We start from the raw sequence: 72089 nt of genomic DNA, 5'->3' as shown, positions 1-72089 counted from the left end.
AATTCCTCATTGAGTCCTCGTGGTGCCAAAGAATCGAGACGATCTATCCAATAGGCTTCTCTTTGTTGCCTTCTTTTTTTCAGATCAGCATATATGCTTGTCATTTCCAGGGTTTCCAGAATTTGGAACTTGACTTGAGAGATGTTGTGCTGCTTTGCATTAAAGTGTCTTGCTACGGCTGAATTGATGTTCTTATTGCGTATGCATGATTTATGTTCATTCATCCGAATTCTTAGTTTACGCCCTGTTTCACCTACATAGTAAAGTCCACATGGGCAACGTATGCAGTAAATGCAGTTTTCAGTGTTGCAGGTGCCATAGCTTTTTATCATGATCTTTTCTCCCGTGTATGGATGTGGAACCAGTCCTCCTTTAATAATGTTGTCAATTTAAACATGGAAATGTTCCCGTCTTTTTTAGTTTGATCCTTTTGGTTCTGGTATCTCTTGTGTTAACTAGATAATCCCTAAGGTTGCTGGATCTTTGATAAGCAAACGTTGGGGTTTCTAAGAAGAGATTCTTAGTTCTTTCGTCATTTTTGAGTATTGTCCAATGTTTATTTATACATCTTTTGATCTGCATACTTTGGGATGAATATTTAGACACATATACAAGTGATGGGGATTGTTCTTTGTCCTTTGGTACTAAAGTGCTGGTTCTTGTTATTGTTTGTACCTTTTCTTTTGCTGACTGTAGATCTTCGTTCGGGTATCCCCTATCTTTAAGTTTTTTGCTTAGTTTTTCAAGTTCTTGTTCGTACTCTCTGTCATCACTGATAATTCTTTTTAATCGCAACATTTGTCCATAAGGTAAATTCTTCAGAGTGTTTTGTGGATGGAAACTCATACGGTGTAATAGATTGTTCCTATCTGTAGGTTTTGTGAACAAAGAGGTAGTAATTTGTTGGTTATTTACATTCACCAGGATATCCAGATAATGGATTCCAGGATTGCCAATTTCTGAGGTAAACTGAATACGCGGGTCTATATTGTTGATATAACTTATAAACTCATTGAGTTCTTTTCTTGTACCTTGCCAGATGCCGAATATATCATCTATATAACGCACCCATGTTTTCAATTTATTCTGCCATTCAGGTTTTTGCAAGATATGGGTCATTTCGAATTGGTGCATAAACACATTTGCGTAAGCTGGTGCCATTGTAGCTCCCATAGCTGTTCCGGAAGTTTGGATGTAAAATTCGTTCTTATGTTCAAAATATGAATTCATTGCAATAAAAGAGAGTAGTGATAAGATAAATTCTTTCACTGCTCCAATATCGTTTTCCTGTAACAGGAGCCACTCTACGGCTTCCTGTCCCAAGTCATGTGGAATGCTTGTGTAGAGGTTAACCACATCTATGGTGAAAAGTATGTCGTTCTCTATAAGTTGGACTCCTTCTATGATGTTCAGAAAATGTGTACTGTCTTTCACATACATAGATGTCTTCTGTATTAAAGGGTTCAAGAAATAGTCTATGTATGTTCCTAGTGGTTGTAAAATCCCTCCTGTGGCTGCTACTATCGGTCTTCCAGGTGGATTATTAAGACTTTTATGGATTTTGGGCAGCAAGTAAAAGTGAGGAATGTTTGGTTTTAAGTTCAATAGAAAGGCCTTTGTCTTATGTGTTATCATCTCTCTTTCTTCTGCTTTTGTAAGAAGTTCATCTAGATCTTTTAATATTTCCATAGTCGGGTCGTGATCTATTTTGGCGTAAACCTTATGATTGTCCAGTTGTCTTTTGCATTCATTTTCGTAATCTGAGGTGTTTAATAATACCAATGCACCCCCTTTATCTGCTGGTCTAATGGTTATTTTTTCATCAGAGTATAGGTTCTGAACAATTGACATTTCCCCTCTGCTGAGGTTTCTGTTCTTTGTCATTCCATATTTGATCTTTTTAAGATCTGTTATAACCATTTTTTCAAAAATGTCGATTGCTGGTACATTAATTGGAGGAGAAAAGGTACTTTTTGGTTTGAATTCTACTAATTCTGGTGGTTCTGGTGAAGAATTAGTATTTTCCATTTCCGCAAAGAAAACTTTGAGTTTGAGCTTTCTAGTCAATTTATGCAGCTCTACCTTAGTGTTGAATAGATTAGTATTATAAGTCGGTACAAATTTCAGACCTTTCTGCAACACCTCTTCTTCCTGTTTAGTTAGTATTCTGTTTGAAATGTTGACCACTAGGTTGCTCGTGCTTGGAATCTTGTTTGAACTCCGGTGCCCCTTCCTCTTGCCCCTCCTCGTTCGTTTCTTCCTTCTCGGTTGTCTAAAAAAGGCGTTTGTCGTGATGTTGATGTACTGGTACTCGGGGTGGCTCTGTTGTGACCACTGTCTCCTTCCGCTCTTTGTTGTTGAGGTTGTGCAGTCTGTTCGTCTCTGTTAGAATCTGTATCTGAACTGCTGTTTTCTGAGTTCCGGTTGGGATTGTGTGGCCTCTGAGGTTGATTTTGAAATTTGTCCGCCCACGTATAGACTTCGTCTCTCAAATAATCAAACGTGTCACGCCTAAACTTCCTTATTTTTCTTGCTTCCAAATCAGTTTTGTATCCCTCTAATCTTGTGTTGATATCTGCTAGTATCTCATCCAATGAGTCTTTACTTGTAAGATCTGTGATTTCAGCAGATAAAATCTGTATCTCTTGTTCTAGATTCTGTATGTTCATAGAGAGCTCTTTAATCGTAAGTAGAATTAAGTCCAAAGAGCATTTATTAAGAATCTGCTCCCATTTATGTACAAATTCCTTGCTTTCTTTGCACAAAGTCGGTTTAAGTCCAATTCGTAAACCTCTTGGGATCCTTTGTGCCTTGTAATAACGGCCTAATGTCACTGTGTGCAATTTTCGGTTAATTGTTTTTCGAATGGTATGCTCAAGTTGTTTTATCCTTCTGTTGGGATCTGCATCCTTTAGTGTGCTGCTGGTTTCCTTAATTAGGCCTAGGATTGCGTTTGCCTCTTCTGTTGAGAAACCTAGAGTTGTCGCTCTCGTGTCCGTTAGTTTTTCAATTTCTTCATAGGACATAATCGCGTGCTTCCTCTCAAATAGTTACACGGAAGTGAAAATAATGATAAGAGAGAGGGGCGAGAGTGCACAGCTTCCTTTCTTAATAGTGTATTTCGTTTCCAATGGAATGTTATTTTGTAAATAAATATGTTAATGGGGTGCAGCCCACTATCATGTGCCACCGTGTTGGGCACAGAAAATGAACATGGAGAAAAAGAGACCGAGGCAAAAGTGCCTTCGGGGTGGGCCGCACACCCTTGATTCCCACTGAGGGTTAATCGATTTCTTTTGTGCTCGTTATTCAGTTGATAAAATCCAACTTCAATCGTAGTTCAAAGATGTGTAATTTTTTAATTTTTCAATTGTTGTGTTTATAAAGCTCATAAAGAATTGTGCTTAATTGGTTAAACTTCACCAAAAAAGCTAATTATCTCAGTTGAGGCAAAACAGAAAACCCATCCGGCTAATGCATTTCGGATTGTATCCTTCGTCAGAGCCAGGTTAGTGCTACACACATTATAATGCATTGTAGGTGGATTGAGAAGGTTTACAATGTTTAAGTTCATAATTGATCCGTACATCATGTGTAACAACCAGATGTTCAAAAATTAACAACCAAAACAATCATAGTTAACAAACAGGGCGCCCACAAGGACAAACAAATATTTGACATAAAAGTGAAATTGGAGAAAGGAGACAAAAAAACAAACAAGTAGGCATACATCATTACAGATAGTAAAAATACAATATTTACACAGATAATGATTTTACTCTATGGTTCAAACAGTTAATGGGACTGATCAACTACATACTAAAATTGCAGGTTGAACCCTTTTGGTGACTACGGTGCTTAGAGGTCAAGCTAGGCGGCGTGTGCTTACTATGCCAAAGTGTTAATTGTCGTACTATATTGTGTGAGAATACCTGTGGCTAGTTAAACATTTCACTAACCTGTATGCCAGTATGCAACCCACGCGTGCTGTCCGCGTGTGGTGTTTCTCTATGAAGCACTGCCTGGTGTGGAGAGAACAAACGTGTTATCTCCTCCGTGTAATTAGCTGCTATCAGTCTATACGCGATCTGACTTCGCGTCGCATTGTGCAAAGGTAGGGCTTACCTGGAGCGTTGTGAGCAACGTCTTGCTCAATCAACTCCGAACAGCGTCTGGGGCTCGCGGTTCGTGTCGTTGCCCTGGGCAACGTTATGTAGACAAAATGGCCGTTCGTGTATTACCAAGTCGGCCATATTGGTAAAGGCAATATTAGAACATGAATGGCATAGAGTGTGAACTATGATTGGTAAATATAAAGAATATAAATGTTAAGATGTTAATTGCGCATGTAAAGATATTAAAGCTTCATGATATCTGCGTGTTGTAAATAGTGCAGCTAGCACATGTATGTTTCTGATAGTATATTTAGATCCATCGTGTACCTCATGGCTTGAGGTGTCTAATTGGCTATTAATGTAAAGTCATGTAGCGTAAAGATATACTGTCTAATATACATAAACAAAAGGTAATACAAAATAAATACTAAATAATAAATAATAAATGTTACAAGAACTATCTGAAGATAGTTTAGCAGAAGGCAACAGTGTTTTCAAATCGGGTAGTGATTTATACTTATTGCATGAGCATGAGACAATTTAGCATGTTCATTATTGACATTGCACGGTGAACAAATAGTGACATTATTACAGAAAGCAGTTGAGATCAAATTCCTCATTGAGTCCTCGTGGTGCCAAAGAATCGAGACGATCTATCCAATAGGCTTCTCTTTGTTGCCTTCTTTTTTTCAGATCAGCATATATGCTTGTCATTTCCAGGGTTTCCAGAATTTGGAACTTGACTTGAGAGATGTTGTGCTGCTTTGCATTAAAGTGTCTTGCTACGGCTGAATTGATGTTCTTATTGCGTATGCATGATTTATGTTCATTCATCCGAATTCTTAGTTTACGCCCTGTTTCACCTACATAGTAAAGTCCACATGGGCAACGTATGCAGTAAATGCAGTTTTCAGTGTTGCAGGTGCCATAGCTTTTTATCATGATCTTTTCTCCCGTGTATGGATGTGGAACCAGTCCTCCTTTAATAATGTTGTTACAATTACTACAATTTAAACATGGAAATGTTCCCGTCTTTTTTAGTTTGATCCTTTTGGTTCTGGTATCTCTTGTGTTAACTAGATAATCCCTAAGGTTGCTGGATCTTTGATAAGCAAACGTTGGGGTTTCTAAGAAGAGATTCTTAGTTCTTTCGTCATTTTTGAGTATTGTCCAATGTTTATTTATACATCTTTTGATCTGCATACTTTGGGATGAATATTTAGACACATATACAAGTGATGGGGATTGTTTTTTGTCCTTTGGTACTAAAGTGCTGGTACTTGTTATTGTTTGTACCTTTTCTTTTGCTGACTGTAGATCTTCGTTCGGGTATCCCCTATCTTTAAGTTTTTTGCTTAGTTTTTCAAGTTCTTGTTCGTACTCTCTGTCATCACTGATAATTCTTTTTAATCGCAACATTTGTCCATAAGGTAAATTCTTCAGAGTGTTTTGTGGATGGAAACTCATACGGTGTAATAGATTGTTCCTATCTGTAGGTTTTGTGAACAAAGAGGTAGTAATTTGTTGGTTATTTACATTCACCAGGATATCCAGATAATGAATTCCAGGATTGCCAATTTCTGAGGTAAACTGAATACGCGGGTCTATATTGTTGATATAACTTATAAACTCATTGAGTTCTTTTCTTGTACCTTGCCAGATGCCGAATATATCATCTATATAACGCACCCATGTTTTCAATTTATTCTGCCATTCAGGTTTTTGCAAGATATGGGTCATCTCGAATTGGTGCATAAACGCATTTGCGTAAGCTGGTGCCATTGTAGCTCCCATAGCCGTTCCGGAAGTTTGGAAGTAAAATTCGTTCTTATGTTCAAAATATGAATTCATTGCAATAAAAGAGAGTAGTGATAAGATAAATTCTTTCACTGCTCCTATATCGTTTTCCTGTAACAGGAGCCACTCTACGGCTTCCTGTCCCAAGTCATGTGGAATGCTTGTGTAGAGGTTAACCACATCTATGGTGAAAAGTATGTCGTTCTCTATAAGTTGGACTCCTTCTATGATGTTCAGAAAATGTGTACTGTCTTTCACATACGTAGATGTCTTCTGTATTAAAGGGTTCAAGAAATAGTCTATGTATGTTCCTAGTGGTTGTAAAATCCCTCCTGTGGCTGCTACTATCGGTCTTCCAGGTGGATTATTAAGACTTTTATGGATTTTGGGCAGCAAGTAAAAGTGAGGAATGTTTGGTTTTAAGTTCAATAGAAAGGCCTTTGTCTTATGTGTTATCATCTCTCTTTCTTCTGCTTTTGTAAGAAGTTCATCTAGATCTTTTAATATTTCCATAGTCGGGTCGTGATCTATTTTGGCGTAAACCTTATGATTGTCCAGTTGTCTTTTGCATTCATTTTCGTAATCTGAGGTGTTTAATAATACCAATGCACCCCCTTTATCTGCTGGTCTAATGGTTATTTTTTCATCAGAGTATAGGTTCTGAACAATTGACATTTCCCCTCTGCTGAGGTTTCTGTTCTTTGTCATTCCATATTTGATCTTTTTAAGATCTGTTATAACCATTTTTTCAAAAATGTCGATTGCTGGTACATTAATTGGAGGAGAAAAGGTACTTTTTGGTTTGAATTCTACTAATTCTGGTGGTTCTGGTGAAGAATTAGTATTTTCCATTTCCGCAAAGAAAACTTTGAGTTTGAGCTTTCTAGTCAATTTATGCAGCTCTACCTTAGTGTTGAATAGATTAGTATTATAAGTCGGTACAAATTTCAGACCTTTCTGCAACACCTCTTCTTCCTGTTTAGTTAGTATTCTGTTTGAAATGTTGACCACTAGGTTGCTCGTGCTTGGAATCTTGTTTGAACTCCGGTGCTCCTTCCTCTTGCACCTCCTCGTTCGTTTCTTCCTTCTCGGTTGTCTAAAAAAGGCGTTTGTCGTGATGTTGATGTACTGGTACTCGGGGTGGCTCTGTTGTGACCACTGTCTCCTTCCGCTCTTTGTTGTTGAGGTTGTGCAGTCTGTTCGTCTCTGTTAGAATCTGTATCTGAACTGCTGTTTTCTGAGTTCCGGTTGGGATTGTGTGGCCTCTGAGGTTGATTTTGAAATTTGTCCGCCCACGTATAGACTTCGTCTCTCAAATAATCAAACGTGTCACGCCTAAACTTCCTTATTTTTCTTGCTTCCAAATCAGTTTTGTATCCCTCTAATCTTGTGTGGATATCTGCTAGTATCTCATCCAATGAGTCTTTACTTGTAAGATCTGTGATTTCAGCAGATAAAATCTGTATCTCTTGTTCTAGATTCTGTATGTTCATAGAGAGCTCTTTAATCGTAAGTAGAATTAAGTCGAAAGAGCATTTATTAAGAATCTGCTCCCATTTATGTACACATTCCTTGCTTTCTTTGCACAAAGTCGGTTTAAGTCCAATTCGTAAACCTCTTGGGATCCTTTGTGCCTTGTAATAACGGCCTAATGTCACTGCGTGCAATTTTCGGTTAATTGTTTTTCGAATGGTATGCTCAAGTTGTTTTATCCTTCTGTTGGGATCTGCATCCTTTAGTGTGCTGCTGGTTTCCTTAATTAGGCCTAGGATTGCGTTTGCCTCTTCTGTTGAGAAACCTAGAGTTGTCGCTCTCGTGTCCGTTAGTTTTTCAATTTCTTCATAGGACATAATCGCGTGCTTCCTCTCAAATAGTTACACGGAAGTGAAAATAATGATAAGAGAGAGGGGCGAGAGTGCACAGCTTCCTTTCTTAATAGTGTATTTCGTTTCCAATGGAATGTTATTTTGTAAATAAATATGTTAATGGGGTTAATGTACCAGCAATCGACATTTTTGAAAAAATGGTTATAACAGATCTTAAAAAGATCAAATATGGAATGACAAAGAACAGAAACCTCAGCAGAGGGGAAATGTCAATTGTTCAGAACCTATACTCTGATGAAAAAATAACCATTAGACCAGCAGATAAAGGGGGTGCATTGGTATTATTAAACACCTCAGATTACGAAAATGAATGCAAAAGACAACTGGACAATCATAAGGTTTACGCCAAAATAGATCACGACCCGACTATGGAAATATTAAAAGATCTAGATGAACTTCTTACAAAAGCAGAAGAAAGAGAGATGATAACACATAAGACAAAGGCCTTTCTATTGAACTTAAAACCAAACATTCCTCACTTTTACTTGCTGCCCAAAATCCATAAAAGTCTTAATAATCCACCTGGAAGACCGATAGTAGCAGCCACAGGAGGGATTTTACAACCACTAGGAACATACATAGACTATTTCTTGAACCCTTTAATACAGAAGACATCTACGTATGTGAAAGACAGTACACATTTTCTGAACATCATAGAAGGAGTCCAACTTATAGAGAACGACATACTTTTCACCATAGATGTGGTTAACCTCTACACAAGCATTCCACATGACTTGGGACAGGAAGCCGTAGAGTGGCTCCTGTTACAGGAAAACGATATAGGAGCAGTGAAAGAATGTATCTTATCACTACTCTCTTTTATTGCAATGAATTCATATTTTGAACATAAGAACGAATTTTACATCCAAACTTCCGGAACAGCTATGGGAGCTACAATGGCACCAGCTTACGCAAATGCGTTTATGCACCAATTCGAAATGACCCATATCTTGCAAAAACCTGAATGGCAGAATAAATTGAAAACATGGGTGCGTTATATAGATGATATATTCGGCATCTGGCAAGGTACAAGAAAAGAACTCAATGAGTTTATAAGTTATATCAACAATATAGACCCGCGTATTCAGTTTACCTCAGAAATTGGCAATCCTGGAATCCATTATCTGGATATCCTGGTGAATGTAAATAACCAACAAATTACTACCTCTTTGTTCACAAAACCTACAGATAGGAACAATCTATTACACCGTATGAGTTTCCATCCACAAAACACTCTGAAGAATTTACCTTATGGACAAATGTTGCGATTAAAAAGAATTATCAGTGATGACAGAGAGTACGAACAAGAACTTGAAAAACTAAGCAAAAAACTTAAAGATAGGGGATACCCGAACGAAGATCTACAGTCAGCAAAAGAAAAGGTACAAACAATAACAAGAACCAGCACTTTAGTACCAAAGGACAAAAAACAATCCCCATCACTTGTATATGTGTCTAAATATTCATCCCAAAGTATGCAGATCAAAAGATGTATAAATAAACATTGGACAATACTCAAAAATGACGAAAGAACTAAGAATCTCTTCTTAGAAACCCCAACGTTTGCTTATCAAAGATCCAGCAACCTTAGGGATTATCTAGTTAACACAAGAGATACCAGAACCAAAAGGATCAAACTAAAAAAGACGGGAACATTTCCATGTTTAAATTGTAGTAATTGTAACAACATTATTAAAGGAGGACTGGTTCCACATCCATACACGGGAGAAAAGATCATGATAAAAAGCTATGGCACCTGCAACACTGAAAACTGCATTTACTGCATACGTTGCCCATGTGGACTTTACTATGTAGGTGAAACAGGGCGTAAACTAAGAATTCGGATGAATGAACATAAATCATGCATACGCAATAAGAACATCAATTCAGCCGTAGCAAGACACTTTAATGCAAAGCAGCACAACATCTCTCAAGTCAAGTTCCAAATTCTGGAAACCCTGGAAATGACAAGCATATATGCTGATCTGAAAAAAAGAAGGCAACAAAGAGAAGCCTATTGGATAGATCGTCTCGATTCTTTGGCACCACGAGGACTCAATGAGGAATTTGATCTCAACTGCTTTCTGTAATAATGTCACTATTTGTTCACCGTGCAATGTCAATAATGAACATGCTAAATTGTCTCATGCTCATGCAATAAGTATAAATCACTACCCGATTTGAAAACACTGTTGCCTTCTGCTAAACTATCTTCAGATAGTTCTTGTAACATTTATTATTTATTATTTAGTATTTATTTTGTATTACCTTTTGTTTATGTATATTAGACAGTATATCTTTACGCTACATGACTTTACATTAATAGCCAATTAGACACCTCAAGCCATGAGGTACACGATGGATCTAAATATACTATCAGAAACATACATGTGCTAGCTGCACTATTTACAACACGCAGATATCATGAAGCTTTAATATCTTTACATGCGCAATTAACATCTTAACATTTATATTCTTTATATTTACCAATCATAGTTCACACTCTATTTCATTCATGTTCTAATATTGCCTTTACCAATATGGCCGACTTGGTAATACACGAACGGCCATTTTGTCTACATAACGTTGCCCAGGGCAACGACACGAACCGCGAGCCCCAGACGCTGTTCGGAGTTGATTGAGCAAGACGTTGCTCACAACGCTCCAGGTAAGCCCTACCTTTGCACAATGCGACGCGAAGTCAGATCGCGTATAGACTGATAGCAGCTAATTACACGGAGGAGATAACACGTTTGTTCTCTCCACACCAGGCAGTGCTTCATAGAGAAACACCACACGCGGACAGCACGCGTGGGTTGCATACTGGCATACAGGTTAGTGAAATGTTTAACTAGCCACAGGTATTCTCACACAATATAGTACGACAATTAACACTTTGGCATAGTAAGCACACGCCGCCTAGCTTGACCTCTAAGCACCGTAGTCACCAAAAGGGTTCAACCTGCAATTTTAGTATGTAGTTGATCAGTCCCATTAACTGTTTGAACCATAGAGTAAAATCATTATCTGTGTAAATATTGTATTTTTACTATCTGTAATGATGTATGCCTACTTGTTTGTTTTTTTGTCTCCTTTCTCCAATTTCACTTTTATGTCAAATATTTGTTTGTCCTTGTGGGCGCCCTGTTTGTTAACTATGATTGTTTTGGTTGTTAATTTTTGAACATCTGGTTGTTACACATGATGTACGGATCAATTATGAACTTAAACATTGTAAACCTTCTCAATCCACCTACAATGCATTATAATGTGTGTAGCACTAACCTGGCTCTGACGAAGGATACAATCCGAAATGCATTAGCCGGATGGGTTTTCTGTTTTGCCTCAACTGAGATAATTAGCTTTTTTGGTGAAGTTTAACCAATTAAGCACAATTCTTTATGAGCTTTATAAACACAACAATTGAAAAATTAAAAAATTACACATCTTTGAACTACGATTGAAGTTGGATTTTATCAACTGAATAACGAGCACAAAAGAAATCGATTAACCCTCAGTGGGAATCAAGGGTGTGCGGCCCACACCGAAGGCACTTTTGCCTCGGTCTCTTTTTCTCCATGTTCATTTTCTGTGCCCAACACGGTGGCACATGATAGTGGGCTGCACCCCATTAACATATTTATTTACAAAATAACATTCCATTGGAAACGAAATACACTATTAAGAAAGGAAGCTGTGCACTCTCGCCCCTCTCTCTTATCATTATTTTCACTTCCGTGTAACTATTTGAGAGGAAGCACGCGATTATGTCCTATGAAGAAATTGAAAAACTAACGGACACGAGAGTGACAACTCTAGGTTTCTCAACAGAAGAGGCAAACGCAATCCTAGGCCTAATTAAGGAAACCAGCAGCACACTAAAGGATGCAGATCCCAACAGAAGGATAAAACAACTTGAGCATACCATTCGAAAAACAATTAACCGAAAATTGCACGCAGTGACATTAGGCCGTTATTACAAGGCACAAAGGATCCCAAGAGGTTTACGAATTGGACTTAAACCGACTTTGTGCAAAGAAAGCAAGGAATTTGTACATAAATGGGAGCAGATTCTTAATAAATGCTCTTTGGACTTAATTCTACTTACGATTAAAGAGCTCTCTATGAACATACAGAATCTAGAACAAGAGATACAGATTTTATCTGCTGAAATCACAGATCTTACAAGTAAAGACTCATTGGATGAGATACTAGCAGATATCAACACAAGATTAGAGGGATAAAAAACTGATTTGGAAGCAAGAAAAATAAGGAAGTTTAGGCGTGACACGTTTGATTATTTGAGAGACGAAGTCTATACGTGGGCGGACAAATTTCAAAATCAACCTCAGAGGCCACACAATCCCAACCGGAACTCAGAAAACAGCAGTTCAGATACAGATTCTAACAGAGACGAACAGACTGCACAACCTCAACAACAAAGAGCGGAAGGAGACAGTGGTCACAACAGAGCCACCCCGAGTACCAGTACATCAACATCACGACAAACGCCTTTTTTAGACAACCGAGAAGGAAGAAACGAACGAGGAGGGGCAAGAGGAAGGGGCACCGGAGTTCAAACAAGATTCCAAGCACGAGCAACCTAGTGGTCAACATTTCAAACAGAATACTAACTAAACAGGAAGAAGAGCTGTTGCAGAAAGGTCTGAAATTTGTACCGACTTATAATACTAATCTATTCAACACTGAGGTAGAGCTGCATAAATTGACTAGAAAGCTCAAACTCAAAGTTTTCTTTGCGGAAATGGAAAATACTAATTCTTCACCAGAACCACCAGAATTAGTAGAATTCAAACCAAAAAGTACCTTTTCTCCTCCAATTAATGTACCAGCAATCGACATTTTTGAAAAAATGGTTATAACAGATCTTAAAAAGATCAAATATGGAATGACAAAAAACAGAAACCTCAGCAGAGAGGAAATGTCAATTGTTCAGAACCTATACTCTGATGAAAAAATAACCATTAGACCAGCAGATAAAGGGGGTGCATTGGTATTATTAAACACCTCAGATTACGAAAATGAATGCAAAAGACAACTGGACAATCATAAGGTTTACGCCAAAATAGATCACGACCCGACTATGGAAATATTAAAAGATCTAGATGAACTTCTTACAAAAGCAGAAGAAAGAGAGATGATAACACATAAGACAAAGGCCTTTCTATTGAACTTAAAACCAAACATTCCTCACTTTTACTTGCTGCCCAAAATCCATAAAAGTCTTAATAATCCACCTGGAAGACCGATAGTAGCAGCCACAGGAGGGATTTTACAACCACTAGGAACATACATAGACTATTTCTTGAACCCTTTAATACAGAAGACATCTACGTATGTGAAAGACAGTACACATTTTCTGAACATCATAGAAGGAGTCCAACTTATAGAGAACGACATACTTTTCACCATAGATGTGGTTAACCTCTACACAAGCATTCCACATGACTTGGGACAGGAAGCCGTAGAGTGGCTCCTGTTACAGGAAAACGATATAGGAGCAGTGAAAGAATTTATCTTATCACTACTCTCTTTTATTGCAATGAATTCATATTTTGAACATAAGAACGAATTTTACATCCAAACTTCCGGAACAGCTATGGGAGCTACAATGGCACCAGCTTACGCAAATGCGTTTATGCACCAATTCGAAATGACCCATATCTTGCAAAAACCTGAATGGCAGAATAAATTGAAAACATGGGTGCGTTATATAGATGATATATTCGGCATCTGGCAAGGTACAAGAAAAGAACTCAATGAGTTTATAAGTTATATCAACAATATAGACCCGCGTATTCAGTTTACCTCAGAAATTGGCAATCCTGGAATCCATTATCTGGATATCCTGGTGAATGTAAATAACCAACAAATTACTACCTCTTTGTTCACAAAACCTACAGATAGGAACAATCTATTACACCGTATCAGTTTCCATCCACAAAACACTCTGAAGAATTACCTTATGGACAAATGTTGCGATTAAAAAGAATTATCAGTGATGACAGAGAGTACGAACAAGAACTTGAAAAACTAAGCAAAAAACTTAAAGATAGGGGATACCCGAACGAAGATCTACAGTCAGCAAAAGAAAAGGTACAAACAATAACAAGAACCAGCACTTTAGTACCAAAGGACAAAAAACAATCCCCATCACTTGTATATGTGTCTAAATATTCATCCCAAAGTATGCAGATCAAAAGATGTATAAATAAACATTGGACAATACTCAAAAATGACGAAAGAACTAAGAATCTCTTCTTAGAAACCCCAACGTTTGCTTATCAAAGATCCAGCAACCTTAGGGATTATCTAGTTAACACAAGAGATACCAGAACCAAAAGGATCAAACTAAAAAAGACGGGAACATTTCCATGTTTAAATTGTAGTAATTGTAACAACATTATTAAAGGAGGACTGGTTCCACATCCATACACGGGAGAAAAGATCATGATAAAAAGCTATGGCACCTGCAACACTGAAAACTGCATTTACTGCATACGTTGCCCATGTGGACTTTACTATGTAGGTGAAACAGGGCGTAAACTAAGAATTCGGATGAATGAACATAAATCATGCATACGCAATAAGAACATCAATTCAGCCGTAGCAAGACACTTTAATGCAAAGCAGCACAACATCTCTCAAGTCAAGTTCCAAATTCTGGAAACCCTGGAAATGACAAGCATATATGCTGATCTGAAAAAAAGAAGGCAACAAAGAGAAGCCTATTGGATAGATCGTCTCGATTCTTTGGCACCACGAGGACTCAATGAGGAATTTGATCTCAACTGCTTTCTGTAATAATGTCACTATTTGTTCACCGTGCAATGTCAATAATGAACATGCTAAATTGTCTCATGCTCATGCAATAAGTATAAATCACTACCCGATTTGAAAACACTGTTGCCTTCTGCTAAACTATCTTCAGATAGTTCTTGTAACATTTATTATTTATTATTTAGTATTTATTTTGTATTACCTTTTGTTTATGTATATTAGACAGTATATCTTTACGCTACATGACTTTACATTAATAGCCAATTAGACACCTCAAGCCATGAGGTACACGATGGATCTAAATATACTATCAGAAACATACATGTGCTAGCTGCACTATTTACAACACGCAGATATCATGAAGCTTTAATATCTTTACATGCGCAATTAACATCTTAACATTTATATTCTTTATATTTACCAATCATAGTTCACACTCTATGCCATTCATGTTCTAATATTGCCTTTACCAATATGGCCGACTTGGTAATACACGAACGGCCATTTTGTCTACATAACGTTGCCCAGGGCAACGACACGAACCGCGAGCCCCAGACGCTGTTCGGAGTTGATTGAGCAAGACGTTGCTCACAACGCTCCAGGTAAGCCCTACCTTTGCACAATGCGACGCGAAGTCAGATCGCGTATAGACTGATAGCAGCTAATTACACGGAGGAGATAACACGTTTGTTCTCTCCACACCAGGCAGTGCTTCATAGAGAAACACCACACGCGGACAGCACGCGTGGGTTGCATACTGGCATACAGGTTAGTGAAATGTTTAACTAGCCACAGGTATTCTCACACAATATAGTACGACAATTAACACTTTGGCATAGTAAGCACACGCCGCCTAGCTTGACCTCTAAGCACCGTAGTCACCAAAAGGGTTCAACCTGCAATTTTAGTATGTAGTTGATCAGTCCCATTAACTGTTTGAACCATAGAGTAAAATCATTATCTGTGTAAATATTGTATTTTTACTATCTGTAATGATGTATGCCTACTTGTTTGTTTTTTTGTCTCCTTTCTCCAATTTCACTTTTATGTCAAATATTTGTTTGTCCTTGTGGGCGCCCTGTTTGTTAACTATGATTGTTTTGGTTGTTAATTTTTGAACATCTGGTTGTTACACATGATGTACGGATCAATTATGAACTTAAACATTGTAAACCTTCTCAATCCACCTACAATGCATTATAATGTGTGTAGCACTAACCTGGCTCTGACGAAGGATACAATCCGAAATGCATTAGCCGGATGGGTTTTCTGTTTTGCCTCAACTGAGATAATTAGCTTTTTTGGTGAAGTTTAACCAATTAAGCACAATTCTTTATGAGCTTTATAAACACAACAATTGAAAAATTAAAAAATTACACATCTTTGAACTACGATTGAAGTTGGATTTTATCAACTGAATAACGAGCACAAAAGAAATCGATTAACCCTCAGTGGGAATCAAGGGTGTGCGGCCCACACCGAAGGCACTTTTGCCTCGGTCTCTTTTTCTCCATGTTCATTTTCTGTGCCCAACACGGTGGCACATGATAGTGGGCTGCACCCCATTAACATATTTATTTACAAAATAACATTCCATTGGAAACGAAATACACTATTAAGAAAGGAAGCTGTGCACTCTCGCCCCTCTCTCTTATCATTATTTTCACTTCCGTGTAACTATTTGAGAGGAAGCACGCGATTATGTCCTATGAAGAAATTGAAAAACTAACGGACACGAGAGTGACAACTCTAGGTTTCTCAACAGAAGAGGCAAACGCAATCCTAGGCCTAATTAAGGAAACCAGCAGCACACTAAAGGATGCAGATCCCAACAGAAGGATAAAACAACTTGAGCATACCATTCGAAAAACAATTAACCGAAAATTGCACGCAGTGACATTAGGCCGTTATTACAAGGCACAAAGGATCCCAAGAGGTTTACGAATTGGACTTAAACCGACTTTGTGCAAAGAAAGCAAGGAATTTGTACATAAATGGGAGCAGATTCTTAATAAATGCTCTTTGGACTTAATTCTACTTACGATTAAAGAGCTCTCTATGAACATACAGAATCTAGAACAAGAGATACAGATTTTATCTGCTGAAATCACAGATCTTACAAGTAAAGACTCATTGGATGAGATACTAGCAGATATCAACACAAGATTAGAGGGATACAAAACTGATTTGGAAGCAAGAAAAATAAGGAAGTTTAGGCGTGACACGTTTGATTATTTGAGAGACGAAGTCTATACGTGGGCGGACAAATTTCAAAATCAACCTCAGAGGCCACACAATCCCAACCGGAACTCAGAAAACAGCAGTTCAGATACAGATTCTAACAGAGACGAACAGACTGCACAACCTCAACAACAAAGAGCGGAAGGAGACAGTGGTCACAACAGAGCCACCCCGAGTACCAGTACATCAACATCACGACAAACGCCTTTTTTAGACAACCGAGAAGGAAGAAACGAACGAGGAGGGGCAAGAGGAAGGGGCACCGGAGTTCAAACAAGATTCCAAGCACGAGCAACCTAGTGGTCAACATTTCAAACAGAATACTAACTAAACAGGAAGAAGAGGTGTTGCAGAAAGGTCTGAAATTTGTACCGACTTATAATACTAATCTATTCAACACTAAGGTAGAGCTGCATAAATTGACTAGAAAGCTCAAACTCAAAGTTTTCTTTGCGGAAATGGAAAATACTAATTCTTCACCAGAACCACCAGAATTAGTAGAATTCAAACCAAAAAGTACCTTTTCTCCTCCAATTAATGTACCAGCAATCGACATTTTTGAAAAAATGGTTATAACAGATCTTAAAAAGATCAAATATGGAATGACAAAGAACAGAAACCTCAGCAGAGGGGAAATGTCAATTGTTCAGAACCTATACTCTGATGAAAAAATAACCATTAGACCAGCAGATAAAGGGGGTGCATTGGTATTATTAAACACCTCAGATTACGAAAATGAATGCAAAAGACAACTGGACAATCATAAGGTTTACGCCAAAATAGATCACGACCCGACTATGGAAATATTAAAAGATCTAGATGAACTTCTTACAAAAGCAGAAGAAAGAGAGATGATAACACATAAGACAAAGGCCTTTCTATTGAACTTAAAACCAAACATTCCTCACTTTTACTTGCTGCCCAAAATCCATAAAAGTCTTAATAATCCACCTGGAAGACCGATAGTAGCAGCCACAGGAGGGATTTTACAACCACTAGGAACATACATAGACTATTTCTTGAACCCTTTAATACAGAAGACATCTACGTATGTGAAAGACAGTACACATTTTCTGAACATCATAGAAGGAGTCCAACTTATAGAGAACGACATACTTTTCACCATAGATGTGGTTAACCTCTACACAAGCATTCCACATGACTTGGGACAGGAAGCCGTAGAGTGGCTCCTGTTACAGGAAAACGATATAGGAGCAGTGAAAGAATTTATCTTATCACTACTCTCTTTTATTGCAATGAATTCATATTTTGAACATAAGAACGAATTTTACATCCAAACTTCCGGAACAGCTATGGGAGCTACAATGGCACCAGCTTACGCAAATGCGTTTATGCACCAATTCGAAATGACCCATATCTTGCAAAAACCTGAATGGCAGAATAAATTGAAAACATGGGTGCGTTATATAGATGATATATTCGGCATCTGGCAAGGTACAAGAAAAGAACTCAATGAGTTTATAAGTTATATCAACAATATAGACCCGCGTATTCAGTTTACCTCAGAAATTGGCAATCCTGGAATCCATTATCTGGATATCCTGGTGAATGTAAATAACCAACAAATTACTACCTCTTTGTTCACAAAACCTACAGATAGGAACAATCTATTACACCGTATGAGTTTCCATCCACAAAACACTCTGAAGAATTTACCTTATGGACAAATGTTGCGATTAAAAAGAATTATCAGTGATGACAGAGAGTACGAACAAGAACTTGAAAAACTAAGCAAAAAACTTAAAGATAGGGGATACCCGAACGAAGATCTACAGTCAGCAAAAGAAAAGGTACAAACAATAACAAGAACCAGCACTTTAGTACCAAAGGACAAAAAACAATCCCCATCACTTGTATATGTGTCTAAATATTCATCCCAAAGTATGCAGATCAAAAGATGTATAAATAAACATTGGACAATACTCAAAAATGACGAAAGAACTAAGAATCTCTTCTTAGAAACCCCAACGTTTGCTTATCAAAGATCCAGCAACCTTAGGGATTATCTAGTTAACACAAGAGATACCAGAACCAAAAGGATCAAACTAAAAAAGACGGGAACATTTCCATGTTTAAATTGTAGTAATTGTAACAACATTATTAAAGGAGGACTGGTTCCACATCCATACACGGGAGAAAAGATCATGATAAAAAGCTATGGCACCTGCAACACTGAAAACTGCATTTACTGCATACGTTGCCCATGTGGACTTTACTATGTAGGTGAAACAGGGCGTAAACTAAGAATTCGGATGAATGAACATAAATCATGCATACGCAATAAGAACATCAATTCAGCCGTAGCAAGACACTTTAATGCAAAGCAGCACAACATCTCTCAAGTCAAGTTCCAAATTCTGGAAACCCTGGAAATGACAAGCATATATGCTGATCTGAAAAAAAGAAGGCAACAAAGAGAAGCCTATTGGATAGATCGTCTCGATTCTTTGGCACCACGAGGACTCAATGAGGAATTTGATCTCAACTGCTTTCTGTAATAATGTCACTATTTGTTCACCGTGCAATGTCAATAATGAACATGCTAAATTGTCTCATGCTCATGCAATAAGTATAAATCACTACCCGATTTGAAAACACTGTTGCCTTCTGCTAAACTATCTTCAGATAGTTCTTGTAACATTTATTATTTATTATTTAGTATTTATTTTGTATTACCTTTTGTTTATGTATATTAGACAGTATATCTTTACGCTACATGACTTTACATTAATAGCCAATTAGACACCTCAAGCCATGAGGTACACGATGGATCTAAATATACTATCAGAAACATACATGTGCTAGCTGCACTATTTACAACACGCAGATATCATGAAGCTTTAATATCTTTACATGCGCAATTAACATCTTAACATTTATATTCTTTATATTTACCAATCATAGTTCACACTCTATGCCATTCATGTTCTAATATTGCCTTTACCAATATGGCCGACTTGGTAATACACGAACGGCCATTTTGTCTACATAACGTTGCCCAGGGCAACGACACGAACCGCGAGCCCCAGACGCTGTTCGGAGTTGATTGAGCAAGACGTTGCTCACAACGCTCCAGGTAAGCCCTACCTTTGCACAATGCGACGCGAAGTCAGATCGCGTATAGACTGATAGCAGCTAATTACACGGAGGAGATAACACGTTTGTTCTCTCCACACCAGGCAGTGCTTCATAGAGAAACACCACACGCGGACAGCACGCGTGGGTTGCATACTGGCATACAGGTTAGTGAAATGTTTAACTAGCCACAGGTATTCTCACACAATATAGTACGACAATTAACACTTTGGCATAGTAAGCACACGCCGCCTAGCTTGACCTCTAAGCACCGTAGTCACCAAAAGGGTTCAACCTGCAATTTTAGTATGTAGTTGATCAGTCCCATTAACTGTTTGAACCATAGAGTAAAATCATTATCTGTGTAAATATTGTATTTTTACTATCTGTAATGATGTATGCCTACTTGTTTGTTTTTTTGTCTCCTTTCTCCAATTTCACTTTTATGTCAAATATTTGTTTGTCCTTGTGGGCGCCCTGTTTGTTAACTATGATTGTTTTGGTTGTTAATTTTTGAACATCTGGTTGTTACACATGATGTACGGATCAATTATGAACTTAAACATTGTAAACCTTCTCAATCCACCTACAATGCATTATAATGTGTGTAGCACTAACCTGGCTCTGACGAAGGATACAATCCGAAATGCATTAGCCGGATGGGTTTTCTGTTTTGCCTCAACTGAGATAATTAGCTTTTTTGTTGAAGTTTAACCAATTAAGCACAATTCTTTATGAGCTTTATAAACACAACAATTGAAAAATTAAAAAATTACACATCTTTGAACTACGATTGAAGTTGGATTTTATCAACTGAATAACGAGCACAAAAGAAATCGATTAACCCTCAGTGGGAATCAAGGGTGTGCGGCCCACACCGAAGGCACTTTTGCCTCGGTCTCTTTTTCTCCATGTTCATTTTCTGTGCCCAACACGGTGGCACATGATAGTGGGCTGCACCCCATTAACATATTTATTTACAAAATAACATTCCATTGGAAACGAAATACACTATTAAGAAAGGAAGCTGTGCACTCTCGCCCCTCTCTCTTATCATTATTTTCACTTCCGTGTAACTATTTGAGAGGAAGCACGCGATTATGTCCTATGAAGAAATTGAAAAACTAACGGACACGAGAGTGACAACTCTAGGTTTCTCAACAGAAGAGGCAAACGCAATCCTAGGCCTAATTAAGGAAACCAGCAGCACACTAAAGGATGCAGATCCCAACAGAAGGATAAAACAACTTGAGCATACCATTCGAAAAACAATTAACCGAAAATTGCACGCAGTGACATTAGGCCGTTATTACAAGGCACAAAGGATCCCAAGAGGTTTACGAATTGGACTTAAACCGACTTTGTGCAAAGAAAGCAAGGAATTTGTACATAAATGGGAGCAGATTCTTAATAAATGCTCTTTGGACTTAATTCTACTTACGATTAAAGAGCTCTCTATGAACATACAGAATCTAGAACAAGAGATACAGATTTTATCTGCTGAAATCACAGATCTTACAAGTAAAGACTCATTGGATGAGATACTAGCAGATATCAACACAAGATTAGAGGGATACAAAACTGATTTGGAAGCAAGAAAAATAAGGAAGTTTAGGCGTGACACGTTTGATTATTTGAGAGACGAAGTCTATACGTGGGCGGACAAATTTCAAAATCAACCTCAGAGGCCACACAATCCCAACCGGAACTCAGAAAACAGCAGTTCAGATACAGATTCTAACAGAGACGAACAGACTGCACAACCTCAACAACAAAGAGCGGAAGGAGACAGTGGTCACAACAGAGCCACCCCGAGTACCAGTACATCAACATCACGACAAACGCCTTTTTTAGACAACCGAGAAGGAAGAAACGAACGAGGAGGGGCAAGAGGAAGGGGCACCGGAGTTCAAACAAGATTCCAAGCACGAGCAACCTAGTGGTCAACATTTCAAACAGAATACTAACTAAACAGGAAGAAGAGGTGTTGCAGAAAGGTCTGAAATTTGTACCGACTTATAATACTAATCTATTCAACACTAAGGTAGAGCTGCATAAATTGACTAGAAAGCTCAAACTCAAAGTTTTCTTTGCGGAAATGGAAAATACTAATTCTTCACCAGAACCACCAGAATTAGTAGAATTCAAACCAAAAAGTACCTTTTCTCCTCCAATTAATGTACCAGCAATCGACATTTTTGAAAAAATGGTTATAACAGATCTTAAAAAGATCAAATATGGAATGACAAAGAACAGAAACCTCAGCAGAGGGGAAATGTCAATTGTTCAGAACCTATACTCTGATGAAAAAATAACCATTAGACCAGCAGATAAAGGGGGTGCATTGGTATTATTAAACACCTCAGATTACGAAAATGAATGCAAAAGACAACTGGACAATCATAAGGTTTACGCCAAAATAGATCACGACCCGACTATGGAAATATTAAAAGATCTAGATGAACTTCTTACAAAAGCAGAAGAAAGAGAGATGATAACACATAAGACAAAGGCCTTTCTATTGAACTTAAAACCAAACATTCCTCACTTTTACTTGCTGCCCAAAATCCATAAAAGTCTTAATAATCCACCTGGAAGACCGATAGTAGCAGCCACAGGAGGGATTTTACAACCACTAGGAACATACATAGACTATTTCTTGAACCCTTTAATACAGAAGACATCTACGTATGTGAAAGACAGTACACATTTTCTGAACATCATAGAAGGAGTCCAACTTATAGAGAACGACATACTTTTCACCATAGATGTGGTTAACCTCTACACAAGCATTCCACATGACTTGGGACAGGAAGCCGTAGAGTGGCTCCTGTTACAGGAAAACGATATAGGAGCAGTGAAAGAATTTATCTTATCACTACTCTCTTTTATTGCAATGAATTCATATTTTGAACATAAGAACGAATTTTACATCCAAACTTCCGGAACAGCTATGGGAGCTACAATGGCACCAGCTTACGCAAATGCGTTTATGCACCAATTCGAAATGACCCATATCTTGCAAAAACCTGAATGGCAGAATAAATTGAAAACATGGGTGCGTTATATAGATGATATATTCGGCATCTGGCAAGGTACAAGAAAAGAACTCAATGAGTTTATAAGTTATATCAACAATATAGACCCGCGTATTCAGTTTACCTCAGAAATTGGCAATCCTGGAATCCATTATCTGGATATCCTGGTGAATGTAAATAACCAACAAATTACTACCTCTTTGTTCACAAAACCTACAGATAGGAACAATCTATTACACCGTATGAGTTTCCATCCACAAAACACTCTGAAGAATTTACCTTATGGACAAATGTTGCGATTAAAAAGAATTATCAGTGATGACAGAGAGTACGAACAAGAACTTGAAAAACTAAGCAAAAAACTTAAAGATAGGGGATACCCGAACGAAGATCTACAGTCAGCAAAAGAAAAGGTACAAACAATAACAAGAACCAGCACTTTAGTACCAAAGGACAAAAAACAATCCCCATCACTTGTATATGTGTCTAAATATTCATCCCAAAGTATGCAGATCAAAAGATGTATAAATAAACATTGGACAATACTCAAAAATGACGAAAGAACTAAGAATCTCTTCTTAGAAACCCCAACGTTTGCTTATCAAAGATCCAGCAACCTTAGGGATTATCTAGTTAACACAAGAGATACCAGAACCAAAAGGATCAAACTAAAAAAGACGGGAACATTTCCATGTTTAAATTGTAGTAATTGTAACAACATTATTAAAGGAGGACTGGTTCCACATCCATACACGGGAGAAAAGATCATGATAAAAAGCTATGGCACCTGCAACACTGAAAACTGCATTTACTGCATACGTTGCCCATGTGGACTTTACTATGTAGGTGAAACAGGGCGTAAACTAAGAATTCGGATGAATGAACATAAATCATGCATACGCAATAAGAACATCAATTCAGCCGTAGCAAGACACTTTAATGCAAAGCAGCACAACATCTCTCAAGTCAAGTTCCAAATTCTGGAAACCCTGGAAATGACAAGCATATATGCTGATCTGAAAAAAAGAAGGCAACAAAGAGAAGCCTATTGGATAGATCGTCTCGATTCTTTGGCACCACGAGGACTCAATGAGGAATTTGATCTCAACTGCTTTCTGTAATAATGTCACTATTTGTTCACCGTGCAATGTCAATAATGAACATGCTAAATTGTCTCATGCTCATGCAATAAGTATAAATCACTACCCGATTTGAAAACACTGTTGCCTTCTGCTAAACTATCTTCAGATAGTTCTTGTAACATTTATTATTTATTATTTAGTATTTATTTTGTATTACCTTTTGTTTATGTATATTAGACAGTATATCTTTACGCTACATGACTTTACATTAATAGCCAATTAGACACCTCAAGCCATGAGGTACACGATGGATCTAAATATACTATCAGAAACATACATGTGCTAGCTGCACTATTTACAACACGCAGATATCATGAAGCTTTAATATCTTTACATGCGCAATTAACATCTTAACATTTATATTCTTTATATTTACCAATCATAGTTCACACTCTATGCCATTCATGTTCTAATATTGCCTTTACCAATATGGCCGACTTGGTAATACACGAACGGCCATTTTGTCTACATAACGTTGCCCAGGGCAACGACACGAACCGCGAGCCCCAGACGCTGTTCGGAGTTGATTGAGCAAGACGTTGCTCACAACGCTCCAGGTAAGCCCTACCTTTGCACAATGCGACGCGAAGTCAGATCGTGTATAGACTGATAGCAGCTAATTACACGGAGGAGATAACACGTTTGTTCTCTCCACACCAGGCAGTGCTTCATAGAGAAACACCACACGCGGACAGCACGCGTGGGTTGCATACTGGCATACAGGTTAGTGAAATGTTTAACTAGCCACAGGTATTCTCACACAATATAGTACGACAATTAACACTTTGGCATAGTAAGCACACGCCGCCTAGCTTGACCTCTAAGCACCGTAGTCACCAAAAGGGTTCAACCTGCAATTTTAGTATGTAGTTGATCAGTCCCATTAACTGTTTGAACCATAGAGTAAAATCATTATCTGTGTAAATATTGTATTTTTACTATCTGTAATGATGTATGCCTACTTGTTTGTTTTTTTGTCTCCTTTCTCCAATTTCACTTTTATGTCAAATATTTGTTTGTCCTTGTGGGCGCCCTGTTTGTTAACTATGATTGTTTTGGTTGTTAATTTTTGAACATCTGGTTGTTACACATGATGTACGGATCAATTATGAACTTAAACATTGTAAACCTTCTCAATCCACCTACAATGCATTATAATGTGTGTAGCACTAACCTGGCTCTGACGAAGGATACAATCCGAAATGCATTAGCCGGATGGGTTTTCTGTTTTGCCTCAACTGAGATAATTAGCTTTTTTGGTGAAGTTTAACCAATTAAGCACAATTCTTTATGAGCTTTATAAACACAACAATTGAAAAATTAAAAAATTACACATCTTTGAACTACGATTGAAGTTGGATTTTATCAACTGAATAACGAGCACAAAAGAAATCGATTAACCCTCAGTGGGAATCAAGGGTGTGCGGCCCACACCGAAGGCACTTTTGCCTCGGTCTCTTTTTCTCCAACTTTAAGCTAGTTCCCATCCCTCTGTATCAAAGGCAGTGAAATGATATGATATGATATGACATTTATAACGCACCTATACACACGTGTTTAATGGTGCGACGAGCGATCCTACTAGGCGAGGTGTCATGCAGATAGTGCAAGGGAAGGGGGAAAGAGGGAAGTGCGGGGGAAGGGACAGTGCAGTACCTGGGATAATAGAATAAATAACAATAAGTAAAGGTATGGCCAGCTGGTGGCAGTGCAAAGTTAAGTGCAGATATCAAGTGCTGGTAGAGGGACTGTAGGGATAGAGAAAGCAGTCCCCAAGTGTAGGGGTTGCCAGGAAGGCAGTGCAGGTGTGCGACTGGCGGAGATGGGACCTGGGCCCGAGATCAGAGGGTGGCCAAGTAACCAGTGCAATTTCAAATTCAGCCAGGAAAGTCAGCCGGGGAGAGGAGGAAAGAAAGCAGAAGCAAAGAGAAAGGTTTTGAGGTGCTTCCGGAACCGGAGATGATTCTCTTCGAGTTTCAGGGAGGCAGGGAGGCTGTTCCAGAGGGAGGCCCCAGCCGAAGGAAGAGATCCACCACCAACTCGTTGCTTGGAGAAGCGACTGACCCTGAGGGAATTGGAGGCGGATGAGCAAAGAGCTCGAGAATGAAAATATTTAGGGAGAGAGAGTTGAAGGTATTGAGGCCCCAAAAGGCCTTGTGGACAATGCAGAGGGTTTTCAACTTAATCCTTGCAGCCACTGGGAGCCAGTGCAGAGATTTCAGTCCTGGAGAGATACGATCCCTGGGCTTGAGGCCAAGGACAAGTCTTGCAGTCCTGTTCTGGATGAGTTGCAGAGGGCTGAGAGTAGAAGCAGGCAGATTTAGAAAGAGGCTTTTGCAATAGTCCAGGCTAGAGAGAACCAGAGCTCTGGAGACAGTGAGTTTCTGGGGGAAGGAGAGGAAAGGAAGAATACCTCTGAGGAGGTGCAGCTGGTAGTGTGACGTCCTAGAGACATCAGAGATGTGAGGAGAGAAGGAGAGTGTGGAGTCGAAGATGACCCCGAGGTTTGTAGCTTCACAGGTGGGACTAGGAAGAGGGCCAAGAGAGGCTAGCCAGAGAGTGACAGGAAAGGAGGGAGGGGTGTGCCGATGAGGAGAATCCCAGCCTAACTGGCATTAAGGCAGAGATCATTGGCGGCACACCACTCCTGGATGGCGGACAGACAGTCAGAGATGAGAGAAGGAGAGGAGGTTGCTGAAGGTAGCCTGAAAATGAGCTGAGTGTCATCCACATAGCACTGGAAGTTGGGGCAGAGCGCAGCACTGCAGTGGGCAAGAAGTGCCAGGTATTGGTGGAACAGCCAGGGAGAGAGGTTGGACCCCTGGGGTACACCAAAGGTAGAGATAGAGGAGAGGAAGGACCCAAGTTGAACCTGGGAGGGACGATCAGAGAGGAAAGAAGTCAGGCACACCAGGGCCTGACCGGTGATACCCAGTTTAACACAGAGACGGTTGAGCAGGATGGCATGGTTGACCATGTCAAAGGCAGAAGAGAGATCAAGTAAGATGAGGACATATGAGGTTTTGGAATCAATTTTGGAGAGCAGGTCTTCACAGATGTTCAGGCGAGCACTTTCCGTGCTTCTGGCAGCTCTGAAGCCAGACTGATGATCATGGAGACAGCCAACAGATTCAGTGTGAAGACTGAGCTGGGAGATGGGCAGCTTTTCCAGGATTTGCCCAGGAAAGAAGTGATGGAGATTGGGCGATAGTTAGCCGGGCAGGACGGGTTGGCAGAGGGTTTCTTAAGAAGAGGATGCACAAGGGAATGCTTCAGGGGGGAAGGGAAGACTTCAGTGGCGAAGGAGTGGTTGCAGAGGTTGGCCAGGGCGGGAGCCAGGGAGTCAATGTGGTCCTTGATGGTTTTGGAGGAACAGGGATGAACCTGTTTTGACGAGACTTTCATAGATCAGACTTGTCTAGAAACCTCGTCTGGGGAGAACAGGGGAAAGGCAGAGAAGAAGGGAGGAGAGGTGGCTGAAGAAGGGCCAGAAGAAGAGCAGGGAGTAGAGGGAGGAAGGGGAGAGGAGTAGAGAGAAGACAGGATGTCCTGGGTTTTGAAGATGAAATGAGAAGCCAGTGCTGTGCAGGTGGCCTGGGAAGAGACAGGAGAGGTAGAGACTGTGACAGGATTGGCCAGTTCCTTGCAGATTTTAAAGAGTTCAGCCGGGTTGTTAGATGCTGCAGAGACGCAGGCTTGGATGTTAGCTCTCTTCTTGGTGAGGAGAGAGAGACGGTATTGCCTTTGGAGCAGGAGGGAGGCCAGTTTGCATGTCTGGGTCCACTATTTACCGTAGGCGAACCCCTGCAGAGCTGACCCCTTTCAGAGGGTAGAAGTATGTGGTTTTGGCGAGACAGGAAATCCGCTCCCAGCACAATCATCATGGGAACCCTGCACTTTAATCAGGAGTCACAGAGGGCTCAGTTAACCAGAGAGACACTTTGATCTACAACAGACAGGGGGACGGGTGGGACTTCGGTATATCTTGTCATTGCCTTGTCTGTCCTGTTTCATAGCACTGTGGTCCTAACCTCATGCATAACAGAAGATTGTTTGTAGGGACCCCAGATTGGTTCATTAAGGTGGGCTTAGCCTGCACCAATCATTGGCTTCAAATAGGGCTGAACCCCTGACTTAGCAGATCATCTGAAGACTTTGAAAGGAGTAAGAAGAAGAACTCGTTTGGAGCCGGGCTGAAGGTACAGTCTACATTACATCTTCCGCCAGTGAAGGAAGGCCAGGAGTTCCAAAAGGGAAGCAAGATCCCTCCCCTAAACATCTCGCAGGGAATAGAGGGAGATACTGGACTCAAAGGACCTTCCAGCAGCTCCAGCACCGGTACCCAGCCAACATACAGCGTGCCCTGCTAGGTTCTGGCAGCAAGCTTCCTAGGTGGGAAGTGCCGGAGAGTATCTGAAATAAGGACAAGGCATCTGCCTTGAAAGGATGATACAAGCCCTGCGAAGAAGATAGGAGGAGTTCCACACACGCATCATCCAGTGTACATCTTTTAAGGACATTTTCGAGACAGTCGAGTCCTCAAACTGCATCCGGCTACACCACTGACTGTTGTCACACCGCAGTCACCATAGCCGTCCGAGACGTCCTCTGACACATAGTGCATTTGTTACAAAACCTACTGAAACTGTGGTCTTGTGTCTTAGCGATGCCCTGAATGCCTGATGTCTGGTGTGAATATGCTGGTTTCAGCAGCGTTCCTCTTAAGGGCCTTTGTCAAAAAGCTGATAGCCGGTTTGACAAACACCCTTGGCATTGTTCTCAGACTCGCCCTTGCCGATTTTTGGGTTTGCCTTTATCTGATCTTCTACAACTTCTCGCTCATTTAATGCTTTTTTGTCCTCACTTCCCATCTCCTCTAAAAGCCTCTCGCATTGGTAATTTGTGCCACCTTTGCCTGACCCGCCTCCACCTTTCCCTTGATATGTCCCGTAGACCCCTCTTTCCTCACTCCTTCCGCAACCTACCTTTCACCTCTTTTTATGATTTTCTTCCTAACCTCTACGGACCCACTCACTTCTTCTTTCTCTTTCCTTCCCCCACCAACCGCCTTCTTCTCCACTTCTCTCTCCATCTCTATCTTCCTCCTTCCGCCTTCTCCTGTGATGTACCTCCCAAGCTCTCTTGCCACACTCTATTATCCTTCCCCTCTCGCTCCCCCTCCTACAGCCCCTTTATCCACACCGTCCACTATCTCTTTCTGCCCCCTTCTGCCTGCTGTCAATCCCCATCCACCTCTGCAACCCTCTTGCCATTTCCTGACACAGTTGCCCATGTAAACCTGCCTGCTCACTTTTTAGGGTATTAGCCTCTCCAATGTTGCTGTCCAAATCCTAAGTGGAGAACCTGCAAGTGTTGATTGGGGTTGTTAGGGGATTGGATCTGCATTCCCTCTCCTCGTTTGACTGATGCCACCCTGACTTCTGCTCTCGCTCTTAGTCTGACCGCGACTATGCTGACTCTCTTCAGATGCCTATGGCATGCTTCCCAGGAGCGCCTCAGCTCCACTAAGACTGGAAGGTGTTCTACTTGTCCGAGGCCACCGCAAAGGGGGTTCACAGCCCAACGGGACCTCAGTATATGAGCTCTGGCTAGCATCTAAGAATCCAGTAAAGTGGCATGTACATGGTAGATGTGTGCACTGCGAGGTCATGTGACAAGGTGAGGTGTTTCTGTGTATTCCCTCTAAGACCTGCATCCACAGCAAGTGGTGGAACCATACCCTCATTATCACCTCATCCACCTCCCAGGCACAACCAGTGGGCTTTGTCACACACGCAAATTCAATTTGCTAATCATTAACACTTTCTAGCTTTTAAAATAGCAAATACAAAGTATTTCCCTTTCTTGCACCCACCTACCATGCCCCCTCGATGGAGGCCTTCATCACTTTGCATTTGAATTGTGAGGATCAATTGAATATGAACATACCTAATTACATAAGCAGCGGGACATACTGGAACACCTGCAGCTGGTGAAGAAGGTGTCTGACCTGAGTTGCATGGACAGAGAACAATAAACATGTTCTTGGGACTCTGCAATTGCTGCCAGGGCCAGGCAATGTCGTTTCGAAGCTGCTGTTCATGATTTCTTATACTATTTATGAAACAAGCCTCTCCTTTGCATTAGCACCTGCTAATAAGCAGGAGTATTCCACAGGAAACCATTAGTGAGCTACTGCAAAGTGTAATTTTGCAGGCAGTGTTTAATTTTTGCCAAAGTGGAGGATAAAAGAGTAAAGACACCCTGCATTCCACCTCACACAACTTGAAAGTTGCATGCAGGGGGCCCAACAGCATGCACGTGTTATCCTTGGCGATCTCCCGCACATACAATTTGCTCTTGACTTAAAGGGACACCTGAAATTGAATATTGTCAATCAGTCCCTGCAATCCAAATTTCTCGCTAAAGCATCACATAGCATCACATGTTGCATTGATTCTTCCTTGTAGCAGGAGTCACTGCTTGCTGGAGCACAACCAATGACTGACATCATGAGCACATTGATTTGTGGTGCAAAAATCCCCATTTGCGGTAGAAAGTTGGCAAGGTGGCAACGTCAGGAGGCTTTTATTGTCACAAGGGTTGACCGACACATACAAAAAGAGGATAATGACGTAACAAATTCACATTTAGAAAATTTGATTCTTCACTTGTTCAGTTAAGCTGTGCACGATTACTCCTCGCTTTCTGTTTTCTGAGGACAAATCAAAGTTAAATTAAGCAATTAGTTGGCATTCACTGATAAAAGTCAAACAATTTAAATCATTAGTGATTGAATTAACCAAACTATAGGAACAATGTAGGTTTACTGAAAATCAATGTAAATGCTGAAATGTGATCTTTCTGAAAATGCTTTTTTTATTCATTGCTGTCTGCATGCATTCACTCTCTAGTTACATCAATGTCAATATGCCCGCTTACATTTGGGCATGAATTTGAAAATTCCCATCAAGACCTAGCTTGTCTGCTTTCGTGGTATAGAAGTGTCGTTTTTTAATATGTTGTTTATTGAATTTAATGACAGAGTTTTTTTGACATTCTACATTGGGCGATTATTGGCCTCATTTTCTGGTTGGCAATCAACAAAATCTCTTTTGGACCAATCTGCACTAAGACCAGAGCCACTCCTAAACCCAATTCTACCTTTATGTTATTCTCTTCAGAAAGTCCTGCATCCAAACACCTTGGCATTGCATCCTCGGCTTCTTGGTCGTTTCTGTACAGTCCTGTCCCATTTAGACACTGCTAGTCACAACCCAGGTATTGTAGCACGCCTCATATTTCACCTAGAAGTTTGCCCAACTTTAAAGATTGGGCTTAGATATTCCCAAACATTTCCACATCTCCATATTGGGATTGGCTCGATCATACATCCTGGGCCCAGACCTACTCCAGGCATCCAGCTCCTTGCGTTTTTTTAGGAGTGCATTGCCTTCACCTCTGGGGGTGCCTGTGCTCGCTCTATAGCCGTTGAGAAACCTTAACGTGCCACCCTGCACCCTTGGTTGCAACATTCCATGTAGAAATAGAGGTTTACAGAGGTCCAGAGGACTGTGAACGTGTGTGTGCATGCTTGTCACAGATATGACTAGGTGGCAATGTCGGATTGTCATTGAACTATTGCGAGGCCTGACATTCCTCTGCCTGACGTGGCCTAACTAGGACATGCCATTTGTATCCACGGGTGGTCCTATCTACTTCTCTTCATTGCATAAACTCCCTGTACACCTGGTTGAAAACATATGGTTGGTGTCAGATATGTTTTAGGGCTGAAGTCCTTCTGCCTTATGGTGCTCATTCGCCAGCGCCCTCTTTCTTGGCCAAAATGTGGGCTTTGTGATGTAACCTCTTTATCGGGCTAGGAGCTGGGAATATATGTGTGTCTCGGGAGGATAGCTTAGGGGCAAGGTACTCACCTCGTCCCGGGAAGATAGCTTAGGGGCAACGTACTCGCCTCGGAAGCAAAACGACACGGAGCAACACAGGGTCAATCCCTGGGTCAGCGCTTAGAAACCTCTGGGTATTAAGCACGTTATAAATAACCTATCATAACCTATCATATAATTTGGGATGTCAAAAGGCTCGATGTCAGCCAGTATTGTGAGCGAGGATAGTGATTGCTGGATGTTTATGATATCATCGTGATGAAAAGAAATTGGGTGGCCGGTCCTAAGAACGATGGAGTTGCAGAGAGGCACACATTTTTCCAAGCTCGTCATGAAGATGTAATCAGTTACACAGATAAGAGGATTGACCAACTGATGCCTCATCTTATAATGCATGAATAAGTCATGTGCACCTGCAACATTAATATGGGAGAACGGTTTCGGCTAAAATCCTTCTCCCGTGTAAGGTGTCACCATGCATCAAAGTAGTGAAAACACTGCATATTGCGTAAAATAAATAAGTATGGAGGAATGCGAGATCAAAGGGGTATGCAAGATTATGGGGGAAACTGAATCAATTAGCCAAAATACCGTTGGTGCAATCTCGCTGCTGGAAATGTAATACTTTTGACGATTTTCTGCAGGTGTGTAATGATTATGGTGGATGCGTTCTACTTTAATTCCCATGGAACGTATGAAGATGTGTTGGGTAGAGCTCTGAATGCATTGGTAGAATCTGATGATGATTTCTGACTGCAATACAGTGGGTTAAATATACCTTTCAAAGTCTGGTTCTTCTCGACTCGGATTTCAACTCCAGAAAGGTTTCTTTTTCTCAAGATTGTAGCAATTCTAATCAGTTAGTGGTAGATGAAGTACAAGACAAATAGGGGCATATTCTCAAAACCTTTTTTGCCGCAAGTGAGGAGATGCACAACCGTATCTTCTGACTTATGCCACAAAAGTGGCAGTCCAATTCACAAGGAGCATCTGAATCAGTGCATCCTAAATGCACTCATTCAGATGCCCTTTTCCACCCTTTGCACACTTGCTCAAATAAGGTGGCGTTTCTGGGCATTTTAAAGCACATCCCAAATCCACAAACAGAATGTGCTTCAACATTCCCTCAAACAAGAGTCGTCCTCCTATGCCTGTTCCAAAGCCAGACTGGAATTAAGCAATTTGTCAGACAGTGAGATAGCTCAAAATACCACTATGTTTACCCGGTCTTCAGCATAAGCAAGAATGACATCCTCGAAACATATCATGTCAATTCTAGGTTTCAAATTTGTTGACACGTGTGCTCCATGAATTAGTGAAAATACGCCCCAAGTTTCAATGATGGGCCACCTGTGATGTGTTTATTTCCCCACAAAAAAGCAATAGGTAATGCTCTTGCCTATTGGTAGGATTGTTTCTGAAGGCACGATACCCATTGCCTTGGATGCTAGTTTTGTGTGGTTGGGTGCTACTCTTAGCCGGTTAATTGATGGAATGGAAAAGCCCATAACGTCTGCATGATGTCAATTGAAGGATATAAGCATAATTACTCTGTTTTCTCCAGTGGGGTTTAGGCGATGTTGAGGATAGTTGGACTTTGAAATATTATGTATTAGGAATGCCTTTAATGATGAGGACAACCCGAACATTTCTTTGCTGTTACTGTGTTTAAAATACCATAATTTCTAAGTGATAGATTCTTCAGATGACAGGAACCTAATAGAAGAATTTGTCTCTAGGATTCTATTTGAGAGTTTGAAGCCAGTGAGGGTGATAAAGAGGTAAATGCAAATATTTAAATTTGTACAAATGGAATAAGAGTGGTGTAGGGTGGACAAGAAATACAACATTTTGAAACAGAAGTGGGAATATATTGTAACTGCTAGAACATCCAAAACATGAATTAACAGATTTGGGTAAGTTGGTGCTATATTATAGACGTGATAGATATTGTTGAAAAAAAACTGGTGAAGGACTGCAATTTGGTAGCATCTATTTGTCGAGGAGACAGTTAATTAAACATATCGGTCATCTGGACAGGAAATTGAGTGAGAGAATAGTGAGACAGACTTTATGGGGGCAGATGACAGGTTGAGGATGTTGCCTGAGACTAGGATGCTTGGGTTGCATGTGGCAAGACTATATGTGTGTGTAATGATATCTCCTTTATGTCTGGTTGAAGTTCCCACCGCACCACAGGCCACAGTTTCTCTAGACATGGTGGACCCTTTCCAAAGGCTACGGTGTGGAATACATTTCCTATGGGTCTAAGTCAACTGTCAATCTAAATGGGTGGAGGTAAGGGCAGTTAGGAAATTAACACATTTGAGATTTCATTTCTAGAAAATGTCATGTTTTGTGTGTGTTGTTCCCGACCATTAAGAATAACAGGGCACAGTTACATTTTTCTGAAATGTGTACACTCCAGCACCCTAATACCTACAAACATGTTTGCAGAATGGTGAATCACTTCCAAGATGAGACTTGTTGACAATAATCAATTGACTCATTAAAGGTGGAATCCTGTTGGCTCTGGTAAATCCTACGTTCTATGCCATGGAGCGCAGCTATATAGCAAAATCTCCAGGCCAATTGTACCACCCCACACTCTGTCAAAGGAGACTCCTCAATTGTGTCACTTAAGGGTTCATCAAAGGAAAACCTCTCAACCCTGCTTGGATGGGTGGAACTGTCTTTGTGGAAGTGATGTAAGAAAAAGTAATGGATGCTCTTGTGTCTGGAGAGAAAGTCTAGAGTAAGTTGTATTATCAGAAACACCAAGGAAAGGAAGTCGTGTAGAAACTGGGAGAACACGTAAGGTTTCACAACATTCAAAGTTGCGCACAAAAGAAATGCTCAGTGCTTGGGCCTTAAAACTGTTATGAATTTCAAGGAAAATGTGGTATGTAAGGTGGATGATGTGTTTCCCTGTGAGCACATTGCAACATATTGCTGTAGCAAATTTGCCATCCCATGCTTTGTGGAAGCTGTTAATCATCTGAGATCTACTGAGAAATATTATATCCATGCCGCCATGCGGAGGAATTCTTTTGACATTCGACAGCTGGTTGATCATTCCATTTTTTAAAGATGAAAGCCTGCATGGCAAATATACATTGTACATAGTAGATTACGTTCTTATACCCTTTGCTTGTCTTCTTTTTCGTTGGAGGGTGTTTTGTTTTTCTTGTCTTTCCAAAGAAGCCCAGGGTGGAGAGGAGTGTTCATGGACTTTCTCTTTTGGAGCTATTGTAAATATTTAGGGGACCAGTGGGGGGGGGGACTAATCAATTGCTTTACAATTCCTTCTCCTTCACTGCATATCCTTGGTAACTTCCCTGCATCAGACTTAATCTCTTTAAAACGAACTCCCAGATTCCCAGGCCATCTATTGAGACTGCAATCAATTAACTGTAATAAATGAACTAAATAAATCAGTCCTTTGCTGGATAGAGCTTACCTTGCTCCCAGCATCGCGACTCTTAGTCCTGAGTTTATTCACTTGTGATTCTGCAATGTCAGCCCTTTCCTCAGCTTCTTCAAGCTCATGCTGCACTTTTCGGAATCGGGACAGGTGTGCGTTGGCCTGTTCCTCCTAATAAAATAAAAACAACAACCAAGAATGTAAATTACATTCAAGAAAGGTTGTCATGCATTGCTGACATGCCAAAGTCAAATATAGCAAGGTCACTTTTGCATTCAACATTTCAAATTCATTTAAAACTAGGACCATCTCTATATATTTTATCATGTGCAATTCGAAAGCGGACATTCGCATAAGGATCCATTTTGCTGGGTCTGAATTCAGCATCTCTTGTCTTAACTAGCTGATAGTACCCAGAAAGGGCCCCAACGCCAGTAGCAGGGGCCAAAGGATAAATGAGATCAAACTACAATGTTTGACTTTATACGACACTGTTTTGTGACTGTGTGAACTTGCTCCCTAAAGTGAACAAGACGATGCAGGGTGATTTATTTGAAGGAATAATACTATTCAAAATGAGCCACATTTGTTCTGGACATTTCTTTCCTGTCAAGATCTTCTGTCATCCTTGACTGTCATCAATTTCTGTGGATCATGGTGAAATCTACATGTATTCCACAACGTTATTGTTTGGATGAAAGAGTATTTGATTCAAATATTGCACGGAACTACATAGAACATATAGTGAAGAATATAGAAAAATAAATATAGAAAAATGGAGTACAGAAAGGTAGGGGATATGAATGAGGGGAGGTGAACTGTGGGGGCTGTGATTGTATTTCCCCCCTGATGGAGTTTATGGTGTTATCACTCCATGAGGGTTAAGAAAGGGAAAGTAGCTTTGTTAGTAGCTTTGGCATGGGGGGGGGTTATTTCAGATTTAGTATTTGGACAAGCTTTATATTTGAATATCTAGGGTGAAAATGACTCGAAGGTTTGTGTTACAGAATGAAAAACATATTATTTGTGTTCTAATTGTACAGCATTAAGTTCTGGTTATGACACAATTCCAAAAACTATCCTGGTAGGACACAATACTTTGCAACTTACAGTTTCCTCTGCTTGTCGTTTGTAGGCTTTGACCTTCAGCTGCAGTTTGTCTGCCAGATCCTGCAGTCTCAGGACATTCTTCTTATCTTCTTCAGACTAAAACACATGAAGATAATCATGCAACATGCCATTAATATAAAATGGTGATACTTTTACTTGCAGCAATCTGCTGGCTAAAAGCATGTCGCTTTGAAGACCACAATATACCTGTTCTCAGACGTAGCATTAGTAAGTGAAGAGGCATTCTAACCGTACTCAGTACAAGACAATTTGTCAAGGTAGTTGGTGCTACATGTCCAAAGAAGGGAGCCAAGAAGCTAATCGCAAATGGTGTGTGTGGAAAAATGAAGCACCCTGAAAAGAATGTGAGAATTTATGAATGCAGTTTAACTGCAAAAGAAAGATATATGCATACCTGGTATGTGAGTTCCTTGACTCTTCTCTCGTACTTGCGAACACCCTTGATGGCTTCTGTGCCACGTTTCTGTTCAGCTTCAAGCTCGTTCTCCAGTTCATGTACCTGGGGTGTAATATGAATGTATTGTTATATTGCTGCTAAGCACACACACACCTCGAGACACTGTCAGTGTAAAATTCTAGAGTGTAACTCACTCTGCTCTCCAGTTTCTGGAGCTGCTTCTTGCCGCCCTTCATTGCGAGCTGCTCAGCCTCATCCAGGCGATGCTGCAGGTCCTTCACAGTCTGCTCCAGGTTTATTTATTTATTTATTTATTCATATTTTTAAAGCGCACGCTCAGCCCGTGGGCATCGTGGCGCTGTTACATATAAGCAATTGGCTGGTTACAGAAGGAAGGTTGTTAAAGTTTACAGGCATTTTGAGTTACGGTATATGTTTTAGAAATATACGTTTACAAGGCATTAGATTTACAGTAACATGTTTTAGTTACAAACTTAGCAGTGCAGACATCATGGCGTTTAAAAATATGTCAATCATGTCGGAGGGGAGGGTAGGAGGTGATTATGTGAAGAGCAGGGTTTTGAGGGATTTCCGAAAGGAAAGCAGTGAAGGTTCGGCTCTAAGAGAGTTAGGGAGGTTGTTCCAGAGCTTAGGTGCTATGTGTGGGAAGCCAATGCCTCCAGCTTTAGCTCTTCTTATGGTGGGGACTCGGAGTTGGTTGTCATGGGGGGTTCTTATAGGACGAAGGGAGGATTTCCTGGTGATGGTTTCTGCTAGGTAGGAGGGAGCGGTATGATTGATACATTTGTGTGTGAGGGAGAGTACTTTGAAGTTAATTCTTTCTTTAACTGGGAGCCAGTGAGCATTTCTTCTGGCCTGCGACACATGGTCGAATTTGGGGATGTGCAGGGCAGCGCGGAGCGCATTGTTTTGCACTGTTTGGAGTTTAATCAGGTTTTTGGTTGAAGTGCCAGCTAGGAGGGCGTTGCAATAGTCTAGCCTGGCTCCTATGGTGGCTCTAGCAATGGAGAGGCAGTTGGGAGTGGTAAGATAGGGTTTTATTGCGAGGATGAGTTTGGTGGTCAGTGCGGAGGAGGAGGAGATGGCGTTGACCTGTCTTGTCATGGAGAGAGTAGCGTCTAGATATACTCCTAGGGTCTTCACAGCAGTGGAGACGGGTATGTTGGTGTTGTCGATGGTTATGTGTGAATAGTCTTGGCTGAGCTTGGAGAGGATTTCGCTGGGGGCCAGGATGATGATCTCTGTTTTGTCTCCGTTAAGACAGAGGCCATTGATCGCCATCCATGCCTGTATCGTGGAGTAGATGGTAAGGAGGGCTTCTGTGTCTTGGGCATAGTCTCCAGTGAGGGGGAGGAGGACTTGTGTGTCATCGGCATAGTTGGTATAAACTATGTCGAGAGAGTCCAGTAGGTCGAAGAGGGGTTTAGTGAAGAGGTTGTATAGGGTCGGTGCGGTGCATGACCCTTGTGGGACTCCACAATTTATGGTAGTCGGAGGAGCATTGGCCTGATCAGAGTACACCTTCATGGCTCGGCCTTCTAGAAAGGAGGTGATCCAAGAGGTTGCTTTAAGGGAGAAGTGGGCTGCATTAAATAGGTGAGATGTGAGGATGTCATGGTCCACTAAGTCAAATGCCGCAGAGAGGTCGAGTAGCAGGAGGAGAGCAGGTTTGCCTGTGTCCATTATTTTGGTGATTTGATTTTTTAAATCTAGTAGGGCAGTTTCGGTCCCATGGCCTTTGCGAAAGCCCGATTGTCTTCTGCCTAGGATATAGTGGGTCTCTATGTATTGCTGAATTTGGTTGTGGGCTGCTTTATCAAGGATTTTAAGGAGGAAGGGGACGGTGGTGATAGGGCGATAGTTGCTGGGGGAGGTGGGATCTAAGGAGGGTTTTTTTAAGAGTGGGCGAACCCAAGCTTCTTTCAGGCAATGAGGTACGGTTCCTGAGGAGAAGGAGGCATTGATGAAAGCTGTGATGATGGGGGTGAGGGCTTCTGAGCACTCTTTGATGATAGTGGGAGGGCATATGTCTCCCTTGCAAATGGAAGGTTTAATGTTTTTGAGTAGAGCAGAGGTTTCTAGTTCTGTAACTTCTCTGAAGGCAAAGAGGGGTGTTTGCGGGTGAGTGTTGTGAGGGGGGAGATAAGGAGTCGTGGCAGAGGTATTGAGTGCTTTACGTTGGGAGGCAATTTTGTCTTGAAGCGTTTTGACTTTATTTAGGAGGGCTGTCTGGATGCATGTGCACCAAGCTTCATCCTTGATGATTTCGTCTGGGCTGGACTCGGGAGTGGTGAGTTCTTTGAAAATAGAGAATATTTCTCTGGTTTTGGAACTGGATTTGGTTATTCTTTGATTGTATGATTCAGATTTAGCTTTGAAGATGGCCATTTTGTAGGTCCGTGAGATTTCTTTGAACTCATTGAGAGAGGATTGGTTGGGCGTAGACTGCCAGTTGGATAAGGCTTTGCGCTTCATGGTGCGCAAGACAGATAGTTCTTCTGAGAACCAAGAGTTGGAGTGCATGGATTTTTTTCCTTTTTTGTCTTCCAGCGGGGCAATAGAGTCAATGGCTTGGGTGAGGGCGTTGTTGTAGATGTTAGCAAGAGAGGTGGGATCTTGGATAAAGGGATGCTTGAGTTCAGGGATATCAAGAAGAGGAGCGAGATTGGTCGCTGTGAGCTTTTTGGAGCTTCTGACTTTGGCGGGGGTGCATGAGTAAGGATTTTACGAGTGGGTGTGGTGGGGATGGAGAATTGGATGAGATGGTGATCTGTCCAGGGGAGGGCTGTGATGGAGGTGATGGATGAAGAACAGTTATGATCTGCTACCCAGTCGATGGACCGGCCTTTGCAGTGAGTAGGTTTGGTAATTTTGTGGATGAACCCCATGTTGGTAAGATCGTTGGCCAGGTGTGTGGCAGATTTGTCCTTGGGGTCATCTAGGCCAAGGTTAAGGTCACCAAGTAGAATGGTTTTGGTGGAGCTTTTCAGGTTGTTGCTAATGATTTGGAGGAGATGCTTTTGGACGTCCGGAGGGGAGCCTGGAGGTCTGTATGTGACTAATAGGTTGATGGTGCAATTAGGGGAGAGAGCTAGTTTGGCGTGGAGAAGGTCAGCGTTATTGTCCCAGAGTTGGTTACACTGCCTAATGGCAAGTGAGTTTCTATAGATGAGGGCAACGCCCCCACCTTTAGAGGTTTTGCGGTCCTGCCTGAGGATGGTGTAGTCCTGTGGGAGGGCAAGGTGTAGGGATGGGTTGGATGCCTCGTGGAGCCAAGTTTCGGATACTGCTAACATGTCTAGTTTGTGGGTGGTGATGAGGTCATTGATCTCTATGGCATGGGCAGGGATGGAGCGTGCATTAATGAGGGCGCATTTAAGGAATCGGTTGGTAGGTGGTGGGTCCTGAGCGCTGGTGTTCGGTGAGAGCGAAGTGGTGGGAGCACTTGTGAGTGAAGGAGGGAGGGGTGCATGTATGAGCGCATGGGGGTGGAGGGTATGTGCATGGGCTGGAGGGTGTGAGCGTGAAAATGTTGTGTGGGTGCGATAGCTGAGCTTTTGGTTCCTACTGAAGGTAGATGGTGGAGAGCTGTGGAGCACAAATGAGGGTTTGGTACGGGTTCTTAGTCTGTAGCGCCTAAGAAGGTGTTCAGGAGGGTTGATAATGCAGTGGTTGAGAGTGGTGTGTGGTGATGCGGGTGGGGAGGAGTGAGGCATGATGGAGGGCGGTGGAGGGAGGTCTGGGTATGCAGGGAGCAAGCTGCAGATGGCCCAAAGAGACAGAGTAATGAGCGAGATAGAGGAGAGGAGGGGTGTAGGCGCTGTGAGGTGGGTGGCAGGGGGATGCATTAGAGCACTGAGCTGGGTGGTGTTGTGCGGTACAGGGCTGACACTAGGGGTAGGTAGAGGCAAGTGCAGAGGCAGTTGTAGGTCTGGCAGGGCATCAAGGGGCTAGTGGAAGCGCTTGTAGTGGCAGGGCCGGTAAAAAGCTGGCCTGGCAACACAGTGGCAGGGCCCCTATAGGCTGGCAGGGAACACAATGGTAATACAGTGGCAGGGCCCCTATAGGCTGGCAGAGGAACACAATGGTAACACAGTGGCAGGGCCCCTATAGGCTGGCAGAGGAACACAATGGTGACACAGTGGCAGGGCCCCTATAGGCTGGCAGAGGAACACAGTGGTAGCACAGTGGCAGGGCCCCTATAGGCTGGCAGAGGAACACAATGGTGACACAGTGGCAGGGCCCCTATAGGCTGGCAGAGGAACACAATGGTAACACATTGGCAGGGCCCCTATAGGCTGGCAGAGGAACACAATGGTAACACATTGGCAGGGCCCCTATAGGCTGGCAGAGGAACACAGTGGTAACACATTGGCAGGGCCCCTATAGGCTGGCAGAGGAACACAGTTAGTGTGAGTGCGGGCAGGCGTTAAGGCAGTGAAAGTTGCACGAAGATAAGTCAGGGGGACACACTTACGGGCTAGTGTACAGTAGTTGTTTTGGGCAGCGTTTCTGGCCGACGGCCCGTACGGCAACGGACAGGCACAGGACAGGCGCCTTAGTGTGCGCCTTGTTTTGGGCCGGCTCACGCCTGCCGGTGCCCCAGGATCGGTGTAGTGGATAGGCTAGGCGGGGTGGGCCAATCAGATTGCCGTTAATATCCGGGCCGAGGGTGCGATCAGGCGGCCATCTTTTGGTTGTGTACTCTTCGTACACATCAAGCGGCAGAAAAAGTGCTCAGCCGTGCAGGCAGAGGGGAATCATGCACTCAGCAGTGCGGATGGCAAAGGATTGAAGAGTGGGGGCCACCCTCGTAGGTAGCGGGGGTTAAGGATCTCCCGCTCACCTTCATCCTTCAGGTTCTTCTTCATCCTCTCAAGATGGGCACTTGTGTCCTGCTCCTTCTTCAGCTCTTCAGCAATCAAAGCAGCCTGGAAAACACAGAAGAATATTTTTCTTTAATACCTTTTCATCTGTGGAATCATACCAATCATGTCAAGCTGTAAAATATGATACAGGCGCTCTGATAACTACTTCATTCAATATTGTAAATTAAAGCTTTTTTCTGCATCCCATTTGCTATTACATTAATTTGGCTAACTAATATTAGTGGTTGATAACTTTCAAGATCACACAAGGACCAATATGATCTACTAAATTGAGCATTTTTGCAAGATCTATTTTGTGGATTTTTAAGATGTAATCTATATAAAATATGTGCATTATTTCCAGCAGCAAGAAACCTACATCAGTGATGGCCTTTTTGGCTTTTTCCTCAGCATTCCTGGCTTCCTGGATGGCCTCCTCTACTTCACTCTGGAGCTGGGAGCTGTCACTCTCAAGCTTCTTCTTGTTGTTGATCAGGCTGGTGTTCTTAAATTAGAGATAGAAGTAGGTTTAAGATGTACTTTGAAAATTCCTGTACAAATGTTGGTGTATCAGTCGTCGAATTATAAATTAGGAGCTATACCTGTGAATGCAGAAGCTGCAAAAGTTCACTTGCATCAATAAGTTCATGTTCAGCAACTTTGCGAGATCTTTCTGTCTGTTCAAGGGCAGCCCTCATCTCTTCAATTTCCGCTTGCTGCAGGTTGTTCCTGCGTTCAATGACAGCCACCTGTTCTTTCAGGTCTTCTTGTCCTCGAACGGCATCATCAAGATGAAGTTGTGCATCCTGCTCAGAATGCCGACATATTTAGAGTTAGTTACCTTTCAAACAAATGGACATTTGCAAAATAATAGATTGAGGTTAACGAGATAACTGTACCTTGAGTTGCCCTTGCACATTTCTAAGTTGCTTCTGAGATTCAGCGGCTTGAAGGTTTGCATGGCTGAGCTGAATCTCGATTTCATTCAGATCTCCCTCCATTTTCTTCTTCAGCCTCAGAGCATCATTTCTGCTCCTGATCTCAGAATCGAGTGTGCTCTGCAGGGAATCCACAGCTCTCTGGTTGTTCCTCTTGAGCTGTTCAATTTCCTCATCTTTTTCAGCAATCTTTCTGTCTACCTCAGACTTGACCTGGTTCAGCTCAAGTTGGATGCGCAGGATCTTGGCCTCTTCATGTTCCAATGATCCCTTTTATTACATGAACATGTACAAGTTAAAGATTTTTTCAATCAAAGGAAGAAGCAAAATTAAACCTATTGAGCTGTCTTTATAAAAAAAAAAAGCCTCCTTCACTCACTTCAGCTTCCTCCAAGGCTGCCTGGAGTTCACCCTTCTCTTGTTCAACCTGTTTCTTTGCTTTTTCCAGTTCATGGATGGACTTTCCGGTTTCCCCAATTTGTTCAGTAAGATCTGATATCTCCTCTGTAAGAGAATAACATATATAATGAAGGCACATAATTCTTGAGTTTGGATTTACCAAGTATAGAATAATCATTTGTTGGCATTTGAGTGATCTTCAGTTAAACAAGTGGTTGCTATGATATATTTTCCTCAGGAAGACACTCTACCTGCCTAAGGGGATGCAATTACACTGAGGGAAGGGCGCTCAGCCAATGGGGTGGCTGGAACAGTGGGCCAGAGTACAGTATGTATCACACGCTCTTTCCAGCCACCCACGGCTAATCCCCAGGTGACACCATCTTGATTGTGGGGAGGCAACATTGAGCTCTCCTTGTTGCCTCCCCACCCCCAAAAACAAATCTTATCCTTTCCCCACCCTCCTCCCTCCATTCCTACTTACCTATTGGACTAGAGTGTTGTGATCCGCTCCCGGCTCTATCCCCCGCCCACGGCCGCCATCGAAATGGAAAAGGGACTAAGACTCTTTTTCTATGGCAGTGGACATCTTTTTTTCCCCCGGGAGAATGCACTCACGCAATACATGTGGCGCCCATCTCCTGATAAAAGCTAAATAAACCTGCAGTGCAAATGGCTATCACCCCCTTGTTGGGGGCTGGACATGGCCGGTAATGGCCCACAGCCCTGGCCGAGGCCCTCGCTTCGCTCAGGCCGGTCTAGGCTTGTGCTGGAGGGCTGTTACCGTTCATGCCCACATCCCAACGTGGTGGTGATTGCCATAATCTTACATTCAATGTCACTAAATTCGGACGCATAACAAGCTGGATTCTGCCCATATAACCTTACCACAAAGGGGATCTTAATGGAATGGGGGCACTAGTATTGATGGATTAATTAGCAGACTTTGATACAGTGGAAATGAACGCACCTTTTTTGTGAATTAGATTTATCTTTTAAAGTAACATCAAAATGACCTCTGCTGATAAGAGCAACTATAATGTTTTTAAACAATCTGGGACATAGCATCTTATAAGTGACAAGTAATGTAAAACCAGTGTAGCCAAACATCTGTTAGGTACATAAGATGATTGTGCCTCGCTATTGTGCTCAAAATACCCAAATTGGTCTACTCATCATTATTTATGTTATGAAATTCAAATTCTGATTTTTCACTTTATTGTATAAAAACCGCTTTATGTATCATGGTTATTCGTGTACTGTAAATTGGAACGCCATTAGTTGCTATCAAGAAACGTACGTTGCAGGTTCTTGTTTTCACGTTTCAGGGTTTCGAGATGGTCCAGAGACTCTTCATAAGCATTCTTCATCTTGAAGAGCTCAGTGCTAAGGGAACGGGAATCCTTAAGAGCTGCCTCTAGCTCAGCCTGGCCTTCCTCATACTTCTGCTTCCAATCTGCAAGGACCTGATAAAAACATTTATGTTGTCAGCCTTAAACACTTGCAAGGTATATGATAAAGTTGATATTACTTTTTGTTTAAACTTTTACCTTATCAAAATTCCTCTGTTTTTTGTCAAGAGCTGCAGCAGCGCTGTTGGCTCGCTCTACGTCAATCATGAGATCCTCCACTTCACATTGTAGTCTCTGCTTGGTCTTGTCCAGTGATGCACACTTGGAATTTACAGCCTCCACCTGTTCTTCAGCTTCTTGTAGCCTCTGGGCTAGCTTTTTCCTAAACAATGCCCACAATGTAGAGTGCTCTTAATTGAGAAAATCCAATTGCACAGTAGAATAAATTGTATTATTGAAAATGACATACTTGGCCTCTTCTAGTTCCTCTGTGCGCTGAATGGCGTCAGTCTCGTACTTGGTCCTCCACTGGGCAACTTCTCCATTGGCTTTGGATAAAGCACGCTGGAGCTCGGCCTTGGATTCTTGTTCCTCCTCATATTGCTCACGGAGCAAATCACAGTCATGTCGGGCAGATTGCAAAGCATGTGCCAAGGCATTCTTGGCCTGCAAAACAATAAAACATTTATATGCATCTTCACAACTTCACATCTGTCTCCGGTTTCAGTCCAAAGCTAAGAAACAGCATTATAATTGAACCCAAAGGGAAAGGTGCTCTATATGTCTTTGAGCAGATGTTTAAAAAGTAACTATTTGAAAAATGGCCTCCCACTCTCAGTCAAGCCAACCGCCCACAATTTAGTAGCTCATTACGTCCATTGTTTTTCTTACTGCATACTCTTGGCCTCCTTAGAGTAAGCAATAGTGAAGTAATGTTATGAGTACACACAGTGTTTGGTTAAAGTCAGTGGCACGTATGCACTGCACTTGTAAACCTGAGTAAAGTGATTTCTGTGGCTTAAGCATTGATTGATTGATTGATTTACTAACACTTTCAGACCCACAGCCTTTTATATCAAACAATGATACAAAGCACATAACGAATATAACAGACGAATACAAACATTAAAACAAAGCATGAAATACAATTCAATAAAAAGGAAACAAATCCATAGTATACAATAAAAAAATAAATTTAAAAAAGGCAAATCAGATCATCTGTCAACGCATCAGTGCAATTGTGCTCCCAATCACCATCAAGAAGACATGTACTGGAGCGAGGAAAGATGTCCTGTACGATCTCTTACTTTCCAGGCTACATCTAGGAAGAAACTCACATATCTTGTTACTTTGTCATCAAATACTCCCAGCAGCATGGCCATGCCCTCATTGGTAGACCTCATGGCTTCACCTCTGAGGTTCGGGCATAACTTTATATTCCTCATCTGTTCATATAAGGGGCAAATAAGTAAAAGGTTTGTGTTCTCAACCATCGCCAAGTTACAGCTGCTGGCTTAAGCATTGGTCTCTAGGCCTAAACCAAGTAAAAGTAATGTCACTGAGAGTGTGTACATTGGGAAAATCAACGTCTGTGATGTAATGATTGCTCCTCATGATTAGCTGCACCTCACACCTCCCAAAAGTTTCTCAAAGTATTGATATTATTCCCTCAGTGGACACTGAAGTGTCTAGTTGTTCAGGGTATCATATTGTCTGTTTGGCATACTGGAGATGGTGCCATTCAAGTTGAGAGCTTTAGGGTAAATTCATGGAGATTCAATGAGCGTGTCTACACAGTGATCATTTTGGATATGCATCTGAATTGGCAATGGAAGCAAAGGTAAAGTAACACTCCAAATGCATAGCATTGAATTGCTGTGCTATATTTTCTCTTTCTGTTATTGGGTGGGTTTAAAATGGTTATGAACATTCCCAGACCCAAACTGGTGCTACTGAAGCCATTTGTTCATGCCTGCATCTAGACAGCAGTAGCTGTATTTGCCAATGATCTTAACATTTTCTTATCACTGCTTTGACCCTAGACTTCAACATACACTCTATAGTACACAGTTGATTTTTTTCCAGCTGCGGTTTTGTTTAAGACCTCCTAAGCTGTCAAGCTTCCTTTACATAATAACACTTTATCATCCCGACTGTACTCCTTACAGCAGTACTTGCAATGCCTCCCCCATCCCACCAATGTAGATGTACTTCTGAACCAAAGGTAGCTCCTACTCTGCACTTTAACCAGTGTTAAGTGACTGTGAATGTGAAAAGAATCAGCAACATTTGTATTGCATTTGTTTTCCGCCATTTTGGATATTGATGCCATTGGTTGAGGAAATATAAATAATTATAAATCAACTGTTACACGGTACACTGCATTACAAGACTCAAATTTACCAATGCCTGCTCATAAAAGTTCATCTTCAATTGACCATGCCTCGATACCCAGCCCCCTTGCTGCTCCACCTGATAAGGTATCAACAAATGATGGGAAAGTTACCTCTGTGAGATAACCTCATTTGAAGATGAAGTTCTTTCTTTTATTTACTGTGATTGCAGAAGAATGGCATCACCATTTAAGGAAAAAATAATTACTTATTATCTTTAGAAATCATTTAGATTTGCATTTTTGTTCTTTTATTTTCTTGCGTATACAACATGTACTTAGCTTTTCACTTTTCGGTCTGCAAGAAAACACCCAGAAGTTGTTCAATTTCCTCTTTGGAACTACATGACGATCCCCATCAACGTTCCTATGCATGCGCTTAGGAGCAGGCGTGTTGCTAGGTCTCTAGAAGATCCGGGGCTACGCTAATTTTGGGACTGTCGGGACTCAGGGCTAGCTAGCCTTTTTGGTTGAAACCCCTGAGCTTCTATCCAGGGCTACAACCAAAAGACCGGGGGCTATAGCCCCCTAAGCCCCCCCTAGCAACGCCTCTGCTTAGGGGTATTCTGTCCTTAGTGGCGGAGAGGGGAGTTCACATTCCACTTCCTTTTGATCCGTTGTCATTATTAAAAAGGGTGCTCTTAGTACTAACTTTGTTGTTGACGTTAGTGACGTTACATTACAACTGTGCACACAGAACGGATATAAAAAGGCTCATTTTGAAAAGCTATGCTATTTGGAATTAGTACATGCTAAATCAATCCGCCAACAATGAACAATAAAATGTAGTCATATTGATTCAAATTCATGAGGGGAGGGCTGCTAAATGTTGTGAGGTTTCCCCAGATTCATCTACCCATACATATATAAAGGCTTTGGCTGCTTCGTTGCATTAGGGGGTGTAGTTAGGGGCTCCCCTGCATCCTGCTGTCTGCAGGGACCCATATTGTGTGCCCGCTCTATGATTCTTGTGTCTTGGCTCATTCTCTATCAAAGGGGGAAGTTATGATGATCTGCAGGGCTGTCAATATCAGCTCAGGAGCACGTGTTGGTGACAATGTGCAATGCTTAGCTAAGATGGCACTCAGAGAATGCATGTGCTAGATACCTTTGTCTCCTCTTCAAGCTGCCTCCTCAGTTCTTCTGTCTGCTGGGTGAAGGCTTGTTTGCCTCGTGACAGTTGGGAAATCAAAGACTCTTTTTCTTCCAGCTGGCGTGCAAGCTCACCTTTAAGAAAAAGGTCAAAGACATTTTAAATATTTTTAATATTTCCATTGATTATTATTTTCTTCCTTTAGTTGTGGAATTGCTGGCAAACATTCTGTACATTTCTAGGCTATTGAAAAGTGTTCTGTTAAGAAATATAGCTGGAAACAGAAAAACATGCATCCTCTAAAGGGCTTGTCGGAATGACCTGCCCAAATATCAAGGTGGGTTGGGTTTTCAAAAAAACATACAAAAACATACAAATTATACAAATCTCATCATATGTACATTCCGAAAAGCTGCCTGGGTTCCACTATTCGTGCGCTGACATGGGCTACCTCTGATACTGATTTAATTCAAAGTCGTTCCAATTTATCAGAAAAAGTGTTATTATGTTTGTGTTTCAATAATCTTGTTCATTATTATTATTCCTAGCCCTAACTGGCCCATGTGCTATTATTTATTTCTAAATCCCACCTCTATGGCCATTACCTGTTATCTGGCCCAGATATAAAACGTTAAGGGCCTCATTATCGCCAGTTTTTTTCTTTCAAGTATACTGCAACTATAGCGACAATTGCTGGCCAAAATTAGATTTGTTATGATTTGGTCTTGAAAAAAGTGCAACCTATAACTAAATGCTGTGATGTAATGCGTGCTTTGTATGTGGTTACTAAACAATTTGGTAATGATGCTGACGCGATCTGGACCGAAGTGGTCCTATGCCTGACACTGAAATACACTGAAATCATTGAGTACTAGGCATAAGGGAAATGAGTTCCTTTAATATAAGGCTGGATACGGATTTACGGCCTATGATAATTACATGGCTCTGGCAATAGTACATATGTGGAATGCAGCCAAACTGTTGCTCGAAGGAGCTGTAAATTGCCACCATTGGCATTTCTTACACAGTCACATAATGATCCCTAATGAGTCGGAGTAAGGAATATCCTGCATAGCTAAGGGTCAATTAAGATACTTTGATTGCCTGAAAAGTGATTTAAGTGAAAGAAGGTTAGTGGCAGCAGTAGATGCTTAGTTTGGGATTTGCAGTCCCACAAAAGGAGCCTTGGAGAGTGATTTTCTATTATTATTTTCTCACTGGGAACAAGAGTAGTGGATGTGGTGACTGTTCTAACGACTTCTAGGGTTGATCTCCTGCACAACATCCCAAAGCATAGATTTCAATCTTTCTTTCTTTCTTTGCCCAGGATTTGTGCAAATGTTGTTTACCTGCATATGCTGAATAGGTTCTATGTGATGTTGTAGCGTTCTAAATCATTGCAATGCGTTTAACTGATAAACAAACGATTGCAAAATAAATTACACGTAATGCTGCTATGCGCACAAATATATGCTTTTGCTGCCATGAAATGCTTATTCGGGCCATAAAAGAGGTTTTCATAGTACCCTTACCATTGTGTGTAGCCTTGCTGATGTGAAACAAAAATGAATGTGATTTCGGTGTTTGTACAAATCTAGCGAGAGTACGACTTCGCTGAAGAAAAAGCATACCTCTGCCTAATAAGCAGCCGTCCTTTACATACTGATGATGCCGATTTGTTTATATATGAAGTATGCGGTACCCCCACAGTCCCTAATTCTCCTTTACTTCTACACCGAGTATCCCTAAACCCATGTTCCGAAGCCACAACGAATGACTGGCGCATCGGGTTGCCAACATGGATGCAGACGGTAAGCATTCGCCAAAAGGGCTTTGCTGGGAAATCACCTCCTTATGTTATGCAGTAATCGTGCACCCGATTAAAACATTTGTATGAAATCTCCTGCTGCCCTATATCTTACTATTTAAAAAGATGTAATTGTAATCATACCATTTTCAGTTTGGAAGCGTGCCTTCTGGGTGGTGAGGTCATTGATGAGACGTTGATGTTCATCGTGCTTTGCTTTAACCTCCCCAAGTTGGTCCTCCAATAAGCGGCTCACCTTCTCCAGGTTGGCCTTTAGGTGTAAAAAGGTACGTATTAGTATAAGCTGACTTTACTAAAAAGAAATCTGCTAATCAGATGATTGCTTGATAGCTGCTTACCTTGGACTTGGAAACATTCTCCATGTTGCTGGCGAGGTCATCGATTTCCATCTTGAATTCGCTCTTCTCTTTCTCCAGCTTCTGTTTGACCCGCTGCAGGTTATCAATCTGTTCCCCAAGTTCTGCGTCGCTGTCGGCATGCTTCTTACGGAGGGAGGCAGCGGTAGCTTCATGCTGCAGAGTGGACTCTTCCAAGTCACGCCTCATTTTCTGGAACTCTGCTTCACGCTTCTTGTTCATTTCAATCTGGGCTGAAGTGGCTCCACCAACTTCTTCCAGTCTTTCACTGATTTCTTCCAGTTCCCTGGAGAGGTCGGATCTCTGTTTCTCAACCTTTGCCCGAGCTGCACGCTCAGCTTCAATTTCTTCCTCAAGTTCTTCAATGCGAGCCTGAAAGATTATGTTTCTCATTCAATACATGACATTTTGATCATCTCATAACCTAATTTAACAATGTGATATGAATTTATCAGTACCTGCAGTTCTTTGATTTTCTTCTGCAGCTGGGCTCCCAGAGACTGCTCATCCTCAATCTTGCTCTGATACTGACTTAATTCAAAGTCTTTTCTGTTTTTTCCCCAAAAATATGTATTAGTATATTTAATTGTGTTTCAATAACCATGTTAAGAAAATATATAATATAATTGTTAATAAATTGTTTATTCATATAATTAATTGAAAATAAAACTAATGGTTGATCAAGGTCTGCTATTGGATAGAAATGCCCAAATATGTAAATTTGCTGTACAAGTTGTTGCAATGGTAAATACACATAGATTTAGCAAGATGTCATTATTCATTGTACCAAAGATCTTCAGTTTGAACTAGAAAACTTAAGATATGCATCCAGCAAAGCAGCTCAGTATACAATGCACCAACTACACAGACCTATCTAGCCTTCAGGTCACAGTTTCATCCTCGTCTGTTTAGTTATACCAATGTAATGTTCATAAGGCAATATATTACTGATCAATAACATGATGAAATAATAATATCTGCAGATCAGTGTTCCCCCCTTTATTACACTGAATACTCACTTTTTCAGTTTTTCCTCACTTTGCTGTTTATCGTTTTCTAGATCCATCACGCTTTCCTGGGAGAGCTTCAGGTCACCTTCAAGCTTCCTCTTAGATCTCTCAAGGTTCATGCGAAGCTTCTTCTCTTGTTCCAAGGATCCTTCAAGCTGTATATTGTAAAATATCTCTTGTATAATATGATGACATAGAAAGTTGGTTTTTTTTCAGTGTTAATGCTGTCTAATCCTTCTGGCAAATGATGGCATACAATCCTATTTGTTGCTAGGATTTTCCTAACTGTGCCAGTGTAGTCAGAAAATGATTTGTTAATGCAATGTTTTTTTAATTGTTTTGCTTTTATTTATCAGTTCCATAAATAGTATTTGACATGGTGTTTCTGTCTGATAAAGAAATGCTGCCTAAGGTGACACAGAAGACTATGGACCTCATCAGCTGTTGGGCCGTATGCCGGCACTAATTGGGCCGGGATACCACCTAATGCTATTAGCATTACTGTAACTTGGTCCGGTGCAATTTGCGCCGCTTCCCAAGTTGCAGTGGGGCGGTAAATCCCCATTCCCATTAGTCCATTGGACCAAATGGGTTTTTCTTGGTGGTGTTAGCGCCAGCGCAATAAGCTCCGGTGCAACTAGCGTTGCGCTAATAGTGCCGAAAACGGGTGGAAAATGGTGATTTTTACCTCCAACAAAAGGTGGAGGTAAAACTCCCATTTTACGCCCAGCTCCAGATTGGGTGAGCGGGTCCGCCCACTTGTGATGAGGCCCTATGAAGGGGCCAGGCAAATGGCCAGTGCATGGCTTTTTGCTGCCCCAGACAAAGTGGATCTTTGTTGGCCCTAACCCCTGCATTTGGTTTGATTTTCTTTTAGGAGAACCAACCAGGTGCCTTGAGGCTATGTGCAGCCAGGCTGCTGACTACCACTGGCTTGCCATGGGGCTGGCCCTGGCTAGATGACCTTGTGATCGACCTTTAGTTACAGTGCAATGCACCACACCAGCCTAAAATTGGCATTCATCAAAAGGTTTCACGTAAAAAGCCATTTAGAATTGACTCTTGATTTTCCATTCCCTTGTAAATTCAGCAGATGTTAGAAGACACCAATCCGCCGTGTACAAGTAGGACTGATTCCACAGTTCCTGGCACAATTAAAATAAGAATGCTGCCTTCATTGTTCAAACCTCAGTAGAATTATTTTACAGTATCAATGGCTCATGATTTGAAGTTTGGGTTAATGTTTTAGTGTATGTATTTATTTTGCACTCATACTTACATCATCCACTTGCTGTTCCAGCTTAGTTTTGGCTTTTGTCAGGGTGCTGACTTTGTCTTCCTCTGCTTGGAGGTCATCCAGGGTCTGCTGATGAGCCTCCTGGAGAGCTTTCTTCTCTTTGGAAACCTTTGCAATGTTCTCATCAAGAAGCGCCATTTCCTCAGTAAGGTTTTTAACCTGCAAACATGCAAATAGATTGAAGGTAAGTCGGTTGTCCTCGGATGTTCACTGTATTTGTATCAAAGGAACATTGTACATATGTTTAAATTTGACTAGTTTACCTTGTTTTCTGTGGCATGCTTTTCCTTCTCTACTTTGGCTAGAGTGAGCTCAAGGTCATCAATATCTTTCTTCAGCTCAGAGCACTCATCCTCCAGTTTCCTCTTCTTGGCCGTCAGCTCAGCGTTACTTTCCTCTTCATCTTCAAGTCTTTCCGTCAGCTCCTTCACTTTAGCCTCCAGCTGAATTTTATTCTTGATGAGACCTTCACATCTTTCTTCTGCATCAGCTATGTTTTCACTTTCCTAATTCATTAATACATGGAAACGTGTTAGTTATATTTTCTGACGTGAAAGTTAAATTGTTCATATTTTAAATATATAATTTTTCACACACCGATTGGACTTGTAAAGCGAGATCATTCTTCTCCTGCAGAAGTGTCACCATCTTCTCCTCTAGCTCCTTCTTCCTTGCTTCAGATTTTGCCAGAGCTTCCTTTGTCTTTTCAAACTCATCCTTCATGTTCGCCATCTCCTTCTCTGTCTCCGCACTCTGCAGAAGAGGCTTAATCTTAAAGTAAAGCTTCATCCATGGCCAGGTTTTGACGTTCATGAATGATCGAACGTTGTACTGAATGACAAAGATGGCTTCCCTGTTTTGGTTTACAGTAGAGAGAAGGTTATGGAGGACAGTGCATGTCACTAATGTGTTTATTACTTATCAATGCATTCTATTAATACCTTCTTTCCATCATCTTCTTGAATTCTACTCTCATGAGGAACCCTCTGCAAGCAGCCTGAGTGCGGGTGATGAGCTCTGCCAACTTTTCATCTCTCATCTCCTCCAGGGTACCCAGGAGGCCAGCTTTGAAGAAGACCTATAATAAATAAGGGGAGAATAAATACATTTCCCCCAGCAACATTACAAATTTGCATTTTAATTAGTTAGTAAATAATATGTTACCTTTGTGTGTCCAAATCTGTACTGAGTATGATCAACATCAATGGAACCCAGCAACTTCTCGCTCGCCTTCTTGCTGTCAATAAACTGTCCTTCGGGAATGGCGCTTGCATTCAGCACTTTGTACCTGAAATATATCATGCTCGTGGTTTTTGTTATGGTGAACACGAATGCTGCTTTAAATATTAGATTGATGAGAAATATAGTAGACTGTCTAACTTCATTTAGTTCTACATACATCACTTACTAAGAGGATACCTATTTTGTGTGACTTCTTTCTGTAAGTATTTGAATACAAGTTTAAAAGAGAGTTACACGTTATCACACAATTTCCCAAAGCATTGCTTTCGTGTAAACATGTGGTTTCAAAGTATACAACATGATTATGTTGCATAGTTTTGTGTCAGTTTCTTCTGTTTCTATGTGCAGACATTTTACCTCTGCTTAAAGTCACCGTAAAGGATCCTGCTTGGGAACCCCTTTCTGCAGATTCTGATGCCCTCTAACACACCATTACATCTCAGCTGGTGGATCAGCAGGTGGTTGTCCATTACACCTAGAAGAAGGTAAAGTCTCATCAGTTCATTACATTCTACTGAGCAGCAAAGCAATATTGCAATTCTGTATATGGCTCAACAATTTCAGAGACACTGTACCTGGTGTTTTTGTCTCATTGGGAATCAGGCAGCGCACAAAGTGGGGGTGTGTGCTCCTCAGGTTAGTCATCAGCTTGCCCAAGTTTTCCTGTAGTAATAAGAATATATTTGTCTTCAAAACAGTGAAAAACAATCTGGGACTGTGTGCCTAAAAAAGTAATAACCGTATCAGATAAACTATTTTGGCCAGAACTGTCTTATTGTTTCTGATGGTTAATCGGGGGTAAGAGTGCAAACGTTTATTTTTTACTGTTCTTGTTTGGCAATTGCTTACTTACTTTTGTGGTGACATTGTGGGTTCAGATTAGACACACATACACAACCCTCCAGTCAGCCCACCATTGGCTAACAGGTCTGAGGGGAGCTGCAGAGACCCCACTGCAAACCTAGCACCTGATCCATAGCCCTTGCCAGGATTTTCCTTTATTTCCACCTTGCATTCTTATCTTATAGAAAGTAAGAAAAAGAGAGACTGATACGGAGAGAAACAGAGGAGAGTAGAAGAAAAACATAAAGAATGGAAATGAAGGCAGATGGAGATTTGAGAAAAGTGAGAATAAATTGTGCATAGAAGGAAAGAAAATAAAGATTGAATGAAAGGAAAGCCTGACAGCGACTCATAGACATACAGAACCTCTTTGGACTGTCATAAACCCTTCACACTGACACTGTTGTGAACATGTGCAAAATACAATTGCTTGTAGTGCAAAATTGACACTTCCTAAAATTCTTTAGAGGCAAGCACTGTGTTCCTGAATGTTGCTAATCCAGAGAAAATGAATATGCTAATTACATACTTTTTTGTGCAGCTCAGTGTACCAAAAACCTCTGAATTTTACGGTAGGACGAATTGTAACGTTCATGTAGGTTTATCTCCAAAACTCACTCTGAACAAAGCAGACACGGTCTGGAAGGAGCCACCCTTCTTCTTCTTTCCACTCTTTCCACCGGCAGCGGCCTCTGGGATTTGAAAGAAGCAAACAGTAACCGTGAATCAGAAATTCTGCAAAATCTACATACTTTGTGAATGGTGCTGATGCCTAATTTCTAAAATGCATAAGAAGGGAATATTTACCAGCTTCAGCTGCAGTAGCTGTGTAAAGCATGGCCAGCAGTTTAACTGAGGACTTCTGATAGAGCTGAATAACAGATTCATTCAGTGGATCCTTGTTCTTCTCCAGCCAGCCGGTGATGTTGTAATCCACAGTGCCGGCATAGTGCACCAGGGAGAAATGAGCTTCGGCCTTTCCTTTGCCTGGCTTGGGCTTCTCAAAGCACTTACACTTGCCCAGATGCTGGTCATACAGCTTGTTCTTGAAGGAGGTGTCTGTGGACTTGGGGAACATGCACTCCTCTTCAAGGATGGAGAAGATCCCCATGGGCTAAAATATAGAAGATATCTGTGAGCCTTGGGCGTAGTTCTGAAGGGTATATACACCCCCAGCTGTTCATTAGAAAGGGACCCACCTTCTCAATAAGCTCAATGCAAGCAGCCAGATCCATACCGAAGTCAATGAACTCCCAGTCAATGCCTTCCTTCTTGTATTCCTCTTGTTCCAGGACGAACATGTGGTGGTTGAAAAACTGTTGCAGTTTCTCATTGGTGAAGTTGATACACAGCTGTTCTAAGGTATTAAACTGCAAAGTAATGCAAACACGTCATGTCATTGGCTATCCATTGTTATCACAATTCTACCAGTCCAACGTCTGGCTCAAGAAATCAAACTCACATCAAAGATCTCAAAGCCTGCAATATCCAGGACACCAATGTAGTACTGTCGGGCTTGTTTGGTGTCCAGCTGTTGATTGATACGAATCACCATCCACAAGAAGAGCTTCTCATAAACAGACTTGGAGAGGGCACCAATGGAGTTATAGACCTGGTGGAGGAAGGGTTACAGCTGTGAGCATCACACAGAGCACAGTCTAAACAGTCACACATATTCATATGTTTTTATTTAATAAGCACTGTGTTATCAAACGGTATTCCCCGACAATAATGAAGAAAAATGGCCGAATGCGCATTTAGCGCACATTCGGCATGGACAAAAGTCCCGAATCCCACAATGCTGAACAACGAGAGCAGGGTTTGCAGGGGTGTCCCTCGCTCCCCTTGTTCGGCATTATGGGTTTGGGGGTTGCAGGGGTGTCCCCTGCTTCCATTACATGGAAAGCATGGGACATTTGTCAAATAAATGCATTAGACATTTTCGAAATGCAAAGCTGTTAGCTTTGGCATTCAAGGCTGCGTTATACGCAGCTTCAGTATATTAGCGTAGAACCTTATCAAACATATGGGGAGAAGTGATGTAGATGTACCTGATTAACAGTTTGTCCCTTGGTGACAAATTCATTGCCGACCTTCACTCTTGGGTAGCACAGCGCTTTCAACAAGTCAGCTGAGTTCAGACCCATCAGATAAGCAATTTTGTCAGCCACTAGAAGTAGAAAAGAGATTATAAAGTATACCATGGCTGATCCTCGCATTTGTCAACTGATTTCAAATATGCCATTTTGCCCTTCTGACACTGTTATTGTAGCTTTCAGTGCAGTTATGAAGGCAGAGTGGCCACCATGTTGATGCTGGTCTATCCAGACGATCTTAATTTAGAGATTATACAGTACAACTAGTGATTTATTTGATAAAAGTAGGTTACCATGGAACTATGTGGTCACTAACTGCATGGGAATAATGGGGAGTAATTTGCTGCATTGACAAGCTATTATGTAATGCTATGTTCTCTTGTGTAATGACAATATTTTCAATGCCACTCTGCATTATCTGATCACACTTTCTCTTTGCTAATTTGCATCTCAACAAGAACCATCTGCTCCCACGAGTTGTGAGGAAATGACTACTCTCTAGGAGTACGGGGATGAGTAGTGGCTTATAAAAGCTTACTCAGGCCCAGACTACTACTAAACCAGACAATCAGAAAGGTAAAGCTTTTTTATTGTCTGCATTCCTTTTCTCTACATTACCACCATTGTGAACCTCACCATCTGTGCCATCGGGCTCAGCCTGCTCCTCACGCTGCTTCTGCTTGAATTTCATGTTTCCGTGGTGCATCACTGCGCCAGTCATCTTGTAGATGCCAACCTTTTCATCTTGGTTGAAACCCAGGATATCGATGGCATTCTGTGGAGAAACCAGGCACATGGTATTTTTGCTCATGCCAAAATTGACATATTTCAGGGAACTGACGTGTGTTGCTACTTCATATATTTTATATTAAGGGCGTACTGAGCACTTAGAGCTGTACACAGAAAACATGTACAGTAAAAAGGGAGCAAACAGAATAAAGCAACAAATATCACATTAATCTCTCAAAAAACAGTTTTTAAACGCATGAAAAATCACATAGGAATATCAGCCCCCAAAATATGCTGCCTAAAAGACCTGAGACCACAGCTGAGCCTGAGACCACGGCTGAGTCTTCAGAACATTACCGAACTCTAATAAATCCAGTCATTGAGGTAAAGCAGCTTATAGGGCATGTAAGCAGATAACGTCGCGCCTGAAAAAGATGCTATTAGTGAGGAGGACCAGTGACACCGGGAGACCTCAAACCATAACACATGCCATCTCCACAACCCCTACATGTCTGCAATGACTAACCTACTTGCCAAAGAATTTGGAGTTCACTATGCACTACATTCTGAGGTAAATTGGCAACCTTAAAGCAAATATTGGCTCCCAACGGAAGCAAGTGGAGCTGTATGAGAATAGCGTAGATGTGATTAAACCTACTGGCCGTTGCGACCAACCTGGCGGCAGTATGAGGGACAGTCTTCAGGAGTGCAAGAGTGACCTGCAGATGATCAACCAGGATTTAGTTCCCAGAGTTTGAACCAAAATCCAGAAATTCCAAAATGCAGAAAATGGTGTAATGTCCTTTACGGCAAACAAATATTTGACAGATGTAATCAAGTACTTAAAATGTGGGCTAAAGGGAGAAGACTCAGGTACAAAGGCAAAATAATTAATAAATAAACAGTTGGTGCACCTGGGACTGAAGGCTCAGAAAGCCAAGACCGAACCTAGTCCTGGATGTTAGTAGGCGAATATAATTAGAAATGAGCCGTAATGAGCCGTAGAGCTGTTTAGACCCAAAAGGTGTGTATAAGTGGGGAGCTCCTAACATAGACCTCAGTAGCAACATGATACGGATAACTCAAATATTCCAAATGTTCCCAGGTAGCAACAAACCGATTTTATATTTCTTTTAGGTGTGCTCAGATTACATCTGATTATTACTGCAGTGACCATACATAGCACCAACTGTAACAATCTAATTGACAGCTGCATACATATATTTGATTTCAATAAACATACACAATAAAATCATAGCCATAATGTAAAAATCAATACATCCATATACATTGAAAGCAATTTCAAACACAATGACACAGAATAACATCCAAAATATTATTTGGGATGGGGACTGTGGGCTGTATGGATGCAAACTATTTGAAACCTCCTAGCCAGGAAGGACACAATCCACTTGTGTATTGCCTTCCCACCACCCAACCAATAATGGAGGATGTCAGGATCGATTGAATCAAATGCCTCTGAGAGAATGCACAAACATGCAAACCCCCCATCATTTAGCACATGGTATGCACCATCCAAAACCTGCAGCGCACAAGCGAGATTGCAAGAAGGTATACATCAGAACAAATTGATGTATATATAATGAGATCACTTGTTGCAAAAATATTCCTAAAAAGGGAAGGTTCTGACAGGGTGGTATTGGACATAGGAGACGGGCTCTAAATTATCCTATTTAAGCAAACAAGTCAAATGGCCATAATTTAATATATTTTTGAAACAACCCCGAGCCAAAGAATAGTTTGACTATTTTTGGCTATAATTCGCCAAATAAAAAATAGGAAGCACTCCACTGTATGTGCTGGTCATGGGTAATCATCATAACAGGTGAGCTTTCATTTTAGATTATGAAACAAATGTAAGACTTCTCAAGGGGTTCTAGCTTCAGGAAAATTGTCACGGATATCCCTGATTTTATTACAAGAGAAATGTCCAAACCCTGTGCAACTTGCACAGAGGTTTCAGAAACACTGTTAGGGCGAAGGGAGCACTGTTTGCTTTCAGTGTTTCTTATGCAATAAAGCACTATGACATGTGTAATGTAACTTACATCTGTTGCCATGAGCTCCTCTTGGTCATCGATACTCTTCACCACAATCTCCCCCTGACTGATGGTCGGGAAGTCGTATGGGTTGGTCGTGATGAGAAGCATTTCTGTGAAGGAGAAACCATTGAGTGAGTGGATTCCTGCAGTAAGATCCTGACCATGAGTCGATAAATAAATGGTCTATATGTACACCACATATTCCACCTTTAATCATGTTCCATAAACATTGCAGCTATCCAGAATCATTGCAGATCACACCATCCCCCTTTTGTGCATTGTGTTAGTGGCGACAATAATTGTGAAACTCCAGTTTTTTGCACATTTCCTATTTATTAGGGCTCAACACCTAGTCAATATGAATGATACTATCTACCCATCAGTCCATCACCCCTTTTCACTCTGGCCAAATTGTAACAGAGAGCAGGGCTCAACATTTGGTGAGCAAAAGTGCATCTTCTTTTCCTTTTGACACAAAAATGACGTTCACATGACACAAAGGCTATGATTTAGAGTGGCTGGCGGAAATGACTGTATTTTACTTTTGCACTGCACTGGCATTACACTGTGCATCCATGCATGGAGACCGGCAGATTGCTTTCCACTGGAGGATTCCCCGTGTAAGGCCTGTGCAGTGCAAACATAACATAAGTCATTACCGCCAACAGAAAACTGGTGGGTTTTACAACTCTTCACTCTCAAAATCAGGACCATAGTTGTACTGATTGCATGCAGCTGGAAATCCATGCCATGAATTTACCAACAAGCTCTGGCTTTTTGTTTGTCATGACTTGATAGAAGATGTGGTAGCTCCTCTCGGCTGACAGCTGGAATGTTACTCTGGATTTTTCCAGCAGGTCTGTTAAATGATAGAAAGGTCAAACACATTGTTATACTTTTCTTGGAGACATATTCAAACATATCTGAGTATTTTACTATCAACTCTTACATGTTTCAATGTCTGCGGAAGCCAGTTTCCCTGTAGTTCCAAAATGGATTCTGATAAATTTACCCTAGAGAGTAAAGAGGGACAGTGTCTTCAGCGCTATAAACAGGACATAGTCAATGTGTTTTCAAAAGTGAGATGTGAGACGGAAATAAATGAGCCTGGAAGACTTACAAAACGGGATGAGTTGTCATTCCTCACAGTCTTGGCATTACCAAAGGCTTCCAGCAGTGGGTTGGCCTGGATGATTTGATCCTCCAGAGTTCCCTATTTGTAGGAATATTCAAAGTGAATGACCTAATCTAACACATACGTTAATAGAAGCTGTAAATATTCATTATGGAGAATCACAAACCTGCATCTTGCCGCTTGTGGCAGGTGCCTCCTTTTTCTTCTCACCAGACACTGCAATTGTTGCAAAGTACTGGATGACACGCTTGGTGTTCACAGTCTTTCCTGCACCGGATTCTCCACTGGAGATAAAAGCAGAAAAATTATTTTAACATAACCAGGATCAACCGCATAAAACATGTCCTACGCTTCACGTACAAAGATATTCTAGTAATGAATATTTAACTCACGTAATCAGGACAGACTGGTTTTCACGATCTGTTTGAATGAGATGGATTAAGATATGTAAGTGTTGGGTAATAAAGATACACATCAAAAAGAGGGACACAAGGTTAAAGCTTTACCTGTCAACATGAACTGATAGGCGTTATCAGAGATGGAGAAGATGTGAGGTGGGGCCTCCTGACGCTTCTTGCCTCTGTAGGCTGCGACTACCTCGGGGTTGTACACTGGCAGCCACTTGTAGGGGTTCACAGTGGCACAGAACAGGCCAGAATAGGTCTGAAATGGAAGAAGGCGATATTAGGAAAACTGAGGCAATCCTAATTTTGAAACTTGTGTTATAGCTATACAGCTTTTCTTTACTTTGTTTAAAATGTTTCATTGGTGTGCCGCCTGTGGCCACTATTACACACATTATTCAATGTCTGGTATTTGCCAGTGCTCTATATATTGCAATTATTCTCTCCCTGTTGTGAAACATTGAAAATCATGTACAGAATCACTTTGCTCTTATTGCCATAATAAGTACACATTTTCATGCCTATTCCATGCACTCTGTCCTGCTGCAGCTCTTCCCTAAATTAAGTCTTATTAGGCCTCCTCTCTTCATATGTCTCATCCCTGTGTTCCGTGGTGTTCACTGTCACTCACGGTTGCTTGTCTTTAGGACAGCTGGCTTAGCGGGTTACACCAGCTCCTATAAAGTACTCATAACATTGCAACCAGCTGATAGTATCCAAAACATTCTCAGCCTCACCCTTTCCCTCTGTAAATAAGGCTCTTTGCTTAGTATGGTAATTCCCTGACACACTACAGGGTTGAGCAAGTAATTACAAGAATTTGGTAGATTGCTTTGGTGTCAGTGAGAACAATGGTGTCCTTGGTTGCAATCATATTGTATACCTAGGTCATATTGAAAGATTGCAATAAGAGTTTTCAATTGAGACAAAAGATCATTGATGAATTCTGAGATACACAAGTTAAGAAATTGGCTGTCAGTGCGTTCTCTTAGATGGTTGACAGGTGACCAAGAAAGCAAGGTGGGCTTTAATTGACTACCTGCATGCTAGATTGTTGCATAATGAGAGGAAACATATATTGTGGTATTTCTGCAGCCGACTATTTGAAGTGGTACTATGAGTCTGTAAGAAAAAAGAGTTGGCAGTGGCAGTCAGGAGAAACCCATGAAAGGTGCTTGTCAGCAGGTACTTGCCCAGGATCAGAAAACACACACACACAGTGCATGGGGAATCCGTCAATCTAAAGGCAGAGAGTACCCTCCTGTGCCAAACGGTCATACATGCGTGATTCTCTTGCAAATGGTTCTGTAATGTAATGGGGTAAAAGAGAGGTAGGGGGAACTTTAAAGCATAGTAAGGAGAAAGAGTTCTGGGAATATTAATCCAGCCAGCAGAAATAGGGACAAAGTACAGAGAAACAAGCACATGTTTCAGCCAAGACATGCAGTGATTTCAAGAGTCGCTATTTCACTTTGTGATGTCAGAAGCCTACTTCTACATGGAAAACATACTGTGGCAAATCAACAAAGAAGTTATTCTGTTTTACCCTTTCCCTGAACCTGAAGAGGGCTATTCAGTTCACAAAGAAGTTAATATTACCTTCTATGTGAATTGAATTGCCCACCCTAGATTCAAGTCAGGAGTACATCAGTGATACTCAGAGTAACTTCTTTGTGAATTAGCCCTATCAATGTTAACAAAAAATGGGTAGGACTCCCCTCTAGGCCGTCTTTTGAGAACATGATCAGGTGCCCTTGAAATTAAAAAGGATTAAGCATATCAGATTGGAAATATCTTTATTTCGGGCACGGCTCTCTGTCACACAGTGCAAAGTCTGGTATTATGTTTTACACTTTTCAGTTGGTAATAAGCTGTAAAGTAGAAGGGGTACCAGTGTATGCGGATAGCTAGGTAAGCGCCTGGCTGTCATCTATGGATTTGTCATCGTACTTACATAGATCATCCAGGCCGCGTATCGCTCAGCGAGGTTATACAGCACAGAGGGTTCATTCAGATGGGTCATTATGACCATATCTTCAATCTTGTCGTACTTGGGAGGATTCTGAGGGTAGACCTGAGTGTCTTTGACTGTTACAGTCTGTGAAAAAAACAAAGAGAAGAAATGAGTCTGGTGAGTGAATGATATTACATTTCATAATATTTGTTATTGTTCATGTGATATGTGTCTTACCCTGCCATCATCGGTCTTGACGGTGACTTTGCCACCCTCTCGGGCCGTGATGGTTCCTTTGACGTAGAGCTCTTTTTCGTCATCCACGTAGCAGGTGTTCTTGGCATCAAATGGCCTGTTCTGGGCTTCCAGACGTTCCTTATCAGACTTACGCAGGTATTGCGCAGCCTCCCCAAACACAGCCATTTCTGAGTCCCCCATGGCTGCCGACTGTTACTACAGAGATTAGAAACAAAATTGGACTAATTAAATATTAGTAGATTTTATTTTGTAAAGTGATCCACTTTTACAATAAAATCTCGGAAAATAACTAAAATGAGTACATGTGATTCATTAGTGGGTTGTTAAACATTTGCAAACATTGCATGCTGCCACTGTACACCCCAGTGCATCTCAAGTAACTACAATCTCAGGGGTATGGTGCCTTTTAACTCTAACCTGCTTTTTCGTTTTGGGTGCAAAGTGGCAAAGTCGCAACTATTGACGCAAGGAGGGAGATAACATGAGGAGGGGGACACAGCGGGTGTTGTTTGCTTATTTACCCACCCCGTGACTGGCCATAGTCATGCTAATCCCTATTGCCATTCCCACCCACCGCTTCTCCCTTCCTGCCCAAAACAGGTCCTCCTGGGATTTCTTTGAGCCCGCTCTTTCAAGCAGTAACTTCATTGTTTGCTCTCCCAGTGTTACTTGTAAGTAGGATGCTGATAGTTAATGTCTTAATTGCAGCTGTCCATGTGCTACTTGTCTAATAAAAAATGTCTTAACCAAGTGTGCCTTCAGCCTCTTAATGTATATCTGTTCCTTGCAATGAAGTGCTGCTAAAAACAATCACCGACAAAGCCAACTGTTTGAATGTGTGTATAGGCATTAGACAGGTATTGAGCTCATATGCCCAGCCAATCACACCATTTCCAGCTGTTTTCATTTTATGGCCAACCAGTTTATGTATGGCAGTGCCCGGAAAATGCCTTTCCTGTACCTGGACAAAAGCTAAAATACTTGTTAATTTGACTCTGTAGGTAAGACCCACATTTGTTGTGATCTGTTGGTGTGTTCGGGGGGCATATGAATCTTTTGCAGTCGTCCTCAGGTGAGGTCCATGTAGGCAGGTGGCCACTTTACTAATCACCACCATTGGCAGTCATTTCATGGTACCCTGGTTAGATATCTCTGCGGATTGGCCAGAATTGATGGAGCAGGGAGAGATTGGACGGGCATCTCCTCTCCTGAGCTGGGGTCATCTTTGCTGCCTGGCAGGTTACACGCAGTTACAAGAGGCCGTCAGTGTATTTTACTTGCAGACTCCAGAACCCTGAGTTAAAAATATGCCTCTGGATTCAAGATGGCCGCCGACAGCGATTAGACGTGCCGACGGCAGCTCCCGTGCCCTGAGGCCTGTCATCTGGGACCCACCACCCCCGGGGACATTTGGCAGCTGAGGAAGAGGGGTGTGACATTGAGAGGCCAGGCGGCACAGGACTTTGGGTGCCGCGGACCCGGACTGCATACGGCGGCTGCGGTGTGCTCGGTGATCGCGAGCGAGCCTGCCCACCTGCGGCGGGAGGCGCCGGCAGCTATCCATCGGCGGACAGGAGGTCTGGTGACGCAGGAGGAACGGCGGGAGCCTGTGGGCGTCTGTCCCCCGAGGAGCAGTCCGACATGGAGGGCCGTGTCGGCGAGTGAGAGCTGCCTCCAGGCGAGCGGGGCAGCACGACTCCTTTCCGTGTGGGTGGCCCCCCTATAAGCGGGGACTTAAGTGGCGTGCAGCGGGCTGTCGGGGCCCTGGACGGCGGAGAGCAGGGGCGAGAGGAGGAGCTGCCTGCCCTGAGAGATCGCGGGCGCCCGAACAGGTGAGGAGCGGGCAAGTCGTCGGGGGGGCGAGGTGCGAAGGTGGCCCCCCCTTGTTGGTTTCGGATGGCCGGAGCAGACAGAATTGAGCGGCAGACCTCGGGAGTGAGGCGGAGGAGGAAGAGCCGAGTTGGAGGTGTAGTGGAGGCCCAACCCGGAGCGGGTAGAGAGGGGGGGGCTTTGGGGGAGCTGCTTACCGGGCCCCTGTCCCTCTCTGGCCTTGGTGGAGTTCCCGAGGGGAACGGAATATACTGGTGGAGCACAGGTCCCCTGGCTGGAGCTGTTGTGAAGGGGGAGGGTACCCCCTTTGACTGGTGGCCGCGGAAACAGTCACCCCAAGTCAGGGGTTTGCAAGTGGAGGGGGGTCCTAAACAGCGTGCTGTGGAGAACTTGGGGGGCACGCTGAGAGGCGCTGGGGAGCGGGTGGATCTCCCTTGTCCCGAACCTTCGGGCCTTAAGGAGCGCAAAGGATCTAATGCCCTCTAGATCCAGGAGCAGGGCGCCGCGATCCGGCCAACGAGTGGGGGATCCCCTGGGCACCCTCCCCTCTATGTGGTCAGCAATGGATGCCAGGGGCAATGATGGAGACGACAGCGGGCACCACAGCAGGCATACGGCCCGCGATGACACCGGGAGCCGGGAACCTCTGACGAGGCTGGACCTTAAGGGCGAGATGTAAGCCCTAGGAGAGACCCTAGCCAAAACCTTTCAGGAGCAGTTCCAGATGTTGAGGTCAGACTTAAGTACGGCCCTGGGGGAGCTGAAGCAGGAAGTGGCCCAGTTAGGGGAAAGAACGGACCTACTGGAAAGGGGTCTGCAGGAAGTGGAAAAGGATGGTACGGCTAATGGGGAAGCTATTGATCGCCTGGACCTAGCGACACGTAACTTGAAAACCCAACTGGAGGATCTTGAAAATAGGTCAAGACGGGTCAATGTTAGAGTGAAACTCCTTCCAGAGTCGGTTGTGTACAGGGACCTGTAGGGAGAAGTTCAAAGAATCTTCATGGATCTGCTGGGCGAAGGGGACCCCAAGGCAATCGAACTAGACAGGGTGCACAGAGTGGGCACCCTCCCCCGCGGCCCTGACGCTAGACCTCGAGATGTTCTGGCTGCGTTCGTGCGGTATGCCCAAAAGGAGGCAGTGCTGTGGGTTGCAAGGCTTCGTGAACCTGTGCAATATAAGGGTCAAGAAATTACCCTGTTTCAAGATTTGGCAAACAGCACCCTAGTGAAAAGGAGGACCATGCGACCCATCCTCAGTGAGCTCGCTAGGAAAGGTGTTAAGTACAAGTGGACTTTTCCATTCGGGCTGGTGTTCGAGTGGGAGGGTGTTCAAAGAAGGGCCACTACCTTGCAGGAGACGGCTAATATTATTCACCTGGATCTCGAGAGCGCGGGGGACTCTGGGGGAGCCCAGGCGGTTCAAGGAAATAGGGTTAAGCCATGGGCATGGTCGATTGTGGGAGAGAAAACAAGGAAGAAAGCCATCCAGAAGCGCCCGCAGGGGGGGAGAGAGGAGATTCCCTGAGGCGGGGATGAGGGGAGGGTGCCGGGCCTGGGATGACCCTTCCTCAGAGCTATGACTTGGGTTGGAGCATTAGCAGGGGGTGGTGGGACAACGGCTGTTAGGGGAAAATGGGCAGGGGGCGGAGGCGCACTTCTTGGATCACGCAAGGACTAGAAGGTCTGGGGATAGGTGGGGGGGGACTCGGACCGCCCTCCAAGTTGGGGTTGGGAGGGTGGGGGGAAGGGCAGGGGAGGGATGACCAGTTGGGGGAGGGGAAGGTGGGGGGAAAAGGGGAGGAAGACATGGGGAGTGGTCACAGGACTCAGCGTGGGAGAGTTGCCCTAAGAGGCTGGAAATCGGGAGGCTGGCGAGTGTGGGAGGGAGGGGGAGGAATTTGGGGCCCTTATTAGATGGGATGGAGGGAACAATAACCGAGGGCCTTCTTGGTACTCCGGAAGGCTGGCTGGCAATGGCGCAACAAGCCCAACCGCTCCCCTGAGGTGGCAAACACATAACATGAGGGGGCTTAACTCCCCCCTTAAGCGTACGAAAATGGAGCAATTTGTCAGGTCCCACAAGCCAGATGTGCTTGCATTGCAGGAGACCCACCTGAGGAGGCGGGATCAGGGTCGGCTGCGTCTTAAGGGCTTTCCCCAGATCTGGTTTGCATCTGGCCCCACGAAGAGGGGGGGCATGGCCCTTGCCTTTGGAAGGAGCATTGACTTTAAGCTCCAGGAGGTTCTCAGAGACAGCAACGGAAGGTTCATTGTGGTAAGAGGGACTATAATGGGCTCATGCTATACTATTGCGTCTATATACGCGCCGAATGTAGGCCAAGACCAGTTTCTACGTGACACCCTGAGTAGCATCGAGAATTTCGCCAGGGGCCAGGTGGTTTTGATGGGGGACTTCAATCTAGCTTGGGATAGAGTTAGAGACCGCTCCAGACATGAGGAAGGGGGGGGTGGCCTCTCCCCAACTGAGGGAGAGATGGGCAGGGGCTGGCCTCCGCGATGTCTGGCGATCATTGGGGAGTGAGGAGGGCTTCACATTCCTTTCTGATGTTCATAGGACACAATCCCGTATTGACTATATTTGGGTTTCCGCCAGTCTGATAGGAGAGGTAGAGGCAGTGGAGGTGGGTCCTCTAGGAATTGCTGACCACAAGGTCGTACAAATGAACCTGAGGTTGGGGAGACGTAAGCCAGGGGTGTGGGTTTGGACATTTCCGGGGGAGCTTCTGAGGGATCCCGTGATATGTAGTGAACTAGACGGTAAGATTCGGGAATTCTTCGTGAGGAACACGGCCTCAGACACGAGTCTGAGTACGAGGTGGGATGCCTTCAAGGCTACTTTGAGAGGGGACCTCATTGCCTTGAAGGTGGAGAGGGATAGAGTGTTGAGAGGCTTGAAGACCCAGCTTGAGCGGGAGGTCGAGGCAGCTAGAGTCCAATTGCGGGAAACCCCCACGAGGAAGGTTTTTAGGGCCTACAGATTAGCAGAGGGCCAACTGGGGATCTTGAGAAACAAGAAGGCGGAGGAAGCCATGCTTAGGGTGAGACAAACCTTTTACGCTAAGGCCAATAAGGCAGGCTCTCTCCTGGCCCGCCTCCTGAGGGGGCAGAGGGAACGGAAAGTAATTACGGCCCTTAAGGACCAAAGGGGTAGACGACTGACCCATGTTGAAGAGATAAAGGAGAGATTAGTGGAGTTCTACGAGTCCCTTTACTCCTCTCAAAGGCCGGCCTCTCTCCTGCAGAAAGAGTTCTTGGGGAGCTTACCCCTCCCACAGGTATCCAGGGAAGTAGGTGAGGAGCTGGGCCGTCCTATCACGGAAGATGAGGTAAGGGCAACTATTGCCTCTCTCCCCCGGAATAAGGCCCCTGGTCCTGATGGTTATCCCGCCTCCTTTTACAAGGAGTTTTTCCACCTTTTGGTTCCACATCTAACACAGCTGTTTAATTAGTTCCGTGGCGAAGGCGGATTACCCGGTCGATGGAGGAGGCTAAGATCACCCATATCCATAAGTCAGGGAAAGATCCGGAGGACTGTACCTCTTATCGTCCCATTGCCCTTATTAATACAGAGGCAAAAATCTTCACAAAGATTTTGGCAAGGCGACTAGAGAAGCACCTTCCCTCCCTAATCCACCAAGATCAGTCGGGATTTGTAGTGGGTCGGCAAACTGCTGACAACATCAGGAGGGTGGCTCACCTGGTGGAGAAGTCCTGTAAGACGGCCACTCCGGCGAACCTCTTGGCGCTCGACGCCGAGAAGGCATTCGACCGGGTGGAGTGGTCGTTTCTATTCCTGGTGATGGAGAAAATGGGGCTCGGGGAGGGTTTCATTGACCTGGTTGCCACCAATTATAGAAACCCCCACGTCACGCATCCCGGTTAATGGGGAGATGTCCAGGCCTTTTAGGCTTCAGAGGGGGATGAAGAAGGGTTGACCCCTCTCCCCCTTACTCTATGCACTTTATCTAGAGCATCTCCTGTTGGCGATACGTCAAACGGTGGAAATCAGGGGGATCCCGTTTGGAGGGGAGCAACATAAAGTAGCGGCCTTTGCCGACGACATGTTGCTCACATTAACTAACTCGAAGGAGTCCCTCCCAGCATGCATAGCGCTACTAACCGCCTTTGGTGAAGTCTCGGGTTTGAGGGTCAACTTCCAGAAGTCGGAACTGATGAATCTCTCTCTAGGGGCGGGGGAGGCGAGGGTGGTGAGGGAGGTGTCCCCGTTCAAGTGGAGCCCCTCTGGGTTGCGGTACCTGGGAGTTAAGATCACCCCTTCACTAGCCGGCTGGTATGGCGCAAATTATGAGCCAATTCTCGTAGCTATTAAAAAAGACCTACGGAGGTGGGGTGCCCTGCCTATTTCCTGGTTGGGCAGGGGAGCTGTCCTTAGGATGGTGATTCTCCCTCGGGTGCTCTACCTCTTCCAGGCCATCCCGTTGAGGGTCCCTGAGAGCTTCTTCAAGAGGCTGGACGTGCTGACCAGGGGCTTTGTCTGGGGGGGGAGGAGATTGCGACTTTCCAAGCAGTTACTAATGGCCTCTAGGGAGAGGGGGGCCTGGCCTCCCCAGACTTTCGCCGCTATCATGACGCGGCCCAGCTCAGGATAATCAAGGAATGGTTCTCGAAGGACTACCTAAAGCACTGGGTGAAGATGGATAGAGCGGTGGCTCGGCATCATTTGAGGGAGGTTCTTTGGCTCCCACGACGGCTGCGATCTCCACATCTCTATTTGAGTGATATTACGAAAAGTGTAGTTGATAGTTGGGATCGGGCTGTAGAGAGGTGGGGGACTATGACTTTTCCATCGCCGTTTACCCCTATTTTCCATAATGGGGACTTTACTCCGGGAATGGAGAGGGGGGCGTTCCTGGATTGGGAGAAGGGAGGATGTAGAACCCTGAGGGACATGTTCATTGGGGATAGGGTGAAAACATTTGAGGAATGTAAAAAGGAGTTTGACTTGGGAGAAAGGGAAAGGCTTTGGTACTTCCAAATCAGGCATTGGGTCATGTTCCCGAGCATAAGGTTGGCCGCGACTAGGGATCTAACCCACTTTGAAAGGTTCTTAACAACCTATGAGGGCTCTAGGGGGCTTATCTCAGACTTATACAAGCAGTTGAAGAGAGGCAGCCCATATGTTAGCTGGTCTTACATGGCAGACTGGGGGCGGCATCTCGGGGTCCGGATGGAGCAGAAAGACTGGAAAAGGCTGTGGGCTCAGATCTCCAAAATTGCGAAGGCGATCCAGGTTCGGGAGGTTTGGTACAAGTGCATGGTGGGATGGCATTATACTCCCGCCCGACTTCACGCAATGAACCCAGCTACCCCGGGGGAATGTTGGAGGGGGTGCGGGGAGTGGGGCACGGCTTCACATATCTGGTGGGATTGTCCCATTTTGCAACCCTTCTGGGTCGAATTCAAGCGGGCTATAGCTCAGGCTTTGGGGGGAGGAGCCCCTCGGGACCCTTGGGCAATCTTGATGGGAAGATGTGTGCAAGGGGAGGAAGCAGGGGAGCGTGGCCGCACCAAGGCGGCTGCGATATTCACGTTGGCGGCTATGTCCCTCATCGCGCAAAGGTGGAAGGGGCCCTCAATTCCTTCGGAGCCGGATTGGCTGAGGAAGATGTGGGACATTGTCTCTTTGGAGTGGGCCACATATGCCGCGGACAATAAACTGGAGTCCTTCTACGCAGACTGAGGGGTTACACTGGAATACTTGAAAGGGGACTTTAGGGAACAATGGTGCCCTCAAAGACTTAAATTGTTGGACATCTACAGTTAAGAAAACGGGTGGGGGAGCGGACGCGAAGGGAGGACTGTTGATGCTGTGCCACAGGGGGGTGGGGGTGGGGGGGGAGTTACGATTTTTTGTCTCTGTCTTTGTTACTGTTGATTTATACTGGTTTTTCTTTGTTAATGAAATAAAAAAAAGAAGTTTAAAAAAAAAATATGCCTCTCTTTTTTCTTATAAATGCGAATCACTGAACTCTAGCCACACCAACTAGAGGACCATAGCTTTGTGAGCATATGAAGTAGTACGGGGTGAGGAACTACACGTATGTTGTTACTGAGCATGCCTCATATAGCAATGGGAAAACATATGAGTCGAAGGGACTGACTGTGCAGTACATGTGCTTTCATAAACATGCCTAGGCAGAAGTCATGCACAGCTGTAGCATATTGAGGGAGGCTGCTTGCGCACAGGCTACAGTCTCTTCCACAGTGACTACATAAAGTGGTTGCTGGGTCCAAGAGTTCAGGTGGGTGAACCGCCTTCTAAGGGCACGCACCGGCAGTCTCTTCCACAGTAATTGCCATACATTAAAAAGGATGTCTATGCATAAATTACAGGTACTGTGTCATTCGTTATGTTTTGTTATGCTAATAATACGCATTTATACTGAGTCAAATCAGTACAGTAGGAAGTTCAGAGCACCTACACTTATCCTTATGTGGAAAATGTTTATGCACATGAGCGCATGTTTGGCTGAGCCCTCCAGGGTGCCAGAGTGTCATTGTGAGCCTGCTTACATTCTCGTGTCCACTTTACATCATTTGAGTGCAGCTCCTGCGTATTTGTTTATTTATTTGGGTGTTTTGGGGAGTGTTACTACCACCTTCTGGCTGCTTCAAAGCACTTGAGTTTAGACATTAATGTGAAACAACATAATGAAAATAATATAACAAGTCATAATGTAAGATGCCATAACATGACCTAACCAGCTAACATAACACAACCAGCATCATGTCAGAAAAAATAAAACAAAGGGTTGAGCAAACACATGAAAATGAACACGAGAAACTAGCAAAACACCCTTAACAATGAAGGTATTTAAATGTGTTAAGAAGATCGCAATTTGGAAGGGAGAAGTGAAAAGGAAAAACCCTAAAATGGAGCAGGATTACTTTTAGATGCAGTCACTGTGGAACAGGGAAGTGTGGGGGCACCCACCGCTTCTAGATGGGAAGTCTGCTCCTC

General features: G+C 42.7%; 1 protein-coding gene across 1 annotated transcript; it reads right to left on the bottom strand.

Annotated features, from left to right (window-relative positions):
* Positions 1 to 35426: 35426 nt before the first annotated feature.
* On the bottom strand, positions 35427 to 63433 carry LOC138568756 (myosin-4-like). The gene is made up of 39 exons (XM_069646539.1): positions 63233 to 63433; positions 62996 to 63139; positions 61144 to 61300; positions 61030 to 61057; positions 60804 to 60921; positions 60623 to 60715; positions 60452 to 60515; positions 60263 to 60361; positions 59509 to 59612; positions 57347 to 57485; positions 56666 to 56784; positions 56077 to 56226; positions 55814 to 55984; positions 55422 to 55728; positions 55233 to 55306; positions 54347 to 54434; positions 54129 to 54246; positions 53694 to 53817; positions 53471 to 53607; positions 53127 to 53382; positions 52793 to 53035; positions 52512 to 52688; positions 51242 to 51387; positions 50681 to 50771; positions 50205 to 50594; positions 49990 to 50116; positions 48054 to 48172; positions 45023 to 45219; positions 44752 to 44935; positions 44502 to 44667; positions 43182 to 43306; positions 42764 to 43072; positions 42467 to 42670; positions 42244 to 42369; positions 41860 to 41927; positions 37170 to 37272; positions 36973 to 37077; positions 36558 to 36653; positions 35427 to 35618 (listed from the first exon to the last, which is right to left on the bottom strand). The coding sequence occupies exons 1-39, from the start codon at positions 63431 to 63433 to the stop codon at positions 35427 to 35429; spliced, it is 5859 nt and encodes a 1952-aa protein (XP_069502640.1).
* Between the last annotated feature and the right edge of the window lie 8656 nt (positions 63434 to 72089).

The sequence above is a fragment of the Ambystoma mexicanum genome, chromosome 2q (genome assembly GCF_040938575.1).
Source record: "Ambystoma mexicanum isolate Mex_15411 chromosome 2q, UKY_AmexF1_1, whole genome shotgun sequence".
NCBI classification, from domain to species: Eukaryota; Metazoa; Chordata; class Amphibia; order Caudata; family Ambystomatidae; genus Ambystoma; species Ambystoma mexicanum.
The sequence above is the reverse complement of the archived record's forward strand: the minus strand, read 5'-3'. Positions and strand labels throughout refer to the sequence as shown.

What these genes read in the sequence shown, in the direction of transcription:
- LOC138568756 (XM_069646539.1), bottom strand. Translation starts at nt 63,433, where the DNA reads ATGGGGGACTCAGAAATGGCTGTGTTTGGGGAGGCTGCGCAATACCTG. An exon ending in AAGAAGATGATGGAAAGAAG is followed by an intron (nt 53,383 to 53,470) that starts GTATTAATAGAA and finishes AAACCAAAACAG; the next exon opens with GGAAGCCATCTTTGTCATTC. An exon ending in GAGGAACTAGAAGAGGCCAA is followed by an intron (nt 44,936 to 45,022) that starts GTATGTCATTTT and finishes GGCATTGTTTAG; the next exon opens with GAAAAAGCTAGCCCAGAGGC.